The following is a 72,089-nucleotide window of genomic DNA, read 5'->3' on the forward strand; positions in this document are numbered from 1 at the left end:
GTTATTGACGGCAGCAGGGCCTTTGTTAGACACAGTGTCAGGGCCTGATTTAGGATTAGCATCAGAACCTTTTGTTAGGTACAGTGTCAGGGAATGAGTTAGGAGTAGTCTCAGGGCTTTGCTTAGGGAGAATGTCAGGGTCTGAGTTAGGTGTAGTGTCAGCGCCTTATTTAGACTAGAGACTCCAGGACCCTCCCTGATTTCCAAAGGGCAGATTCGAACGGTTGCTAGTCAGGGAAGGGAGGGGATGCAGAGAAAAGTGAGGAAGCATCAAGAAACAATAGTGCTGCCTTGGGGCTGGATCCTGATTTTGCCTCAAGGGATACAGGTAAGCCTATCTTTGGGCTCTTTACCAACCTAAAACCCCCACAAAATAGAAGATTTTAGTCTTCTTTATTTCAGAGAAGCTCATCAAGAGACCATCTGAGGCCAGATTAAAGGGAGTTAAGTCCCTGTACACACACTAAACCTTAGGAGGAGCTGCATCCTTAAACCACTGCTGTAAAACTCCTCACCAGATCCTCCTGCATTGGGACGCACGGTTTTTGAGGCATGAGTTTTCTGTGTCCCCCTTTGGCTGCCAAAGCAGTAAAGCTATTCTTTTCTACTTCCTCCAAACCACTCTCTCTCAGATTCGATTTGGCACTGGTGCACAGTGGTCGAGTTTTCGACATCATATTTAGTACCCAATGTGGGGCTGACTTGGGGATGGCCCCTGTGGGTTCCCTGACTCAATCGGGCACTGAGATTTTCTCCACGCCAGCCGCTTTCGAGAGAGTGTAGGGTTGGAGAATGCCTTTAGACGGCAGACCACCTGGGACCCTTGCCTGGAAAGGCTGTGCCCCAGTCATCCCAGCAGTTAGAACTCTGGGGCAGGAATAGATGGTGGAAGAGGGAACACCCTACCAGCTGCCGAGGCCATATTTGCCTTGAGGACGTTCCTCTCTTCCTCCTGCCTGGGCTGCCCCGAATGTCTTACTCCAAGGGATTATTTTGGGGAACCAGAAAAATAGCATTTGGGAGGTTGCAGCACCTCAGCCAGCGTGTGGTAACTCCCCTGGCATGCAGTCTGAGGTCCTTTTAACCCTGTGAATTTGGGGTAACCTTGGTTCCCATTTGGGTGACTTTTCATTCCAGGAAATCTCATTTGGAAGGTGCACCACTTGGACAGAGGTCACAGGCTAAGTTGAGACTTGGAAGATGATTTGAGTCTTGAGCTGTTTGGTTTTTGGTTTCTGTTTGGTTTCTGGTTCCTTTGGTTTGAGGCTTCCATTGGTGTTTAGGATTTTGTTTTGTTTTTAATCCATGTGTGAGTGTTCTATGGTTCAAGCATAAGAAGTGCTTCTTCTTCAGTTCCATGTGATAGCCAGTGGGCAAAATCCTGGCAGACTGGTCAACCTATAGTTGTAAACCTAAGACTAAGAAAAGAATGCAATTCTATTGTAATTTTGTCTGGCCAATGTATGGATACATTCTTGAAAAATGAGGAATGGTGGTCTTTGAGTTGGAGCCTAAATGACTATACCATCCTTCAGCTAGAGTTATTTTGTCACAGGAAGAGAAAGACAAAAGAAATTCCATATGTTCAAACATTTATTAAGCTACGTAATAAAGAAAGTGAGCAGCTAGGTAACAGGCTGATGGTACAAAGAGAAAAGAAAGTCACTTTGTAGTAGAGCTGGTTGTGTCTGAATGTGGAAAAAAATAAGGGGCAACATAAGATGGATACAGAAGGTGATGAACATTTGTGAAAAGGGAACACTGAGGAAAGAGTTGTGCATGACCAGGATTTTCTAAGATGGATTTTGTTGGAAGTGGGTTAGGGCAAGCCTGGATTTGGATTCTCCCTCCAAAGTTTCCTTGGAATGCTGCTTTTGATTGTTAACAGCTTGTGAGTTCCTTTGCCTGTCTGTCATCTGTATTTTTGTTTGAAATCTCTTTACTTTGGTTCAGTGAATAAGTGTTGTTTGGCCAATTCTAACAGTACTTTTGATCTCCAGCTAACTTTGAGCTGCTTTCGAAGGTCCTTGAGCCATCTCAGAGAGAAATGTTTGATTAGTATGTTAAATTACATGGAATTCCTAAAAAGCTAGCATGTCCTGGTAAAATTTTATTGGTCATAATTCTAGTTATTTTTAAATGTTGTATGTAACAGCATTAATGGTTTCTTTTGTCATTTACATTGTGGTCAAATGTTTAACCATGACCTTTTAAGTCTTTATGTGATTTATAGATAGTTACTGTTGTGCTCTAACACTTTGCAAAAGTGCTCCATCTTCAAGAATATCTATGTGAAGGACCTTTTGGCAAGCACAGGTCTCTGATAAATTTCATATCATAATGCCAAACTGGATAAGAAATGAAAAATCTTAATGGAGAATCGGATGGCTTCATAAAAAGTTAACAGAAGGATTGGTTATTGAGTGAACTGGTGAATATGGTTATAATGTTTTTGGTTTTTTTTGTTACTGGCTTTGATCTGTGTTTTCCAGACACAGGGAAGTCCTTCCCCTCAAGCTACTTAGGACTTGGAGCAATTGGATAAATGACACCTCTGTATGGAAGTGTGTATTTATGAAAGTTACTGTGTTGGCTTCATTTTGCCCTGATGTTTAAGAGGAAAGGAAAATTACCTAATGAAGTTATGAGAATGTAACTACTCATGATGTATCACTGTTTGCTTTAGGTCTACTGCTAAAAGCACATGTGCAATGCTTGTGTGACAATTGGGTATGAATAATAAAATGTATGACCTATATAAAGCGTTTTCTCATTAACATTCCTCTGAGCATGTTCACGATACCTGATCAATGTTCCCCCAATGTGGATTAACTAGGCAAATATAAAGGAGGCCTAGCGCTGAGGGACATGATCTACACCTGGGCCAAACAGCTGAATCATTCTGGCACTGAGGGATTGACATTTTGATCATCAATGCTTTCTATTGAAAGACTTGTCATCAAAAGGGAAAAAAACTCTTCACATATTGAGGTGTGAGGAACTCACTCTGGCTTATACATGGTTTAACTTAAACTTTACTGACCTAATTGGCCTGTTTTTGGTCTTTTGGATATGAATTGTACATCTGCTTTGGCATTGAGGAGGGGAATGCATTTTACTGTCAAAAAGGAGTAACTGTGGTTCAGACATACAAGATAAACCTAAGTGTCCATTGTAGATGTGATTTAGATGCATTCATGTATTTTTTGTTTTCTTTTTTCTTCTAAACCTTTATTGGAGTATAATTGCTTTACAGTGGTGTGTTAGTTTCTGCTTTATAACAAAGTGAATCAGTTATACATATACATGTGTTCCCATATCTCTTCCCTCTTGCGTCTCCCTCCCTCCCACCCTCCCTATCCCACCCCTCTATGTGGTCACAAAGCACTGAGCTGATCTCCTTGTGTATATGTTTTTGAATTTGTGTTTTTGTTTCCTTCAGAAAGATACCCCCAAGTGTAATTCCTGCATCATATGGTAGTTCTATTTTTAATTTCTTGAGGAACCTCTGTACTATTCTCCATAGTGGCTGCACCAATGAACATTCCCAAGAGAATGCATGAGGGTTCTCCTCATCCTCGCCAAGGCTTGTTATTTGTTGTCTTTTGGACGATAGCCAAGTTTTTAGGTGTGAGGTGATAATCTCATTGTTCTTTTGATGTGCGTTTCCCTGATGATAAATGATATTGGTCATAGTTTCATATGTCTCTCGGCCATCTGTACATACTCTTTGGAAAAATGTTCAGTCCCAAGTTTTAATTGGGTTTTTGGTTTTTGGAGGTTCAGTTGTGTGAGTTCTTCATCTGTTTTGGATATGAACCCCTTTTCAGACATATTGTTTGCAACTATTTTCTCACATTCGGTAGGCTGCCTCTTCATTTTGTGGATGGTTTCCTTTGCCATAGAAAAGCTTCAAAGTTGGATGGAGTCCCATTGGTTTATTCTGCTTTTGTTTCTCTTGCTTGGGGAGACAGATCCAGAAAATATTGCTAAGATGGATGTCAAAGACCAGACTCCTTATGTTTTCTTCGAGGAGCTTTATGGCTTCAGGTCTTACATTGAAGCATTTGATTCATTTTGAGGTTGCTTGTGTAGGTGGTATAAGAAAGGATTCCAGTTTGATTCTTGTGCATGTAGTTGTCCAGTTTTCCTACCACCATTCATTGAAGAGGCTATTATTCCCCATTGTATAGTCTCACCTCCTGTGTCATAGATGAATTGACCATATATGCCTATATTTATCTTGGGGCTCTCAATTCTGTTCCATGGATCTATGTGTATTTCTTTTGTTCCGATACCATACTGTCTTGATTATTCTAGATATGTAGTATAGTTTGAAACAGGGAGTGTGATATGTCCAAGTTTCTGCTTCTTTCTTAAGATCGTATTGACTACTCAGGTTCTTTTCTGTTTCCTTACACATATTATAATTCTTTGCTCTAGTTCTCATAAAATTCCATTGGTATTTTGATAAGAATGGCATCAAATCTCTAGATTGCTCTGGGGTGTGGAATCATTTTAACAATATGAATTCTTCCAATCCATGAACACATTATATCTGTCCATTTGTCTGTGTCGTCTCCAGTTTCTTTCATCAGTGTCTTCCAGTTTTCTGAGTACAGGTCTTTTACCTCCTGGGTTAGATGTATTCCTAGGTATTTCATTTTTGTTAATACCATTGTCAATGCGTTTGTTTTCTTAATTTCTCATTCTGAAAGTTTGTTGCCAGTGGATAGAGATGCAACTGATTTCTATAGGTTAATTTTTTATCCTGCAACTTAACTGAATTCTCCAATGAATTCTATTTGTTTTGGGGGGCCTTAAGGATTTTCTAAATAAAACATCGTTTCGGAACTTCCCCAGTGGTCCAGTGGTTAAGGGTCCCCGCTCCCAATGCAGGGGGCCGGGGTTCGATCTCTGGTCAGGGAACTAGATCTCACATGCATGCCACAACTAAGAGTTCGCATGCCACAACTAAGGAGCCTGCCTGCCGCAATTAATGAGCTCACCTGCCACAACTAAGACCCAGCGCAACCAGAATAAATAAATGAATAAATAAATAAATAAATGAAATATAAAACATCATCTCATCTACAAACAGTGACAGTGTTACTTTTTCCTCTGCCATTGGATTCCTTTTATTTCTTTTTCTCATGTAATTACTATGTCTAGGACTTCCTAGTCCATGTTGAATGAAAGTGGTGTGAGTGGTCGGGGTTAGAGTTAGGTTTAAGCAGAATCCGCCATCTTCCCCTTCCTCCCTCCCCATCACTCTGAGGCCTCCAGGAAGGACAGGACTAGTCCTGGGTCACACATGACTCAGGGAGTTGAACTGGACCACTGTTTCTCTGTCCCCCTGTCCTGGGCATAGTTTTGTATACTATCTCTGTACCTTCTTTGACCAGGTGTCTATTTAGAGCTTTCCCTATTTTTAATGGGGTTGTGTTGTAGTTCTTTGTATATTTTGAGACAAATTCTTTATTAGATATGTTTGCAGTTTTTTCCCCCCAGTGTGTGTTGTCTTTCGATTTTCTGAATGAGGTTTATCACACAGTAGAAACCTTTAATTTTATAAAGTCCACAGAATCCCTTGTTTTTCTTTCTGGACTGTTTTTTTGTGTTGTGCGTTAAAACCACAAATCTTGTGATGGGCATGACCAAGCCCAAGCTCATATCAATTTTCTTTTATGTGTTCTCCTATAATTTTGAATAGTTTTGCATTTCAAACTTGTCTCTGAATCATTTTGTGTGAATTTGGTGTAAGTTGTAAAGCTCGTGTCTACATTCATTTTATTCCATCTGGTTTCCAATTCATTGTTCATTAACTACTTTAGAGAAGCTATGGGATATTGTCCTCATTTGTTTGATTTCCACAATTTAATGGGTTCAGCAGTTCTGCCAGTAGGGTCTCTGTCTCCAGTGACCCGTGAGGGAGGGGCGGCCTGCACTTCCCGCACCGACCACAGGGTGGCGCTGATCCCGCCTCTGTGACCCACAGGGCATGCGCGTTCTTTGCGGAACGCGCTCTGAGCGCAGCTGAGGGGAGTTGTGTCTCCTCAGGCACCGCCGGGTTTTGGCTGCTGACGGGCGCTCGGTCTCCTCAAGGACTCGCTGTGGTTTCGGCTTCAGGACAACGTGGGGCTGCGTCCACGCTGACGGGAGCTGGGTTTCCTGAGGACGCAGGCGACGCCGGAGGAACAGGTGAGGAGACAGTGAGGAACAGTGGGGAGAAGCCTCCTGGGGGCGACTGACGGCTGCGGGGGTCCGTCTTCATGCGACCCAGGAAGGCCTTGGTGTGCAAAGCTGGGTGTTTGGTCAGGCTGGTGTGCGGTGGAGCCGCGTGGGTTATGGGGTGTGCAGTCTTCCCCGCACCGTTTACCGTGGGGCTGCCCTTCCGCTTGGTGTGTCCTTGGCCCCCTTGTCGTAACTTAACGGCCCCCCCCCCCCCCCCCCCCACCGTGCAGGATGTGTTCTGGGCTCTCCGTCCCGTCGCTCTGGTCTGTGCGCCTGTTTTGAGCCAGTTCCGCACTGTTTTGGGGACTGTAGCTTCGTGATGAAGTGTGAAGTCAGGGAGGGAGATGCCTGCGGCCCGTTCTCCTTTCTCAGGGTCGCCTTGGCTCTTCGGGGTCCTTTGTGGCTCCACACACATCTCAGGAGGATTTGCTCCATTTCTGTGAAAAACACCATTGGAATTTCAGGACGGCCTGCCTTCCCTGTGTGCACCGCTTTGAGTAGAACGGACATTTTAGCATCAGTAATTATTACATTCCATGAGCACGGGGAGTCTTTCCACCGACTTGCGTCTTCTTCAATGTCTTCATGAGTGTCTTAAAGTTTTCAGGTCTTTCACATCCTAGGTTAAATTTATTCCTTGGTATTTTGTTCTTTTTGATGCAGTTGTAAATAGGGTTTGTTTTTCTCTTTCTGATGGTTCATTATTAGTGTTTAGAAATGCAGTTGAGCTGTGTGTACTGATTTTGCATCTTTACTGAATTCATTTATTATTTCTATCAAGTTTTTTTGGTGGAATGGTGTGGAAAATTGAACTTCCAAAATCCCACTGTTTCTACCACATCCAGGTCATCCACAACAGGGAAGAAAGGGAAGTCCTTTATATTGGGAAGTCCTAATAAGTCTTTCCACAGTGCCTCTAAATGACATGTGGACTTGGGGTGAACTGGATCTGGGTAAGGCTTGGCCTCTGTATGGAAGTTTGATGTTTCCTCTGCCTTTCTGGCATGGTTTTGACATGGTGTTTTGAAAAGTACTTGACTCTCCAGTAATTTCAAACGTACAGACAGCTTTACATACAGAAAAGCAAGTCTTGTATCTTGATCAAATATATTCCTAAATATTAATGTTGACATTATTTAAAATGGAATTGTTTTCATAAGTTCTTTTTCAGATTGTTTATTGCTAGTATATATGTATAAGATAGATTTTTGTGAACTGATATTTTTTCTATAACTTTGCTGAATTACTGATTAGTCAAATAATTTTTGTTGTTATAGGAAGTTTTATATTTAAGATGGTGTGATCTGTGTTCTGTGAATAGACACAGTTTTAATTTTTCCATTCACATATGGATGCCTTTGGTTTCTTCCCTCAAAACTCTGGGTAGAACTTCCAGTATGCTATTATCAGCGGTGGAGGCCAGCTTCCTGGCCTTGTTCCTGATTTCAGGAGTGAATCTTTCAGTTTTTAACATTGAGCATGGTGTTTGCTGTGGCTTTGTATACTACTCTTTTTCATATTGAACAAACTTCCTTTTATTCCTACTTTCTTGAGTGCTTGTATCATGAAATAGCACTGGATTTTGATTATAGCTTTTCCTGCAATAATTGATAGGATCATGTGCTTTGACTTCACTTCTTTATAGTTCTTCAGTACATTGCTTAGGTTTAATATGTTGAACAACCTGACATTTCCAGTGTAGAGATACTTGTTTATGACATCATCCATTTAATGTTCTGTTGGCTCCATGTTGTTCTAATTTTGTGGAGGATTCTTGCGTTCATATTTCTAAGGTATACTGGTGTACTTTTCTTTCTCATGATGTATTTGTGTGACTTGATTAGATGTGGCTTGGTGTTGGTGCTTTGAAGGGTCAGCATTAGGGCTGGGGCTGGGTTATGGTTGCCCTAAGCGACCCTGACGTTGCAGCCCAGGCCGCCCGCCTCTGACCACTGCGTCCCCTCGCCAGCTCTGGCCCGGCCTGCTAGAGACTCTCCCCATCCTTGGAGGGCAGGGCTGACCGCCCCTCGGCCTCCCTCCCCCCTCTGCCCGTCCGTCCGTCCTCCCTGATTCAGGACACCCCATCCTCCATGAGGCTTCTGGATTCCGGCCTGGGGGACCCACACACCCCCACGAGCTGTGTCGACCACGAGGATTGTCACCTCAAGAGGCCCCAGAAGACGGACTCCCCGGGACCTCAGTATGGGACTTTGTGTGCAGATGGGCCACCACAGAGCTGCCCGGGGTGAGCTGAGGTCACTGACCAGTGTGCGGGCGTCCTCATGGGGGGCATTTGGACCCAGACACACGGGGGAGAAGGCGATGTCATGGCAGAGACGGAGACGGGGCTGGGAGTGGCCTGGGACTGACTGACCCCAGAAGCCGTGGAGGAGTGGGCCCCCAGCACCTTGACCTTGGCCTCCAGGCCTGAGAGGAAGCGTCCCCTGTCCCAACCCCGCCTCCCATCTGGTGTTCTGTGCTGGGGCCACAGGAATCCCACACCTGGCCTGCGGGGCGTGGCGCTGTGCTTGCTGACACCCAGGACCGTCACCGGCCTCCCCCCCTCTGGGCATGACCCCCTCTCCTCCTCGGTGAGGGACCCAGGGCCTAGGACCTCCGTCCCACACTTCCCCATCACAGCAACCTCCCCCACTGCCCCAGCCACCCCTGGGGCATCTCAGGCCCCAGAAAGGAGCCGCAGCAGCGTGGTGACTTGGTGAGTGGTCACAGGCCACCGCACCCACCCCAAGACCTGAGTGTGGCCATCTGAGGAGGGACCCACAAGCCCCCCGACCCAGGCGCCCCGTTTCACAGGGCAGGTCCTCTTGCCGAGTCTCTGGAGGGGAGTGTCGAGCAGGGGTGACTGAGGTCTGTGAACATGTGGGCCAGAGAGGTCCTCCCCAGGAGTCCAGGCACAGTGAGCCCGGGGTGTGTGCATCCCTCCCCTCCTGTACCCCACGGAGTGAGGATAAAGCCCCAGTGACCCCCAAGAAGAGACAAGACACCCAGAGGACTAGACCATCCACAGACCGGGGACTGAGTGTCCACCTCATTTCTCTGGAGAGAACAGTGTGTTCACCGGGACTGCAGCTGGGCCCATGTGCCCACAGACACCCAGCTTTAGTGAACCAGCCACACAGCAAACCCCCTTCCAGGGTCCCCTGTGTTACTAGACGCAGCCTTCAGGGCAGGGGGCCGGCCCAAGCGAGGGTGCACGTGCTCCGGACACGCACAGCCCGTCCCCCTGCCCATCTCCCGGCCCCCTCCTGCACCCTGTGACCTCAACCCCTCAGGAACCCTCCTCTCCAGGCTCCGAGCACCCGCATTTCCCACCTCCACCCCATCACTCTCCACTTCAGTGTGCCCGTTTCCCCGCCAGGTGAAGTGGACGGGAAACGTCCCACACTGGTGTTTTCAGCAGCGGAGACGGGGCTTCCTTTTTCTTGCCAGCTGGGGTCTGGCCGGACATCAGGGTCTGGCCCTGCAGGGAGCAGCCCTGATCCCGCCCTGAGTATAACAGCTTCAGGGAATTCTGGGAGCAAGAAAAAAGAAGGCGCGGAGGGGGTCCCCTACTCTGCAGTTGGGGTCAGAAGTCGGTGGGGAGGATCTTGGGGCCCTGGAATCTGAAGGGCCCCCCCTACCAGGGGAGGGTTAGGAGACCCTGGGTGGCAGTTAAGCTGAGTCCAAGGCCCTCCTGCGTAAGAGGTTTCCTAGCCCCGGGGATCCTGAAGAGGCCAGCTCCCTCCTCCCCTCCACCTGCAGGCCTGGTCCCTGCTCTTGAGAGATTCCCTAGGGTGGGGTCCTGGTGCTGGAGGTGCCCCGATGCTGTGGCCTCCTGGGTCTCCAGTGAGGATAATGGGAGTGGGGGAAGACCTGTTCACAGAAAGGGAGCTTCTGCTGGAACAGAGCCTGGGTCTGCTGCCCCCGACCCCAGGTGCTCTGGGGCAGGAATGTGAGAGCTAGAATTTGGCTAGAATGCAACTGTGAGACCCTGAGGGGTGAGGATTGGCTGACCTGGGCAGCCTGACCCTGCCGGCCAGCCCTCCCCAGGTGTGCCTGCGTTGAGGTCAATATAAACACCGCTCCAGGCAGCAAGAGCCCCTGCAGCTGGGCCTGACGCCATATTCTCTGCCCCGTCAGCAGTCTCGGGGCTGGGCTGCTGGGAGGGAGTGAGGGGCCACGGCTCTGTTGGTGGCCCAGTGTGAGTGGGGCTCTGCTGGACTTTCTGCAGGAGTTGCCGGGCTGCCACCTCCTAAAGGAGAGGATGTGTCGCCCATACCTTCTGCTGGAATTTCTCCGCGGGCAGAGGTGAGGAAGGAAAAACGCAGTGGGGGCCGGGACAGGAGGGGTACCTCAGGCAGGGAAATGGAAAGCTTCCAGAAGAGCGCCCGGGGCCAGGACCATCCTGGCTGGCCTGCAGGCACCAACTCGGCCTGCGTGCTGTGGCTGGTGTGACTCCAAGCCCTTTCCTCTAGGCTTTCAAGTCCTTGAACACATTCAGGTGTTTTACTTGGGAAGGGTGGGAACAGTTCAGCAGCAGCTGGCCTGGGGCTCAGCTCACGTTTACTCACAGACGCCTTGGCACCATCCCCCAGCCTTGCGATGAGGACACTACTTGCGGGGGAGCTGCTGGCTGCATGGGAGACGATTCCCCACCTCTGACCAACTTCAGAATTGTTTACCACTGGAGCAAGTGCCCTGATAGGGTTTCATCTGTATAACTAGTGGGTTCTTGATTAGCAACGTGAAGGGTGACATCAGAAGTCATGAATCAGGATGGAAATACTTATCCCCAACAGGTACAGGCGTAAAAACCAGGGGAGGCCGTGTGCAGCCGGCACCCTTAGGGATGAGCTTCTGACTGACCCCTCAACATTCTGGTGTCCAGCCACTGCTTTAGTATTTCTGAGGCCCAATGCTGACCCTAAGGGTTCTGTAACCCAGCCTCTGTGGGCCTTTAATGAGGCCCGCACTCCAGGATCCTACAGAGCAGGGTCTGTGTGACCATTCTGTGGCTTCTGTAACAAATGACCACAAGCTGTGTTGTTCAAAACAACAGGAATTCATCCTCCCCCAGTCCTGGAGACCAGACATCTGAGATCAAGGTGTTGCAGGACAGAAGTCTCTCCAAAGGCTCCAGGATAGGGTTCTTCCTGCCTTTTCCAGCTTTTGGGGGCTCCAGGCATTCCTAGGCTTGCAGCTGCATCCCTCCCGTCTCTGTCTCTGTCTTCACGTGGCTTCTGCTCTGTGTCTGTGTTTCTCCTCTTTTGTCTCTCATAAGGACTTTCTCAATTGGATTGAGGGCCACCCTAACACAAGATGACCTCACTTCGAGATCCTTAACTACATATAGAAAGACCCTTTTCCCAGATATGGTCCTGTTCACGTGTTCCGGGGGGGACACATCTTTCAGGGCCAGCATTCAACCCATTGTCTGTGTATAAAATAGCCCTCATTTTAGGAGATTGCCAAGGTCCCGTATAGACTGGCACAGACAGCAGCCATGTGGGTGGGGTCTGGGCAGAGTGAGGACCCTGGAATCACCTGGAAAGGATGAAGTCCTGGCTGCATTAGGTGAGCTCTTCTACCACGGGGCACGTGGAAACAGCCACTCCACTCTGTCCGTGGAAAGGGACCCAGTGCCGAGTCCAGAAATGGTTATATTGGAAAGCGGGCTTTCCTGGATTTCATCATCAATAGCATCATGTAACCAATAACTACGGGCTTGGAATCGGTTTCTGGCACGTGATGACAGCACTGTCTCTTTAGGCTCATCCAGCCTAGAATAGGAATGTTTGAAGGAGAAGAGTTTGGGAGATTGCGAAGCTTGGTTGTCAAGGAAACTGAGAAGGTTTGTCAAGGAAACTTCTCCCTTAAACTGAAGGCAGGACTGGGAGAACTGAACTCGAGGGATCTTTTAAAGGGGCTTCTGTGAAGCACCATCACCTGAGTGGTGGTCTCAGCATGAGCTGGGGTTTGAGAAAAGTGTGATGAGATGAAGCCTGACTTTCTGTGACAGCTGGGGAGGGGTTTGTAAAGTACCTTGGGTTTTAAGGTAAAGTTTGTTGCTGGAACAAAGTGTCTCCCAAAACTGGGCTGGAGCTCAAGATGTGTCTGTCCCCTTCTTGTGAGAGTCCAGGGCAGGTGAGTGTCAGGTCCCAAGCTCTGGCCCCCTTGTTTCTCCTCCCTGCTTCCAGGTGAGGTCTCCAACCAGCAGGGTGCGGTGAACAGCTGGGCTTCATGCCCTCTATTGTAGGATGCAGGCTGGCCAAGGCCCTCACCAACTTCACCTGTTTCCCTTGGTAACAGGAGACAGTATGCCCCAGCTGGAAGAGGTGGGAAGGCTGGGAGGTGCAGGGTAACTGTGAACAGGAAAAAGGGAAATGGGTTCTTATGGCCAGCTGCGCAGCCCTGTTGTGACGGTCACCTGGACGGTAGCCCACAGACATTGGGTCCTGTGAAGCTTCAGTGCTTTGTGGTTCTGGAAATCCTATAGGAGACGGTCCACAGCAGGTGAAGCTAATGCTCTCAGTGGAGCTGGTGAAGCCAAAGATCTGCAGTTCAGACTGAAGGTGCCGATGTACATACAGGACAAAACCATCTCGTGTGATTGGACTTCAGGCACGTTTAACATGAATGCAGCCATGTTAATGCCTAGCATCTTCTATCTTGTGCCTCCCCTCAGGGACCCCCTCCTCAGTTCCTGGGGTTCCTGTAACCCATGTACAGGGGGATGGAGAGTGGGCTCTGTCCAGTCTGAGCCCTGAGTTAACCCTGCGTGTGAGTCTGCTCAGGACCGCCGTAACAAATAGCACAGACAGGGCAGCTTGGGTAACAGACCTATCTCCCAGTCCTGGATGCTGTCGGAGATCAAGGTGTGTGCATGCTGGCTTCTCCTGAGGCCTCTCTCCTTGGTGCTTAGACAGCCATCTTCTCCCCAGGTCCTCACATGGTCTCCCCCTGTGCCTATCTGTGTCCTAATCTCTTCTTGTAGGACATCAATCCTATTGGATTAGGATCCACCCTGGTGACCTCATTTTTACCTTGATCACCTCTTTAAAAATCCCATCTCCAAATACAGCCACATCCTGGGGTCCTGGGGGTTAGGGATTCAGCATGTGAATTTGGACGGACGTGACTGAGCCTATACCATCCTCCTTAGGAACCAAGTGTGCTTCAGTCCTTCCTTCCCTCAAGTCACACGAGTTGATGTAATGGCTCAAGGAGAGGCCACTCGTGCAGAGTTTGTGTCCCAGCTGGGGAGCCCTTCTCTGCTCTCTCTGATCAGGCTGTGGCAGTGCCTGCCCAGTCCTGAGGTGAGCAGTTCTGGGGTTTTCTGCCGTGTCTCCCGGCCTGCTGAGGTGCTCATTGTCAGGGAACTCAGGAGCCAGCAGCCTAGTGGGGATGCCGGAGACTCTCAGGGCCTTGGCAGATGTCTCTCCCGGCAGATACCCTAGCGAAAGTGGGGAAACATTTGGGGGATTACAGGCGGGAGAGAGTCAGTCTCGTTTATGCTTCAGAAAGACCAGGTTGCGGTGGGATGTGAGACGCACCGTGCAGGCAGGGAGCTTTGTCAGGCCTGATGGAGGAACCAGGCACAAGATCAGGCTTGGGCCAGGGCTGTGGGCATAAAGGGGAATTAGTGTGGGAACTGGCCACAGACTGTTGTCAAAATCTCGGCTTCCCTGTGCACCGAGGCCAAACAGAAATTCGGAGACAGGGATTTAGGAGGAAGAGAGAGGTGGCTTTATGTTTCTGCCAGGCAGAAGGGAAGACACAGCTGGCTAGCACCACAAGAACTGGGCACCCCCCAGCTCCTTGAGAATCAGGGAAAATTTTATATGTGGGACTCTCGCAGTCTGGGGTATAGGATGACGATAAAAGTAGTGAAGGTCTTGCATTCTTCCTTTCCTTTGCATTATTTCAAAACAGTCATAGCTGGCATCAGGCCGCGTGGTAATTGGGGTCCAACAGTCTGGTAATTTCATACGTTTGCCTCTGGTTTATCGGCGGTGACCTCGTTTCTGAAATGCAAAAACTATAGGGGGTGATTTGTTATGAGGGGCATATAGAATGTAAGTGCTGGACATAATAAGGTTAGGGAGTGAGAGGCAGGGGATGTAACTCACACAGAGTCAGGGGTGATGTGTGCTAAATGTAAATTACATAGTGTCAGGGAGTGAGGTTAGCTTTGAAAAGTACAAATCTAGTTATTACAGATTAGTGACAAAGTAAAACAAAGAGTGATGAACACTTTCAGGCCAGGTTATGTTTCTTCTCTAGCCTGTTCGCTGCTCCCTTTGTTTTCCTTGTTCTCAGGAGAAGGAAAACTTCATTTCTACTTTTGCTGCAACAAGACTGGAGGAGCAGATGAGAGTCACTGGGGCACAAGGAGGGTGGGAGCCTGGGAGGCCCCAGTGTTACCGACCAAAACGTGGGTCGGCTTGCCCGAGTAGAGTAAAGCCAGTCTACTGACACCTGGTGTGGTGAAGGAAAGTGCAGCTTTAATTGTAAAAGTGCCAATACAAGGAGTCCAGGTGGCTTGTGCTCTAAAACCCCAAGTTCCCTGAAGGATTTCAGTAAAGCAATATTAAAGGCCAGGTGAAGGAGGGGCGTCGCAGGGTATGTGATCAGCTGGTGCACAATTCTCTGGTTGATGGTGAGGTAACAGGCGGTTAACATTATAAATTCTTAGGCGCTAGAAGTTCCGGGGCTACATGTTCATGATCATCAAGTAGTTAAGTTCTTCCGCTTGGTGGTGGTTTTAGCATCTGTAAAACAACTCAGGAAGCGTGTATCAGATACTGTTATCCAGGTACTTCAGAGAGGAGCTATAGCAGAGCATGTGGGGGAGGGGTCTGTCCTGGGAAGGCCCAATAGGGTCCTGCTTGATTACACCCGGTGCCTGGGCTCGGCAACCTGGGAAGGTGGGGCTGCTCCTGGGTGTGGGGAGCTGTGGGCCCAGTCCTCTGAGGGGCCTGTTAGCCCCCAAGGTGAGATGGGGGTGCAGTGGCTGGACAGAGGCGTCTGGCCTGAGAGAGGGGTCCAGGCTGGAAATGTCACGGGAATCATCAAAGGGAGGGAGGGGAAAGGCCAATGGGGGCAGGTAGGTCACAGCGGACTATGTGCAGGTGACTGCGGTCCTGGTGGAAGCAACTCAGAGCCACAAAGGAGTGGCCGTCAGGGGCTCAGCTCCATTCTCCTGTTCCTTTGTAAAACTGCTGTGTAAGAGTTTGAGACACCGCCAGGAGACGTCAGGGCCCAGTGCTGCCATGGCTTCATCAAAGGGCCCAGGGGGAAGAGAACCACTGCAGGCCCCGCCCATGTGCGCACTGGGAATGAGCCCCATCGGGGCTCCTGGGCTCACAGACTTGAGGGAACCTCTGTCCTCAGGACCGGTCTTCCTCCCTCCTCTCACCTGCTGGTCAGAGGCCCAGGAACCCCCAACCTGGCTCCACACCCAGGGCCTGGATTCTGGGACAGCTTAGGGGTAAGCAAGACCCTCACGCTCCTTTATCTGCCTGGGGGTGAGAATGTCTTAAATGCTGCAATTGACTGATTATGGAGGGCTGAGTGTTTCCAGCAGGTATGGGTGGAAAGATGGGGCGTGAACTTCCTGTGCCTGCAGGGTCTTCCCAGCGTGAAGATCTGTGTGTTTCCCCCGGCCAGTCAGCATCCTCCCTGGAAGCCCAGATCCAGTATTACGAGGGCAGAGGCTCTCCCCTTGCTTATCTGTAACTTCCCACTCCCACAGCAAGGCTGTGGCTGGCTCCCTGGCTCCCACCATCTGCCATTTATCTGTGCATTGCTCCTTTCCAGGTTACATGTGCAGAGGTTTCAGAATTGTTAGCTACTACACCTTGGAAAGAACTTCGTAGAATAAAGCCCACTGTTTATATACAGTCCATTTTGCCTTTAGTCTACAGATTCCATTCATTTCCAAATGTGACTTAGGTCAGCACCTTTTATCCCATCCCCTACAGTGAGTTGCTTCCATATATTTCTAATACAGTTAGATTCTGTGACATTTTGTATTCCATCCTACAACATTCCTACATCCTAAATAACTAAATTTGAATAGATTATGATTGGCTCCTTGGGCTATGCATATCTGTGGGCTTAGACAAATGCATAGTGACAGGTATCCACCCTAGAGTATCATGTGGACTACTTCAGACACCCCACCCCATGATCTGCTTATCGTCTACGTAGCTTTGCCTTTCCCAGAATGTCAGCAATGGGGTCATACTGTGTGCAGCCTCCGCAGACTGAAGTTTTTCACTTAGCAGTATATACTGAAGATTTATCAATGTCTTTCCATAGGTTGGTGGTGCCTTCTTTTCTGCTGAGTAGTATTCCACTGCACGTGTATGGGAGGAAAAACAATTTTCCCTCTACTTTTCTAGGTTCTTGGTTGAGGGCCCCCCCTGCCCCTGTAATAAAAGATTACCAGGAGAAAAGCCGAAGTTTAATAACATGTATACCTTCTGAATACAGGGGGGATACCATGGAAAACTGAGTCACGCCCTGAAATGACCAAAACCATCCCCTTAAATACTGTCTTCAGCTAAAAACAGAAGAAAGATGCTGGGGAAGGGGGGAAGGCCAGTTATGGCAGGTTATCATGCAAAGCACAGTAAACAAGGGTATGACTGTTTGCACATTTAAGTCAGGACTTCCCCATTGAAAAGAGTTACCTAATATTTAATTATCCTTCCATTTTGGGTGCAAAGAGGGACATACCCTTATAAATGGAGATTTCTCTGTTGTAAATGTCCTTCATAAAACGGCAATCTCAGTTTTCTGAGATTTCTTAAAAAATGTATTATTTTTGGCTGCATTGGGTCTCCATTGCCGCGTGCAGGCTTTTCTCTGGTTGTGGCGAGCAGGGGCTACTCTTCATTGCGGTGTGCGGACTTCTCATTGTGGTGGCTTTTCTTGTCACGGAGCACAGGCTCTAGGCGTGTGGGCTTCAGTAGTTGTGGCACACAGGCTCAGTAGTTGTGGCTCGCGGGCTCTTGAGCGCAGGCTCAGTAGTTGTGGCTCACAGGCTTAGTTGATCTGCGGCATGTGGGATCTTCCCGGACCAGGGCTCGAACCTGTGTCCCCTGAATCGGCAGGTGGACTCTTAACCACTTAGCCATCAGGGAAGCCCTTTTTTTTAAAGCAGACCAATAATCCTTATGCCAGAGAGACATATTTTGGGGTGGCGTATTTTACTCGCGTTGACATGAATGTACCCCAATTTGCTTATGCATTCATCTTTTGAAGGATATCCTGATTTCTTCAAGTTTTTAGCCATTATGGAAGTGCTGCTCTTCATAATTGCATCCTTCTTTTCATTTGGACACAGATTTTCAAAGCAGTTGCCTAAATACTGCAAGTGTGATTGTTGGATCCCAACATGAGACTTGTTTAGCTTTGGAAAAAACTGCCAAATTGTCTTACAAAGTGGCTGCACATGCATCCCCCCAGGTATGAGAGAGAGTTCCTTTTGTTCCTCACCCTCTAGCAATTGGTATTGTCATATTTTTGGAGCTTAGCAGTCCTAATAGGTGTGCTGTGATAGCTCATGATTTTAATTTGTAATTCCCTAATGGTATATGATGTTGAGCTTGTTTCTTTTTCTTTTTTTTTTTTTTTTTTTTTTTTTGCGGTACGCGGTCCTCTCACTGTTGTGGCATCTCCCGTTGCAGAACACAGGCTCTGGACACGCAAGCTCAGCGGCCATGGCTCACGGAACCAGCTGCTCCGCGGCACGTGGAATCTTCCCGGACCAGGGCAAGAACCCGTGCCCCCCGCATCGGCAGGTGGACTCTCAACCACTGCGCCACCAGAGAAGCCCCTCCATTTATTTTCGTCTGTTCAGTGTCCTCTATCAGTGTCTTCCAGTTTTCAGTGTGCCGGTCCTTCATGTCCTTGGTTAAATTTACTCCTAGCTATCTTTTTGGATGCAACTGTAAGTGGGATTTCTTTAAAATTCTTTTTCTGATGGTTCATTATCAGTGTATAGAATCACAAATGATTTTTGTGCATTGATTTCTCTCTTTTTTTTTGTATACTGCAGCTTTACTGAATTCATTTTTTAGTTGTAACAGTTTTTTGGTGGTTGAATGTGGAGAACTAGAATTCAGAAATCCCACTGTTTCATCTACATCCAGGTCATCCACAGCACCCAAGATATAGTGGCTCCGAATATAATCTTCCCATGGTGCCTCTTGTAGTATGTGGACTCCTACAAGGGTGATTAGCATCCCCACTGTGGGTGAACTGGATCTGGGTAGGGCTTGGCCTCTATAACAGAGTTTGATGTCTGTATTTCTGACGTGGTATGACGTGGTTGTTTTGATAAGTACTTTATTTTCTAGTAAATTTCAAGTGTATAAAAGACTTTAAATAGCAGTATAAAGTTTTCCATCTTCACAAAATACTCCAGTTTGTTTTACCCTGTGAGAGTGGGAGGGCCACTCTCCCAGGGAACCAGCACATAACCCCAAAGTGAGGAATAATTAAGGTTTCCACATTATAATCCTATCGAGGACCCACTTCAACTTTCACCAGCTGCCCCAGCTTTGTGGAAATGTAGTTTGCTATTCGAATCCAGTTTTCTCTTCTTGGAACCATCACTAGGGCTTTTCCTCACTTTAAAAACCTTGCTGGATTGAAAGTGTACAAGATGAGCATGATCTGGGTGGTTTTTCTGTATGGCTTCTTTCACTTAGGATGTTTTCACTGTTTATCCGCACTGTAACATTGATCATTATTTCATTCATTTTTTCCATTGTGATTAAAAACACATAACATTTGCCATTTAAACCATTTTTTAAAAGCTTTTTAAAAAAATTATTTTCTATTCTTTGGCTACACGCAGGCTTTCTCTAGTTGCGGCCAGCGGGGGCTACTCTTCATTGCCGTGTGCAGGCTCCTCATTGCGGTGGCTTCTCTCGTTACGGAGCACGGGCTCTAGGCGCACGGGTTTCAGTAGCTGTGGCACGAGGGCTCAATAGCTGTGGCTCACGAGCTTAGTTGCTCTGCGGCATGCAGGATCTTCCAGGACCAGCGCTTGAACCCGTGTGTCCTGCAATTGGCAGGCGGATTCTTAACCACTGTGCCACGAGGAAAGCCCCATTTAAACCATTTGTAAGTATAGAGTTCTATGGCCTTAAGTACATTCACATTGTTGTAAAAATATCCTCACCATCCATCTCCAGAACTTTATTTTCCCCATGTGAAACCGTAGCCATTAAACACTAACTCACCTCAACCCCTGGCAACCTTATTCTACTTTGTCTTTGGATTTGACTTATCTGGATACCTCATACTAGTGGAATCATAGAACGTTTGTCCTTTTTGTGTCTGGCTGGTTTCACTTAGCATAATGACTTCAGGGTTCATCCACATTGTAGCATGTGTGAGAATTACCTTAGTTTTAAAGGTTGAATCGTATTCCATTGCGTATATACTACACTGTACTTATCCATTCATCTGTTGAAGAATGTGTTGTGTTGCTTCCACCTTTTGGCTATTGTGAATAATGTTGCTATGAATATGGGGTACAGATATCTGTTCCAGTCCTTGCTTTCTAATATTCTGGGTGTACACCCCAGAGTGGAATCAAGGGATCATACATTTTCCATGTTTTTGAGGAGCCACCATACAGTTTTCCACAGCGGCTGTATAATTTTACTGTATTCCTTTATATGACAGAATAATGCAGCTTATGGATCTACCTTATTTTGCTTATCCGTTTACCTGCTGATGGACATTTAAATCTTTCCTACCCTGGGCTATTGTGAACAGTGCTGCTATGAATAACTGGTGTACAAGTTTTTGTTTGAATGCCTGTTTTCCATTTTTTTGTTATATATCTAGGAGTGGAGTTGTTGAACCACATGGTAATTATATTTTATATTTTTGAGTAAATGCTAAAGGTTTGTACACATAGACTGCACCATTGTACATCTCCATAAGTAACTTTTAAGAGTTCCAATTTCTCTGCATTGTTGCCAACGTTTGTTATTTTTATTTACATATTTTAAAATTTATTTAAAATTTTATTTTTATTCTAGTGTGTGTGAAGGGGCATCACACTGTGGCCTTAATTTGCATTTTCATCATGACTCTTGACATTTGACATCTTTTCATGTCCTTGTTGACCATTTGTATGTCTTGCCTGGAGAGCAGTCCATGCAAGTTATTTGTCTGTTTCAAAAATTGTATTGTTTGTCTTTTTGTTGATGAGTTGGAAAAGTCCTGGGTACGTTCTAGGTAAAGAGTCTTATGAGAGATATAATGTGCCCATATTGTCTTCCATTCTGTGGGCTGTCTTTTTACTTTCTGGATAGCCTCTTTTGATGCACAAAGGTTTGTAATTTTGAGGAAATCCAATTTATCTATTTTTTTCTTTCATTTCTTATGCTTTACTGTCAAATCTAAGAAACCATTGCTAAATTCATGGTCGGGAAGATTTAATTCCTCGGTTTATTTGAGAGTTCATTCAGTCATCCCTCGGCGCCCACTAGGCCAGGTTTTAGGCCTGGGGCTGAGTCAGTGTGAGGGTTCAGCGGTCACGGTTTAGGGTTATGGGTCATCGTTGGAGAGTCATGGTAGAGGGTTGTGGTTAAAGGGTCAGGGATTAGAGTTTAGGGGTCAGTGATGAGGGTCTAGGGGTCTGGCGCTAGGGTTGTTAGGGGGTTACAGTTAGAGGTTAGGGTTCTTAGGGTAAAGGTTAGAGTTAGGTTTAAGCACAATTGGCCCTCATTGTCCTCCCCTCTCCTTCTCTGTGAAGCCTCCAGAATGGGTAGGACTTGCCCAGGGTCAAACAGGAGTCAGGGAGCTGAGGTCAATAACTGTTTTTCTGGCCTCCCTTCCCCCAGTCCTGGGCTCTGAGAGAAGAATGAACTGTCTGTTCTTGTCTAGGACTGTTTGTTATCCAACTCGACCTCTGTCAAGGATTGGGGAGGATGTCAGAAGTCATGCATGGTTTCCTTCTGCCCTCCTACCTGGGAAGGGTGATGCTGGCCCTACTCTGCCTGGGCAGCCCCAGGTTCCAGCACAGCCCAGACAGGAGGGCACTCAGTGGACATGTGTGGATTTATACAGGACTGGGTGCAGTGACCTGCCAGCCCCCAGATGCTGCCTTCTTGAGGGCTGCTGGGGCCCTCCTGGCACTGGAGGCATCCTTTGTCCCATCTGAGTGGGCATGAATAGATGATCAAGTCTCAGGCAGGACATCCCTCGACCTCTGACTATCCAGGCAGGCATCTGTGGTCCTCTAGCTCAGTCCAGCCTGGGCATTGTCATGCCCTCATGTACAGCTATGGAGCTGACCATGATGCTGGGCAATGCAAGAGCTACCTGGGCAGTGTAGACATTCCTTTGAGAAGTTTCAACCACCAACATGCACGTGGCTGAGAAAAAGGCATCCTGCTCACGGCCTCATAGGCTGCCAAGAGAGGTAGTAATCCTCTAGACATTGGAGTGTGGCCCTGACGCAACACCCATGCAGCAGACCATGGCCCTGCAATCCTCTGTCCTTTCAGTCGTTAGAAACTTTTGACATGCATATTCATTAAGAATCAAAGATATGGGAGCAACTGGACCTCCCAGTGTGAGGTTTACACTGCCACTGCCATTGTCTTGGAGAGCCATATGCATCCATGTGGCCTCTGGAAAGCCTGCCAATTATGGGTTCCATGGCATGGAATAATTCTCGAGCCTCCCGTTACTTCATTGCTCAAGTGTCCTTACCACCTTAGCATTTGGTTTCTTCCTCTTAGTAAAGGAGAGAGAAGAAACTGGAAAAGGAGCAGTATTGTTTTTCAGGGATGGGCAATTAATATGGCCAGGGAGATGGCATAACTCAGGGCTCCCACTTCTCAGGGGCAGGAATGAGGTCTGTGTGTCTTCTCAGGATACATGGGCTGTTCTGGGCCAGCCTCTGAGATGTGAGGACCTGATGCCCAAGGAAAGAGACTTGAGTTTACCACCACCAATGATCCTGACTTTTCAGCAAGTGAAAGAACTTTTTGCAGTCTTGGGAGGGACAGTAAGAGCACTGGGTGAGTCGCTGCAGCCCCTGACCCTAAGTGAACCCCTTTCTTCCTTTTGTGTCAGATTCTGTGCTGTGCAGTGAGCTGTCATTGACATAGAATCTGTTGCTTCCTCCCAGCCAGCCACTGTTCTCAGGCCCAAGTGCCTCAGTTTTCCTTTGGGAATTACATGTCACCTGCTTCCAGTCCAAAGATTTGCAGAAGGATGGCCCGATATTCCACCCAGCTCGAAGATGGGTTTACAACCCACATCTAGCCAGTCCCATTTTCCATCTTCTGGTGATCGGTCAAGGATAAGAATGCAACCCAAGCCAGATCAAAGGCATTTAAAACCATGACTTTCTTGGAATCCAAGAAAAGGAGAAACTCTTTCTCGGAAAATGGATGGTGAGTGGTTGTCAGCCTAGAACTGCTGTTGGCCCAAGTGCAGTGAGAGAGCCTGTGCCTATGAATGGGGTCCCCCAAAGGCACTGAGCGGGACAAAGGTTTGGAGAGAAACAAGGTCACACTGAGACAGTGTGAGCCCGTGGACCTGCTAGGTCCAAACCCATTCTTCAACTTGCCACTTGTAAGTATTAACGTATTTCTACCCTTACAATAAATACTAATTTATTTTATTTCCGTAAGTGTGTCCAGTCACTGGTAAAAGAAAAAGTCCTGGTTGATACATCTGAGTCAATAATCCCTGACCCTTCCTCAGGTGTCCTCACTGGGTAGGCATGGCTGGGGTAGGTGAAGACACTGGTTGGGGTCATAAACTAGGGGAGCTGGCAAACAACTCTGTCCCTGCTCCTTCCCTGTCCCGGGAGAGGGAAAGCCTGGAACAGTGATAGGATAGCCAGTAGGGGAAGAGTTTCCTCAGTGGTTAATTGGCCTTTTTGTGTTTTCCTTCATTTAGGGTCCATTTTGGTAATGTGCTTTTACAAAGAAATCCCCCTTTTCCTCTAGATTTCCAATTTGTTACAGTAGGTCTCCCTTATTTTGACGTTTAATTGTTCCTGTCTAATTTTCTACAGAATCATGACAAATAATGAACAATATACTGATACTTTACTATTAACTGAAGTCTCTATTCACGTTCCCTTTGTTATACCTTTCCTTGTTCCAGGGTCTCAGAGGACATGGGGTCATCATGTCTGTTTAGTCTCTTCTGGGCTCTGACAGTTGCTCAGATTCTCCTTGTTTCCATGACCTTGACAGCGTGGAGGAGGGCTGCTCAGGTATTGTATAGACTGCCGGGCGCTGGGATTTGCTTGGTGGTTTTGTCGTGGTTAGACTTGGCTTTGCAAAAGCAGACCACAGATGTGAAGTGCTTCCTCTTCACTATATATCAAGAAGACAGGCTCTTAAGGGAACTTCTCCCTTATATTCTTAATTTTGGTCACCTAGCTGAGGTAATGTTTGTCAGGTTTTCCCACAGTGAGGTTAATTTTTTCCCATGTCCATCCTGTGTGTCTTATGTAGGAGGCAGTCATAATGCAGAAGCCACACTTGAGGAGAGAGGGGTTAGCTTCACATCCTTGATGGACAGCTGACTTGCTATATACATTGTTTAGAAGTTTTCTGCATAGGAGATTTCTATTTAACACCATTCATCAAAAACTATGTAATTTATTTATACCAGTTTGGACACGTGAATAATTATTGTAAACTTTTGGTTATAATCCAGCACTACATTATTAGACTGCTTAGTTCATTCTTGCTTTGGCTGTTGAGAGCTTCTTCCATTTGCTCTTGTTTTCATTTTACATATTTTTTCTTTTGTGGGTTTAAAAAATTTTTGGTACTTCTTTACTTTCTGATATTTTAAGATTATCCTGCTTCATATATTTACTGTCTCAGTCCTACCATCAGCCCTTTCTTCAAAGAGCCCTTGTTCCTTTTATTAGAGAATGGTATTAAAAACTTACATGTGGGAGCTAAATATGCTCAGCTGACAGTACATAGAAATATATGCATGTATCCCAGCCTATGCATATACACATAATTACAAAGATTTCCATGTGGAACTATGTGTAGGCTAAAGATAGTTTATACTGGTATCTCCAAGCAGATCTGTTATGACATGGATATTGTAACCTTCTCCCTTTGTTTGACTGTAACATCCAACTCCATTGGTAAGAAACCTGGCTTCCACCATTTGTCATTTATTAAATTCAGTGCTTGTTCCATTTGATGACTGATATAGTAGTTTCAGTACTGTTAGCTGCTACCCCTCATGGGAAAGAACATAGAGTCCACTGTGTATGTATGGCACAATTTGTCTTTGGCCTAAAGATTCTGTACGGTTCCAAAGTTAACTTAGGTCAGCCCATTTGTCCCACTACCAACTGTGAGTTTTTTCATACATTTCTGAACCAGTTAGATTCTTTGTTACATTCTGTATCCCAGTCTTTGACACTCCCATATCCTAAGTAGCTAAGTTTGAATAGATTGTAAATTACTTGTTGGGTTGTAAAAATCTGTGGGTATAGCCAAATGCAGTGACAGGTATTCACCACTGTAGTATCATATGGACTCTTTCAACCACATATTCTGTAAACTGTTTACCATGTCAGTTTTGCCTTTTCTAGAATGTCATATAAATGAGGTCATACACTGTGTAGCACTTCAGACTGGATTCTTTCACTTAGCAATGTAAGTGTTGGATGCAGTATTATTTTTGGGGGGGGGGGCACGGGTTGATGATCCATTCCTTTATATCTCTGAATACTATTGCACTGCATATATATGAGAGGAAAAATAATTTTCCCTCTACACTTCTATGTTCTTTGTTGAGATCCCCCTTGTAATTGAAAAGAGACGAACTGGAGAAAACAATCAGAAGTTTAATGTATACCATGCATACCTCCTGTATACTTGAAAGATACCCAGGAACTGAGTCACTCCCTGAAATGGCCCAAGCCATTACCTTAAATACTTCTGCTGAGAACAAAAAAAAGATGTTAGGGAATGGAGGCAGTCATTTAAGGGATGTTATTAGGCAAAGCCCAGTAAACAAGGGTAAGGTTGTTACACAGATTTACATCCAGGCCTATTTCATTTACAAGCTTTTTTTTTTTTAAAAAAAAACATTTATTTGGCTGCACCGGGTCTTAGTTGCGGCCTGTGGAATCTTTAGTTGCGGCATGCGGGCTCTTAATTGCAGCATGCGGGATCTAGTTCCCTGACCAGGGATTGAACCCTGGTCCCCTGCATTGGGAACATGGGGTGTTAACCACTGGACCAGCAGGGAAGTCCCAACAAGCTTTTCTTGATATTTAGTCATCATTCAATTCCTGGTCCAGAGAGGGACATACCGTTACAAATGGAGATATCCTTAATAAATGTAAATTTACCTCCTAAAAGGGCATTTTCTACTTGGTTTTGAAAGATTCTCCTGGGTCTGCTGTTTCTTAAATTAATCAGTCCAAAATAATCCTTTTGTCAAATGGGCATATTTTGGGGTGGCGTATTCTGCTCCTCTTGACATGTATGTGCCCTAATTTGCTTATGAATTCATCTACAGAAGGACATCCTGATATCTTTAAGTTTTTAACCATTATGAATAGAGCTGCTGTGCATTACTTGATGCTAGTTTTGGTTTGAATACAGTTTTTCAAAGCAGTTGTCTAAATACAAGAGGTACACTTCTTGGATCCTAAGGTGAGACTTTTTGATTTGGAAAAATCTGCCAAACTGTCTTTCAAAGTTGGTTGTACATGCATTCCACCAGCATCTTGAGTTTATTCTTGTATGCTTATTTACTGCCTGTTTATCTTCTTGGGCCAGGTGTGTGTTTCAATCTTTACCAGATTTTAATGGCGTTGTTGGCATAATTTGAGTACAAATCCTTTATCAGATATGTGTTTTGGAAATAGTTTCTTGCAGTTTGTGGTTTGTCTTCTGGTTTTCTGAATAAGGTCACCAGACCCAAAGTCATGTAGATTATCTTTTTTTTTCCCTAGGATTTTTATAGTTTGGTAATTTAAATTTGGCTATGGGCATTTTGAGTGAATTTTGGTTTAAGTTGTAAAGTTTGTGTCTACATTCATTTCATTACATATGGTTTGTAATTAATTGCTCCTTAACCATCTTTTGAGAAGATACAGTGAGATACTTGGCTCCATTTCAGTTTGGATTTCCAAACTTAGTATATACAGCAGAACTGCCTCCCAGATGAGGCCTCTGGGTTTGTGAGTGCGGCACTCTCGGCACTTTTCTCACATCCCACAGGGGGCGCCGAACCCACCTGTGTGACCGTGGGGGCACAGGTGCACCCTGCCCACAGACTTTGCTCTGTGACAAGTAGACAGGATCTTTGTCTCCTGTCAGGGCCTAAGTTTCCGGACCATGAGGCATTGTCCACACAGACAGGAGCTGGGTTTTCTCAGGAACCACTGGTGAGGAGACTCCACAAGAGGAAAAAATGAGCAAGTGTGGAGAATCTTCCTGTGCAGCTGACTGCTGGCTGGGTGGGGTGCATCTTCAGGGGACTCAGGAGAGAAAGGGTTTAATGTGGAATACTGTGCACTTTTAGTTTTATGTGCAGTGTAAATGGTGACCAGTGTCGTTCTTTGGAGACTGGTGTCTACTTTTCCTGGCACTGTCTGTTGATTGCTTTAGGTAGAATAAACTTTTTTTTTTAACATCTTTATTGGAGTATAATTGCTTTACAATGGTGTTTTAGATTCTGCTTTATAACAAGGTGAATCAGTTATACATATGTTCCCATATCTCTTCCCTCTTGCGTCTCCCTCCCTCCCACCCTCCCTATCCCACCCCTCTAGGTGGTCACAAAGCACCGAGCTGATCTCCCTGTGCTATGCGGCTGCTTCCCACTAGCTATCCGTTTTACGCTTGGTAGTGTATATATGTCCATGCCACTCTCTCACTTTGTCACAGCTTACCTTTCCCCCTCCCCATATCCTCAAGTCCATTCTCTAGTAGGTCTGTGTCTTTATTCCTGTCTTACCCCTAGGTTCTTCATCATATTTTTTTTTCTTAAGTTCCATATATATATGTCAGCATACGGTATTTGTCTTTCTCCTTCTGACTTACTTCACTCTCTATGACAGACTCTAGGTCCATCCAGCTCATTACAGATCGCTCAGTTTCATTTTTTTTATGGCTGAGTAATTTTCCACTATATATATGTGCCACATCTTCTTTATCCATACATCCGATGATGGACACTTAGGTTGTTTCCATCTCCTGGCTATTGTAAACAGAGCTGCAATGAGCATTTTGGTACATGACTCTTTTTGAATTATGGTTTTCTCAGGGTATATGCCCAGTAGTGGGATTGCTGGGTCATATGGTAGCTCTATTTGTAGTTTTTTAAGGAACCTCCATACTGTTCTCCATAGTGGCTGAACCAATTCACATTCCCACCAGCAGTGCAAGAGTGTTCCCTTTTCTCCACACCCTCTCCAGCATTTATTGTTTCTAGATTTTTTTGGTGATGGCCATTCTGACTGGTATGAGATGGTATCTCATTCTAGTTTTGATTTGCATTTCTCTAACGATTAATGGTGTTGTGCATTCTTTCATGTGTTTGTTGGCAGTCTGTATATCTTCTTTGGAGAAATGTCTATTTAGGTCTTCTGCCCAATTTTGGATTGGGTTGTTTGTTTTTTTTTCTTACTGAGCTGCATGAGCTGCTGGTAAATTTTGGAGATTAATCCTTTTTCAGTTGCTTCATTTGCAAATATTTTCTCCCATTCAGAGGGTTGTCTTTTGGTCCCGTTTATAGTTTCCTTTGCTGTGCAAAAGCTTTGAAGTTTCATTAGGTCCCATTTGTTTATTTTTGTTTTTATTTCCATTTCTCTAGGAGGTGGGTCAAAAAGGATCTTGCTGTGATTTATGTCATAGAGTGTTCTGCCTATGTTTTCCTTTAAGAGTTTGATAGCTTCTGGCCTTACACTTAGGTCTTTCATCCATTTTGAGCTTATTTTTATGTATGGTGATAGGGAGTGATATTATCTCATACTTTTATATGTACCTGTCCAGTTTTCCTAGCACCACTTATTGAAGAGGCTGTCCTTTCTCCACAGTACATTCCTGCCTCCTTTATCAAAGATAAGGTGACCATATGTGCATGGGTTTATCTCTGGGCTTTCTATCCTGTTCCATTGATCTATCTTTCCGGTTTTGTGCCAGTACCATACTGTCTTGATTACTGTAGTTTTGTAGTAGAGTCTGAAGTCAGGGAGCCTGATTCCTCCAGCTCCGTTTTTCGTTCTCAAGATTGCTTTGGCTATTCAGGGTCTTTTATGTTTCCATACAAGTTGTGAAATTTTTTGTTCTAGTTCTGTGAAAAATGCCAGTGGTTGTTTGATAGGGATTGCATTGAATCTGTAGATTGCTTTGGGTAGTAGAGTCATTTTCACAATGTTGATTCTTCCTAACCAAGAACATGGTATATCTCTCCATCTCTTTGTATCATCCTTAATTTCTTTCATCAGTGTCTTATAATTTTCTGCATACAGGTCTTTTTTCTCCTTAGGTAGGTTTATTCCTAGATATTTTATTCTTTTTGTTGCAATGGTAAATGGGAGTGTTTTCTTGATTTTACTTTCAGATATTTTCATCATTAGTGTGTAGGAAAGCCAGAGACTTCTGTGCATTAATTTTGTGTCCTGCTGCTTTACCAAATTCATTGATTAGCTCTAGTGGTTTTCTGGTAGCATCTTTAGGATTCTCTATGTATAGTATCATGTCATTTACAAACAGTGACAGCTTTACTTGTTTTCTAATTTGGATTTCTTTTATTTCTTTTTCTTCTCTGGTTGCTGTGGCTAAAACTTCCAAAACTATGTTGAGTAAGAGTGGTGAGAGTGGGCAACCTTGTCTTGTTCCTGATCTGAGTGGAAGTACTTTCAGTTTTTCACCATTGAGGAAGACGTTGGCTGTGGGTTTGTCATATATGGCCTTTATTATGTTGAGGAAAGTTCCCTCTATGCCTACTCTCTGGAGGGTTTTAATCATAAATGGGTGTTGAATTTTGTCAAAAGCTTTCTCTGCATCTATTGAGATGATCATATGGTTTTTCTCCTTCAATTTGTTAATATGGTGTATCACATTGATAGATTCGCGTATATTGAAGAATCCTTGCATTCCTGGAATAAACCCCACTTGATCATGGTGTAGGATCCTTTTAATGTGCTGTTGGATTCTGTTTGCTAGTGTTTTGTTGAGGATTTTTGCATCTATGTTCATCAGTGATATTGGCCTGTCATTTTCTTTCTTTGTGACATCCTTTTCTGGTTTTGGTATCGGGGTTATTGTGGCCTCGTAGAATGAATTTGGGAGTGTTCCTCCTTCTGCTATATTTTGGAAGAGTTTGAGAAGGATAGGTGTTAGCTCTTTTCTAAATGTTTGATAGAATTCGCCTGTGAAGCCATCTGGTCCCTGGCTTTTGTTTCTTAGAAGATTTTTAATCACAGTTTCAATTTCAGTGCTTGTGATTGGTCTGTTCATATTTTCTATTTCTTCCTGATTCAGTCTTGGCAGTTGTGCATTTCTAAGAATTTGTCCATTTCTTCCAGGTTGTCCATTTTATTGGCATAGAGTTGCTTGTAGTAATCTCTCATGATCTTTTTTATTTCTGCAGTGTCAGTTGTTACTTCACCTTTTTCATTTCTAATTCTATTGATTTGAGTCTTCTCCCTCATTTTCTTGATGATTCTCGCTAATTGTTTATCAATTTTGTTTATCTTCTCAAAGAACCAGCTTTTAGTTTTATTGATCTTTGCTATCATTTCCTTCATTTCTTTTTCATTTATTTCTGATCTGATCTTTATGATTTCTTTCCTTCTGCTAACTTTGGGGTTTTTTTTTGTTCTTCTTTCTCTAATTGCTTTAGGTGCAAGGTTAGGTTGTTTATTTGAGGTGTTTCCTGTTTCTTAAGGTAGGATTGTATTGCTATAAACTTCCCTCTTAGAACTGCTTTTGCTGCATCCCATAGATTTTGGGTCATCGTGTCTCCACTGTCATTTGTTTCTAGGTATTTTTTGATTTCCTCTTTGATATCTTCAGTGATCAGTTAGCTATTAAGTAGTGTATTATTTAGCCTCCGTGTGTTTGTATTTTTTTGCAGATCTTTTCCTGTAATTGATATCTAGTCTCATAGCTTTGTGGTCAGAAAAGATACTTGATACAATTTCAGTTTTCTTAAATTTACTGAGTCTTCATTTGTGACCCAGGATATGATCTATCCTGGAGAATGTTCCATGAGCACTTGAGAAAAATGTGTATTCTGTTGTTTTAGGATGGAATGTCCTATAAATATCAGTGAAGTCCATCTTGTTTAATGTATCATTTAAAGCTTGTGTTTCCTTATTTATTTTCATTTTGGATGATCTGTTCATTGGTGAAAGTGGGGTGTTAAAGTCCCCTACTATGAATGTGTTACTGTCGATTTCCCCTTTTATGGCTGTTAGTATTTGCCTTATGTATTGAGGTGCTCCTATGTTGGGTGCATAAATATTTACAATTGTTATATCTTCTTCTTGGATTGATCCCTTGATCATTATGTAGTGTCCTTCTTTGTCTCTTGTACTAGTCTTTATTTTAAAGTCTATTTTGTCTGATATGAGAATTGCTACTCCAGCTTTCTTTTGGTTTCCATTTGCATGGAATATCTTTTTCCATCCCCTCACTTTCTGTCTGTATGTGTCTCTACGTCTGAAGTGGGTGTCTTGTAGACAACATATATATGGGTCTTGTTTTTGTATCCATTCAGCCAGTCTGTGGCTTTTGGTGGGAGCATTTAGTCCATTTACATTTAAGGTAATTATCGATATGTATGTTCCTATTCCCATTTTCTAAATTGTTTTGGGTTCGTTATTATAGGTATTTTCCTTCTCTTGTGTTTCTTGTCTAGAGAGGATCCTTTAGCATTTGCTGTAAAGTTGGTTTGGTGGTGCTGAACTCTCTCAGCCTTTGCTTGTCTGTAAAGATTGTAATTTCTCCATCAAATCTGAATGAGACCCTTGCTGGCTAGAGTAATCTTGGTTGTAGGTTTTTCTCCTTCATCACTTTAAATATGTTCTGCCAGTCCCTTCTGGCTTGCAGAGTTTCTGCTGAAAGATCAGCTGTTAACCTTATGGGGATTCCCTTGTGTGTTATTTGTTGTTTTTCCCTTGCTGCTTTTAATATGTTTTCTTTGTATTTAATTTTTGACAGTTTGATTAATATGTGCCTTGGTGTGTTTCTCCTTGGATTTATCCTGTATGGGACTCTCTGTGCTTCGGACTTGATTAACTATTTCCTTTCCCATATTAGGGAAGTTTTCAACTATAATCTCTTCAAATATTTTCTCAGTCCCTTTCTTTTTTCTCTTCTTCTGGAACCCCTATAATTCAAATGTTGGTGTGTTTAATGTTGTCCCAGAGGTCTCTGAGACTGTCCTCAGTTCTTTTCATTCTTTTTTCTTTATTCTGCTCTGCAGTAGTTATTTCCCCTATTTTATCTTCCAGGTCACTTATCCGTTCTTCTGCCTCATTTATTCTGCTATTGATCCCATCTAGAGTATTTTTAATTTCATTTATTGTGTTGTTCGTCATTGCTTGTGTCCTCTTTAGTTCTTCTAGGTCCTTGTTAAATGTTTCTTGCATTTTCTCTATTCTATTTCCAAGATTTTGGATCATCTTTACTATCATTATTCTGAATTCTTTTTCAGGTAGACTGCCTGTTTCCTCTTCATTTGTTAGGTCTGGTGGGTTTTTATCTTGCTCCTTCATCTGCTGTGTGTTTTTCTGTCTTCTCATTTTGCTTATCTTAGTGGGTTTGGGGTCTCCTTTTTGCAGCCTGCAGTTTCGTAGTTCCTGTTGTTTTTGGTGTCTGTCTCCAGTGGCTAAAGTTGGTTCAGTGGGTTGTGTAGGTTTCCTGGTGGAGGGGACTAGTGCCTGTGTTATGGTGGATGAGGCTGGATCTTGTCTTTCTGGTGGGCAGGTCCACGTCTGGTGGTGTGTTTTGGAGTGTCTGTGGCCTTATTATGATTTTAGGCAGCCTCTCTGCTAATGGGTGGGGTTGTGTTCCTGTCTTGCTAGTTGTTTAGCATAGGGTGTCCAGCACTGTAGCTTGCTGGTCGTTGAGTGAAGCTGGGTGTTGGTGTTGAGGTGGAGATCTCTGGGAGATTTTCGCCATTTGATATTACATGGAGCTGGGAGGTCTTTTGTGGACCAGTGTCCTGAAGGTGGCTCTCTCACCTCAGAGGCACATCACTGACTCCTGGCTGCAGCACCAAGAGCCTTCCATCCACACAGCTCAGAATAAAAGAGAGAAAAAGTGGAAATAATGAAAGAAAGAAAGAGGACAATAGAAAATAAAATAAATCAAGGTAAAATAAAATAAAGTTATTAAAATAAAAAATAATTATTAAGAAAAAATTTTGAGAAAGTAGAAAAAACAAAAAGGACAGGTTGAACCCTGGGACAAATGGTGAAAGCAAAGCTATGCAGACAAAATCTCACACAGAAGCATACACATACACACAAAAAGAGGAAAAGGGGAAAAAATCATAAATCTTGCTCTCACAGTCTTCCTCCTCAATTTGGGATGATTTGTTGTCTATTCAGGTATTCCACAGATGCAGGGTACATCAAGTTGATCGTGGAGCATTAATCCGCTGCTTCTGAGGCTGCTGGGAGAGATCTCCCTTTCTCTTCTTTGTTCACACAGCTCCCGGGGCTCAGCTTTGGATTTGGTCCGCGTCTGCATGTAGGTCGCCAGAGGGCGTCTGTTCTTCGCTCAGGACGGGGTTAAAGAGCCGCTGATTGGGGGGCTAGGTTCACTCAGGCCATGGGGGAGAGAGGGGCACGGAGTGAGGGGTGGGCCTGCGGCGGCAGAGGCTGCCGTGACGCTACACCAGCCTGAGAAGCACCGTGCGTTCTCCCGGGGAAGTTGTCCCTGGATCCCAGGACCCTGGCAGTGGCGGGCTGCACCGGCTCCCCGGAAGGGGGGTGTGGATAGTGACCTGTGCTCGCACACAGGCTTCTTGGTGGTGGCAGCAGTAGCCTTAGCGTCTCATGCCCGTCTCTGGGGTTGGCGCTCTTAGCCGCGGCTCACACCTGTCTCTGGAGCTCCTTTAAGCAGCGCTCTGAATCCCCTCCTCACGCACCAGGAAACAAAGAGCGAAGAAAAAGTCTCTTGCCTCTTTGGCAGGTCCAGAGTTTTCCCCGGACTCCCGAGTAGCCGTGGTACACTAGTCCTCTGCAGGCTGTGTTCACGCTGCCAACCCCAGTCCTCTCCCTGCGCTCGGATCGAAGCCCGAGCCTCCGCTCCCAGCCCCACCCGTCCAGGCTGGGGAGCAGACAAGCCTATTGGGCAGGTGAGTGCCGGTTGGCACCGATCCTCTGTGCGGGAATCTCTCCGCTTTAACTTCCGCACCCCTGTGGCTGCACTCTCCTCTGCAGCCCTGAAGCTTTCCCCCTCCACCACCCGCAGTCTCCACCCGCAAATGGGCTTCCTAGTGTGTGGAAACCTTTCCTCCTTCACAGCTCCCTCCCACCGGTGCAAGGCCCGTCCCTAGTCTTTTGCCTCTGTTTATTTATTTTTTTGTCTTACCCAGGTACGTGGGGAGTTTCTTGCCTTTTGGGAGGTCTGAGGTCTTCTGTCAGCATTCAGTAGGTGTTCTGTATCAGTTGTTCCACGTGTAGATGTATTTCTGGTCTATCTGTGGGGAGGAGGGTGATCTCTGTGTCTTACTCTTCCAACAACTTCCCCCTATCCCAAACGTTTTAATAATAGTAATTTTTTCTGATGAATAAGCATGGAGTATTGTTTTCTATTGTGTTTTCAGTTTCTTTATCAATGCTTTAGTTTTCTGAGTATAGGTCTTTCATGCTGTTGGTTAAATTTATTGCTAAATAGTTCGTTCTTTTTGATGGAATTGTAAATGGGATTGTTTTCTTAACTTTTCTTGCTGGTGGTTCATTATTAGTGTATAGAAACAAAACTGATTTGTGTATATTGATCCATATTTTGCAACTTTACTGAATTTATTTTTTAGCATATTTTTTGAAGTAATGTGAAAAATTGCTATACTAAAATCTCACAGTTTCTACTGCATCCCAGGTAATCCACAGGACCCAAGAGATGGTAGCTACTAATATACTCTTCCCACGGTGCCTCTTCATACCATGCAGACTCCGACAAGGGAAATAAGTATCACAACTTTGGTTGAACGTGGTCTGGGTAAGTCTTAGCCTCTATAACAAAATTTGATGTCCATCTTATCTGATTTTCTGGCATGACACTGACATGGTTGTCTAGAAAAGTAATTTACTTCCCAGTAATTTAAAATGTACTGAAAAGTTGCAATAATGGCAAAAAGTACTCACGTTTGCCACTTCATACAAAATGCTCAGTGTGTTTTGCCCAAGGAACCAGCACATAACCCCTAAATGAAGAAATCCTGATGTCCACATTATAATTTAATACTCAGCCCCACTTCAACTTTCACCTACTGTCCCAACTGTATGAAAGTGTCCTTTTCCATCCTGATTCAGTTTTCTTTTTCTGGAACCATTATTGAGTTTCTCCCTCATTTGGACAACCTTGATGGATTTGAAGCAGACAAGATGAGTATGGGATCTAGGTGGCCTTTTCTGTATGACTTTTTTCACTAAGAATATTTTCAATGTTCATTTTTGTAACAAATATCAGCACTGCACTTTTTTCATTGTCATTAAGAATACAAAACACGACTTTAGCATTTAATTCACTTTACGTATACAGTTTTGTGGTATTAACTACCTTCATATAGTTGCACAAACAAGTTAACTAACATGTGTACCTCCTGTGTGCATGGCAGATACACAGGAAATTGAGTAACACCCTGAAATGGCCCAAGACATCACCTTAAATACCGTCTTCATTTAAAAGGCAAAAAGAGGAAGGCTATAGTTGTTTGTCTACATTCATTTGATTGTATATGGTTTCCAATTGATGTTGTATAACTAGTTGTGGAGAAGTCATGGGATAGGTGGCTTCATTTCAGTTTGAATTTCCAAATTTAGTGGATTCTGCAGGCTTGATACAAGGTTTACAAACTTCATATTGGGTCAGGACATCCCATGGTGTAACTCGTATTCATGGTTTGTCCAACAATTAAAGTTCTGTGTGATACGAGTTCATCCCGGAGTAATCCAGGTTAGTTTCTCTTATACATTTGTCCCAGGATGAAAGGACAAGAGAAATAAGACCTAATTTATAAAAGTGCCTTCAAACTAATTGATATTAAAGTATAGTTGACATACAATGTTGTGTTAATTTCTACTGTACAGCAAAGTGATTCATATATACAAACATACATATATATATATTTTTCATATTCTTTTCCATTATGGTTAAGTACAGGGTATTGAATACAGTTCCCTGTGCTGTGCGGGAAGACCTTGTCTATCCATTCAATATATAATAATTTTCATCTACTAATCCCAAACTCCCAATCCATCCCTCTCCGCTGTCTTCACCTTGACAACCACAAGTCTGTTTTCTATATTTGTGAGTGTGTTTTTGTTCTGTAGATAGGTTCATTTGGGTCTCATTTTATAATCCACATATAAGTGATATCATATGGTATTTATTGTTCTCTGTCTGACTGACTTCACTTTGTATGATAATCTCTAGGTCCATCCATGTAGCCGCAGATGGCATTATTTCATTCTGTTTTATGGCTGAGTAATGTTCCATTGTATATATGTACCACATCTTCAATATCCATTCATCTGTTGAGGGACATTCAGGTTGCTTCCGTGTCTTGGCTATTGTGAAGAGTGCTGCTGTGAATGCTGGGGTGCACGTATCTTTTCGAATTATAGTTTTGTCTGGATGTGTGCCCAGGAGTGAGATTGCTGGTTCATATGGTTAATTCTATTTTTAGGTTTTGAGGAACCTCCATACTGTTTCCCATAGCGGCTGCATCAATTTACATTCCCACCAGTAGTGTAGGAGGGTTCCCTTTTCTCCACACCCCTTCCAGCATTTATTTCTAGACATTTTAATGATGGCCATTCTGACTACTACAAGGTGATAACTCACTGTAGTTTTGATTTGCATTCTCTAATAATTAGCGATGTGGAACGTCTTTTCAGGTGCCTATTGGCTATCTGTATGTCTTTGGAGAAATGTCTATTTAGACCTTCTGCCTATTTTTTGATCTTTTTTCTTTTTTGAATTGTATGAGGTGTTTGTATATTTCAGAATTAAACCCTTGTTGGTCGTGTCATTTGCAGATATTTTCTCCCAAACAGTGAGAACAGGTTCTGGAACAACTGGATACCCACATGCAGAAGAGTAAAGTTGGACCCTTACCTCCCCCCACCTCATATACAAAATCAACCAAAGGCCTAGATGCAAAATGGACCAAAGGCCTAGATGCAAGAACCAAAATTAGAAAACTCCTAGAAGAAAACATGAGAGTAAATCTTCATGACCTTGGATTTGGTCATGATTTCTTAGATCTACCAAAAGCACAAGCAACAAAAGACAAAATAGATGAATTGGACTTCCTCAATGAAAAACAGTTGTGTATAAAAGGAGCAAAGAGTAAGATAATCCACCATCCAAAATGGCCCAAGATGTTTGCAAACCATGTATCTGATAAAGGACCGTAGCCCAGCAGCCAGGCCACCGGTGGTCCAGTGGAGTGTCTGTGCGGCCCCTCCCATCCTCGGTGATCAGGGGATTTCAGGCCCCACAGCACCCGAGGGGTGGACACGGGTCATCCTCAGCACCCTCAGGGAGTGAGTGCTGGATGGTTTTGAGCCCAGATGCACTCCCATTACTGCCCTCAAAGGCTGAAGGCTTCGGCATGCCTCCAGAAGGACACAGAGTGTTTGCAAGTCTCTGAGAACCAAGAGAACAGTTTTCACTTTTCTGAAAGGGCATCTTATTATTTCACAGCATGACCATTTTCAATCCGGCTCTCAGGGGTGCCCTCCCACCTCCCTGATTTCTCTGAGAGTGGCCATGGGGGTTTGGCTGTCCCCGTCCCCACACCAGGTGACAAGGCCAGTGGGGCCAGACCCTGGTGGTCCTTAGCTTCGCTGGAGACTAACCCAGACTCTCAGCCTGCGATTGAACGTGGACGCCCCTGCTTCTCCCTGTCACCGATTCTCATCTCCTCCTCTGTCTGTCTTTCTCTTGCTTTTCAGTCTCAGATTTACCTGACAGCCACCACTCACAGCTCCCGAAGAGCCCAGAGATGTCTCCTGGAAGGAAAGGTTCTGGAAAATCAGAGGGATAAATAAAGGATGCAGCTGATTCCCGCCTTGTGCTGACGCCCAAGAGGGTGAGGATAGTGAGTGTTTTCTCATTAGAATTTTAAATTCTCCAAGTAATAGATCATTGGGGGGGCATGCAGTGTTCTCCTGCTCGTTCTAAGAATGTCATTCTTGGATTTTAATGTGGTAAATAATTTATATTATAAATATGCAGAGGCGCGGATGTCCATTCAAAAATGTTAGAGATAACTCCAAGGGATTTACAACAAACAAGGACACAGAACCCTGTGTCCAGACACTGGCTGAGAGGCTCCTACCCTGAGCCGCAGTCCCCTGGAGGGCGGAGTGGCCATGACTCTCCTCCCGGTGGTGAGCCTACACAGGCACATCCCACGTGGGACCACTGTATCGCAGAATCTTAGAGTGGCCGATGGCAGGCACCTGGCTAGAGATGAGGACAAGAGAAAACCGCCCAGCAGCCTGGGACAACCCTGGGGTGAGGCCTTAGGAAGGGCCAGTGTCAGAGCCTCAGAAATAACTTGAAGAGATTCAGGCTGTTAAGGACATCGTCAGAGATGCACTTAGGGACATATTCAGGACCTTACTTATGGACAGGATCAGGGCATTATTTAATGACAGCTTAGACTATAAGGGACAGCATCATGGCCTAAGTTAGGGACAGTGTCTGTGCTTCACTTAGAGATAACGTGAGAGCCTTAGTTAGACACAGTTCAGGCAGTTACTTAGGGATATCTTCAGGGCCTTAGAGCCAGCATCATGGCCATAATTAGAACCAGTGTCAGGGCGTTAGTTAGGGCCCAAACTAGGGTGTTAGTTAGGGAAAGAGTCAGGTCATTAGTTACAGTGTCAGGGTTTTAGGTAGGGACAGCGGCAAGTCCTTCGTTAAGACAAGTGTTGGGGCCTCACTTAGGGGCAGCATCAGGATGTTAGTTAGGGAGAGTCAGGACATTAGAATTTCAGATTCTGAGGTAGAGACAGCATCAGCGCCTTAGTTAGGGACAGCGTCAGAGACTTACCTAGGGACATATTCAGGGCCTTAGTTATGGACAGGATCAGGGTGATACAGAGGAACACCTAAGCGTATTAGGGACATCTTCATGGCCTCAATTAGTGGTAGCATCAGGGTATTAGTTAGGGAAACAGACCATTATTATAGATAGTGTCAGTGTCTTACGTAGAGAGAGCATCAGGGCCTTAGTTAAGGACAGCATCAGAGACATACTTAGGGACATATTCAGGTCCTTAGTTATGGACAGGATCAGGGCGTTATTGAGAGATACATGAGGCTATTAGGGACAGCATCAGGGTGTTAAGGAAAGAGTCGGCCGTTATTATGGACAGTGACAGTGCCTCAGGTAGAGACATCATCACAGCCTTAGTTAGGAAGAGGGTCAGGGCCTTGGTGAGGGAAAGGGTCAGGCCAACAGTAAGGGACATCTAAGTCTATTAGGGACATTGTCAGGGCCTTAGATAGGGTCAGCATCAGGGCCGTAGTTAGGACCAGTGTCAGGGCGTTATTTAGGGACAAAATTAGGATGTTAGTTAAGGAAAAAGCCAGAAAATTAGTTACAGACAGTGTCAGCTTCTCAGGTAGAGACTTCAAGGTCTCAGTGAGAGCATCAGCGTCTCAGGTAGGAGCTGCATCAGGCCATTACTTACAGACAGTGTCAAGGCCCTAATTAGGGAGAGTGTCAGGGCCTCAGAGAAAAACTTGAGGGCCTTAGTAAGAGACACTTCAGGCTGTTCGTTAGGGACATCATCAGGGCGTTAGTTATGGACAGGGTCAGGGTATTAGTGAAAGACAGCTCAGGCAATTAGGCACACCGTCAGGGCCTTGGGTAGGGGCAGCATCAGGGAGTAGTTGGGGAAAGAGTGAGGCCATTAGGTAAAGACAGACTCAGAGCCTTAGTTAGAGACAGTGTCAGGTTCTTTGTTAGGGACACTGTCATGGCCTCAGTTAAAGATAACTTGAGGGTCTTAGTTCGAGATAGTGTCAGGGCTTTAGTTATGGACATCTTTAGGGCCTCAGAGGTAATTTGAGGTCCTTAGTAAGAGACATTTTGGGTCATTACTGACATCGTCTGGACCTTCGTTCCGTCTTCAGTACATCATTTATGGGCCGCATCAGGGCATTAATGAGGGACAGCTCAAGTTATTAGGGACCGTGTCAGGGTCTTAGGGAATGTTTCAGGACCTTTGTTAGGGAAAGAGTGAGGCCAGTAGTTAAAGACAGACTCAGGGCCTTAGTCAGAGACAGCCTCAGTCCTTAATTAGGGAGGGTGTCAGGGCCTCAGTTAAAGATAAGTTGAGGGCCTTTGTTAAGGACAGCCTCCAGGCCTCAGTTAGAGACAGGCTCACGGGCTCGGGACTAAATTCAGGGTCTTAGTTAGGGACAGCATCAGGGATTTAGTTAGCATAAGAGACTCGACATTAGCTAAAGACAAGGTTCGGTTAAGGTCTAGGAACAGCTTCAGGAAATGATGTAAGGATAGTGTCAAGACCATAGCTACTTAGAGCATCAGTGCCTAATTTAGAACCAGTGTCAGGGCTTCAGGTAGGGACAGCGTCAGAGCCTGACTTAGGGAGAGCGACAGGGACTGAGTGAGGCCTAGAGTCAGGGCCTTAGCTGGGGACAGTGTCAGGGCATGACTTAGGAGCAGCATAAGGGCCTCGGTAGGAACAGCCTAAGGGGTTTCTTAAAGACATTCTCAGGACCTGTGTGAGAGACAGCCTCACATCCTCACGTAGGGACAGCATCAAGGCTTACTTTGGGACAGTTTCAGGACCTTAATAAAACATGGGCCAGGATATAATAAGCTCAGGATACTGTCAGGACTTTAAATATTGACGGCAGCAGGGCCTTAGTTAGGGACAGTGTCAAGGCCTTAGATAGGACCAGCATCTGTATCTCTTTTAGGTACCGTGTCAGGGCCTGTGTTAGCAGGAGTGTTAGGGCCATATTTAGGGACAGTGTCAGGGCTGGATTTAGGATGAGCATCTAGGCCTTACTTAGGTACAGTGTCACGGCCTTGGGACTATATTCAGGGCCTGAGGTATTCACAGCATAAGGGCTTCAGTTAGCATAAGAGGCAGAAGAGTTGCTCCGGACAGGCTTAGGGTAAAGTTTAGGGATCGTGTCAGGAAATGGCCTAGGGATACTGTCAAAACCTTAGTCATTGAGAGTATCAGGGCCTTAATTAGAACCAGTGTCAGGGCTACAGGTAAGGACAGTGTCAGAGCCTGACTTAGAGAGAGCCACAGGGACTGAGTGAGGCCTAGCGTCACGCCCTTAGCTGGGGACACTGTCAGAGCACGATGTAGGGGCTGCATCAGGGACTTTGTTGGATCAGCAATAGGGTCTTAGTTAAAGACATGATCAGGGCCTCAGATGGTCAGAGCTTCAAGGCCTGAGTTAGGGATAGCTTAAAGGCCTAAGTTAGGCACAGCCTCAGTCCTTCACTTAGGGACAGAGACAGGGCTTTCTAGGGATAGTGTCAGGAACTTGGTTAGAAATGGGTCCGATTCTGAACTCAGGATAGTGTCCGAATTTTAGTTATTGCCGGCAGTAGGACCTATATTAGGGACAGTTTCCGGGCCATAGTTAGAAACAGTGGCAGGGCCCTAGTTAGGACAAGTATGGGCCCTAGTTACGGAGAGCATTAGGGCTGCTGTGAGGACAAGAGGCAGGAAATTAGCTCGGGAGAGAGTCAGGTTCCAGGCCAGGGATCGTGTCAGGAAATGAGCTAGGGATAGCGTGAAGAGCTTAGTTATTGAGAGCATCAGGGCCTTAGTTAGGACCAGTGTCAGGGCTTGATGTAGGGATAGCATCAGAGCCTAACTAAGGTATGGCAAGAGGGCCTAAGTGAGGCCTTTCTTTAGGCCCTGAGTGAGGGACAGTGTCAGGGCATGACATAGGAGTTGTATAAGGGCCTCTGTAGGATCAGCATTAGGGTCTTCGTTAAAGACTTTCTCAGGGCCTCTGATAGGGACAGCCTCAGGGCCTCACTTAGGGACAGCGTCAGGGCTTACTTTGGGACAGTTTCAGGACCTTGGAAAGACATGGGTCAGGATATTAGCTCAGAATAATGTCAGGATTTTAGATATTGACGGCAGCAGGGCCTTAGTTAGACACACTGTCAGGGCCTGAGTTAGGCACATCATAACGGCATCAGTTAGCATAAGAGGCAAGACTGTTGCCCTAACTAACTGCTGGGTTCCCCTATATTTCCTGATGTGTGCCCAGTGGTGCGAGGACACCCCTGCCAGGTTCCCATCCCCATGGGGATGTGGGCCTTCTGCTCTGAGGTCCCAACGGCTGGCTTGCTCACACTTTCATGGTGTGGGGCCCTCTGGTGTGAGTTCACTGCGGCCTGGATCCCATAGCCTCGGTGCTCCGGGCCGCCTGCTGGGGGGTTCAAACTGTTGGATTCCTCACGTTTTTATTCCATGGGCCCTCTGTTGTTGAGGTTCCTCCTGCCTGCCTCACCCCCAGCCCCTTGGTGATGCGGGTCCCCTGGTTTGAGACCACATGTGCTGGGTTCCTCAACTTTCGATGATGTGGATGTGGCCCCACTGGTGTGCGAAAATCCGCCCTGGTTCCCATAGACTTGGTGTTGTGGGCCCTCTGGTGGCAGTCTGATCCCTCCTGGGTTCCTCACAGTTCTGTGAGGTGGGCCCTCTTCTGTGAGGTCACTCCTGCCTGGAACACGACGCCTTAGCCTCGTGGGCCCTCTGGTGTCAGTTGCAGCCTTCTGGGAGCCTCCTTCCCTCGTTGATGAGTGCTCCTCTGGCGTCAGGCCCTGACGGCTTGACTCCCCCACATTTCCTGATGCGTGCCCAGTGGTGTCAGGACACCCCTGCCAGGTTCCCATTCACATGGTGATGTAGGCCTCTGAGCTGAAGTCCCAACGGCTGGCTTGCTCACAATTTCATTGTGTGCGGCACTCTGGTGTGAGTTCCCTGCGGACTGGATCCCATATCCTAGGTTCTCTGGGCCGCCTGCTGGGGGGTTCCAACTGCTGGATTCCTCATCTTTTCTATTCCATGGGTCCTCTGTTTTGAGGCTCCTCCAGCCTGCCTCACTCCCAGGCCCTTGGTGATGTGGGACCTCTTGTTTGAGGCCACATGTCCTGGGTTCTTCAACTTTCGATGATGTGGATGTGGCCCCACTGGTGGGACGACACTCGTGCCTGGTTCCCATCCCCTTGGTGATGAGGGCCCTCTGGTGAGTCTGATCCTACCTGGGTTCCTCACCTTTCTGCGAATGGGCCCTCTGCTGTGAGGTCACTGCTAACTGGCACACGTTGCCTTTGCAACATTGGCCCTCTGGTGTCATTTGGAGCCTGCTGGGAGCCTCCTCCCCTCGGTGATGAGGACCACTCTGGTGTCTGGCCCTAAGTGCTGGGCTCCCCCACATTTCCTGATGTGTGCCCAGTTGGTGCCAGAACACCCCTGCCAGTGTCTCATCACCGTGGAGATGTGGGCCTTCTGCTCTGAGGTCCCAACGGCTGGCTACCTCATATTTTCATGGTGTGGGGCCCTCTGGTTTGAGTTCACTTCAGCCTGGATCCCATATCCTAGATGCTCCGGGCTGCCTCCAGGGGGGTTCCAACTGCTGGATTCCTCACATTTTTTTATTCCATGGGCCCTCTGTTGTGAGGCTCTTCCGGCCTGCCTCACTCCCAGCCCTTGGTGATGTGGGTCCTCTGGTTTGAGACCACATGTGCTGGGTCCCTCACGTTTCGATGGTGTGGCCCCAGTGGTGTGAGGACACTCTTGCCTGGTTCCCATCCCCTTGGTGATGTGGGCCCTCTGGTGAGAGTCTGATCCTTGCTGGGTTCCTCACCCTTCTGTGAGGTGAGCCCTCTGCTGTGAGGTCACGCCTGCCTGGCTGGCACTCATCGCCTCGGCTCCGTGGCCACTCTGGTGGCAGTTGGAGCCTGCTGGGAGCCTCCTCCCCTCGGTGATTGGGGCGCTCTGGCGTCAGGCCCTAACTGCTGGGCTCCCCATATATACTGATGTGCGCCCAGTGGTGCGAGGTAACTGCTGCCATGTTCCCATCCCCATGTGGATGTGGGCCTTCTGCTCTGAGGTCCCAAATGCTGGTTTGCTCACCGTTCATGATGTGGGCCCTCTGGTGTGAGTTCACTCCGGCCTGGATCTCATAGCCTCGGTCCTCTGGGCCGCCTGCTGGGAGGTTCTAACTGCTGGATTCCTCACACTTTTTATTCTATGGGCCCTCTGTTATGAGGCTACTCCTGCCTGCCTCACTCTCAGGCCCGTCGTGATGTGGGTCCTCTTGTTTGAGGCCACATGTACTGGGATCCTCACCTTTCGAAGGTATGGCCCCACTGGAGTGAGGACACTCCTGCCTGGTTCCCGTCCCCGAGGTGATTTGGCCCCTCTGGTGAGAGTCTGATCCTGCCTAGTTTCCTCACCCTTCTGTGAGGTGGGCCCTCTGATGTGAGGTCACTCCTACCTGGCTGGCACACGTCGCGTCGCCTTGGTGAGGTGGGCTCTCTGGTGGCAATTGGAGACTGCTGGGAGCCTACTCCCGTCGGTGCTGAGGGCCCACTGGCGTCAGGCCCTAACTGCTGGGCTCACCACATTTTCTGAGGTGCGCCCAGTGGTGCGAGGACACTCCTGCCAGGGTCCCATCCCCATGGGTATATGGGCGTTCTGCTCTGAGGTCCCAACGGTTGGCTTGCTCACACTATCATGGTGTAGGGCTCTCTGGTCGGAGTGAACTTAAATCAGGGAGCCCACACCATGGAACTGTGAGCAACCCAGCCGTTGGGACCTCAGAGTAGAAGGCCCACAGCTCCAGGAGGATGGGAACCTGCAAGGAGTGTCCTGGCATCACTGGCTGCACATCAGAAAACGTGGGGAGCCCAGCAGTTAGGGTCTTAAGCCATAGGAACCTCATCAACCAGGGGAGGAGGCGCCCAGCGGGCTCCAACTGCCACGCGAGGGCCCATGTCGCCAAGGCGACGTGTGCGAGCCAGGCAGGAGTGACCTCACATCAGGGGGCCCACCTCACAGAAGTCTGAGGGACCCAGCCAGGATCAGACTCTCACCAGAGGGCCCACATCACGAAGGGGATGGGAACCAGGCAGGAGTGTCCTCACACCAGTGTGGCCACATCATCGAAAGGTGAGGCACCCAGCACGTGTGGCCTCAAACCGGAGAACCCACATCACCAACGGGCTGGGACTGAGGCAGGCAAGAGTAGCCTCACAACAGAGGGCCCACAGAATAAAAAATGTGAGGAATCCAGGAGCTGGACCCTCCCCCAACAGGCGGCCCAGGGCCACGAGGCTATGGGATCAAGGCCGGAGTGAACTCACACGAGAGGGCCCACACCATGGAACCGTGAGCAACCCAGCCGTTGGGACCTCAGAGCAGAAGGCCCACATCCCCCTGAGGATGGGAACCTGGCAGGAGTGTCCTCGCACCACTGGGCGCACAGCAGAAAATATGGGGAGCCCAGGACTTAGGGCCTGACGCCAGAGGGCCCTGATCACCCAGGGGAGGAGGCTCCCAGCAGGCTCCAACTGCGACCAGAGGGCCCACGTCGCCAAGGCGACGAGTGCCAGCCAGGCAGGAGTGACCTCACAGCAGAGGGCCCACCTCACAGAACGCTGAGGGACCCAGGCAGGATCAGACGCTCACTGAAAGGCCCCCATTACCAAGGGGATGGGAAGCAGGCAGGAGTGTTCTCAAACCAGCGGGGCCACACCATCGAAAGGTGAGGAACCCAGCACATATGGCCTCAAACCAGAGGACCCACATCACCAAGGGGCTGGGAGTGAGGCACGCAGGAGTAGCCTCACACCAGAGGGCCCATAGAATAAAACAGGTGAGGACTCCAGCATTTGGAATCTCCCAGCATGTGGCCCACAGCACCAAATCTATGGGATCCTGGTCTGAGTGATGTCACACCACAGGTTCCACTTCATGAAACGGTGAGCTACGCAGCAACTGGGACCTCAGAGCAGAAGGCCCACATCCCCTTGGGGATGGGAACCTGCCACGAGTGTCCTCGAACCACTGGGCGCACATCAGAAAACGTGGGGGGAGCCCAGCAGTTAGGGTCTGACGACACAGGGCCCTCATCGCCGAGGGGAGGAGGCTCCCGGCAGGCTCCAACTAACACCAGAGGGCCCACGTCGCCAAGGCGACGTGTGCCAGCCAGGCAGGAGTGACCACAAAGCAGAGGGCCCACCTCACGGAAGGGTGAGGAACCCAGCAAGGATCAGACTCTCACCAGAGGGCCCACATCACCAAGGGGATGGAAAACAGGCAGCAGTGGCCTCACACCAGTGGGGCCACATCACCGAAGGGTGAGGAACCCAGCACATGTGGCGACCAACCTGAGGACCCAAATCACGACGGGGCTGGGAGTGAAGCAGGCAGGAGTAACCTCACAAGAGAGGGCCCATAGAATACGTAAGGCGAGGAATCCAGCAGTTGGAAGAAGCTCCCAGCAAGCGACCCGGAGCACCGAGGCTATCGGGCCCAGGCCGGAGTGAACTCACACCAGAGAGCTCACATCATGAAACTGTGAGCAACCCAGCAGTTGGGACCTCAGAGCAGAAGGCCCACATCCCCATGGGTATGGAAACCTGGCAGGAGTGTACTCGCAGCACTGGACGCACCTCAGAAAATGTGGGGAGCCCAGCAGTTAGGTCCTGAAGCCAGAGGCCCCTCATCACCGAGGGGAGGAGGCACCCAGCAGGCTCCAGCTGCCAACAGAGGGCCCACGTCGCCAAGGTGACGTGTTCCAGCCAGGCAGGGGTGACCTCACAGAAGAGGGCCCACCTCACAGAACGCTGAGGGACCCAGGCAAGATAAGACTCTCGCCAGAGGGCCCACATCACCAAGGGGATGGGAACCAGGCAGGAGTGTCCTCACACCAGTGGGGCCACGTCAACGAAAGACGCGGAACCCAGCACACGTGGACTCAAATCAGAGAACGCACATCACGAAGGGGCTTGGAGTGAGGAAGGCAGGAGGAGCCTCACAACAGAGGGCCCACAGAATAAAAACGCTGAGGAATCCATCAGTTGGCACCTCCCAGCACGCGGCCCACGGCACGGAGGCTACGGGGTCCAGGCCGGAATGAACTCACACCCGAGGGCCCACATCGTGAAACTGTGAGCCACCCAGCAGATGGGACGTCAGAGCCGAAGGCCCACATCCCCGTGGGGATGGGAACCTGGCAGGAGTGTCCTCGCACCACTAGGCGCACATCAGAAAATGTGGGGAGGCCAGCAGTTAGGGCATGACGCCAGAGGGCCCTCATCACCCAGGGGAGGAGGCGCCCAGCAGGCTCTCACTGTCACCAGAGGGCCCTCGTCGCCAAGACGAAGTGTGCCAGCCAGGCAGGAGTGACCTCACAGCACAGGGCCAACCACACAGAAGGTTAGGGAACCCAGCCAGGATTACATTCTCACCAGAGGACCCACATCAACAAGGGTATGGCAACCAGGCAGGAGTATACTCACACCAGTGGGGCCACATCATCGAAAGGTGAGGAACCCAGCACATGTGGCGTCAAACCAGAGGACCCACATCACCGAGGGGCTGGGAGCGTGGCCGGCAGGAGTAGACTCACAACAGAGGGACCGTAGATTTAAAAAGGTGAGGAATCCAGCAGATCGAACCTCCTAGCAGGCGGCCCAGGGAAGCGAGTCTACGGGATCCAGACCGGAGTGAACTCACACCAGAGTGCCCACATCATGAACCTGTGAGTAACTCAGCCGCTGGGACCTCAGACCAGACGGCCCACATCCCCACGGGAACGGGAACCTGGCAGGACTGTCCTCGAACCACTGGGGGCACATTCAGAAAATGCGGAGAGACCAGCAGTTAGGGCCTGACGCGAGAGGGCCCTCATCACCGAGGGGAGGAGGCCCCCGGCAGGCTCCAACTGCCACCAGAGGGCCCACGTCGCCAAGGCGAAGTGTGCCAGCCAGGCAGGAGTGACCTCACAGCAGAGGGCCCACCTCACAGAAGGGTGAGGAACGCAGCCAGGATCAGACTCCCACCAGAGGGCCCACATCACCAAGGGGATGGGAACCAGGCAGGAGTGTCCTCACACCAGTGGGGCCACACCATCGAAAGGTGAGGAACCCAGCACACGTGGACTCAAACCTGAGGACCCACATCGCCGAGGGGCTCTGAGTGAGGCATGCTGGAGAAATCTCACAACTCAGGGCCCATAGAATAAAAAAGGTGAGGAATCTAGCAGTTGGCACCTCCCAGCAGGTGGCCCAGAGCACCGAGGCTACGGGATTCAGGCCGCAGTGAACTCACACCAGAGGGCCCACATCATGGAACTGAGCAACCCAGACTTTGGGACCTCAGAGCAGAAGGCCCACGTCCCCAAGGGGACGGGAAGCTGGCAGGAGTGTCCTCGCACCACTGGGCGCACATCAGAAAATGTGGAGAGCCCATCAGTTAGGACCGGACGACAGAGGGCCCTCATCTCCGAGGGTAAGAGGCTCCCGGCAGGCTCCACCTGCCAACAGACGGCCCACGTCGCCAAGGTGACGTGTGCCAAGCAGGCAGGAATGACCTCCCAGCAGAGGGCCCAACTTACAGAAGGCTGAGGGACCCAGCCAGGATCAGACTCTCACCAGAGGGCCCACGTGACCAAGGGGATGGGAACCTGGCAGGCGTGTCCTCACGCCAGTGGGGCCACATCATCGAAATGTAAGAAACCCAGCACATGTGGCCTCAATCCAGAGGACCCACATCACCAAGGGGCTGGGAGTGGGGCAGGCAGGAGCAGCCTCACAACAGAGGGCCCATAGAATAAAAAAGGTGAGGAATCCAGCAGTTGGAACCTCCCATCAGGCGGCCAGGAACACAGAGGCCATGGGATCCTGGTAGGAGCGAACTTACATCAGAGAGCCCACACCATGGAACTGTGAGCAACCCAGCCGCTGGGACCTCAGAGCAGAAGGCCCACATCCCCAGCAGGATGGGAACCTGGCAGGAGTGTCCTGGCATCACTGGCTGCACATCAGAAAACGTGGGGAGCCCAGCAGTTAGGGTCTTAAGCCATAGGGACCTCATCAACCAGGGGAGGAGGCGCCCAGCGGGCTCCAACTGCCACACGAGGGCCCACGTCGCCAAGGCGACGTGTGCGAGCCAGGCAGGAGTGACCTCACATCAGGGGGCCCACCTCACAGAAGTCTGAGGGACCCAGCCAGGATCAGACTCTCACCAGAGGGCCCACATCACGAAGGGGATGGGAACCAGGCAGGAGTGTCCTCACACCAGTGTGGCCACATCATCGAAAGGTGAGGCACCCAGCACGTGTGGCCTCAAACCGGAGAACCCACATCACCAACGGGCTGGGACTGAGGCAGGCAAGAGTAGCCTCACAACAGAGGGCCCACAGAATAAAAAATGTGAGGAATCCAGGAGCTGGACCCTCCCCCAACAGGCGGCCCAGGGCCACGAGGCTATGGGATCAAGGCCGGAGTGAACTCACACGAGAGGGCCCACACCATGGAACCGTGAGCAACCCAGCCGTTGGGACCTCAGAGCAGAAGGCCCACATCCCCCTGAGGATGGGAACCTGGCAGGAGTGTCCTCGCACCACTGGGCGCACAGCAGAAAATATGGGGAGCCCAGGACTTAGGGCCTGACGCCACAGGGCCCTGATCACCCAGGGGAGGAGGCTCCCAGCAGGCTCCAACTGCGACCAGAGGGCCCACGTCGCCAAGGCGACGAGTGCCAGCCAGGCAGGAGTGACCTCACAGCAGAGGGCCCACCTCACAGAACGCTGAGGGACCCAGGCAGGATCAGACGCTCACTGAAAGGCCCCCATTACCAAGGGGATGGGAAGCAGGCAGGAGTGTTCTCAAACCAGCGGGGCCACACCATCGAAAGGTGAGGAACCCAGCACACGTGGACTCAAACCTGAGGACCCACATCACCGAGGGGCTCTGAGTGAGGCATGCTGGAGAAATCTCACAGCTCAGGGCCCATAGAATAAAAAAGGTGAGGAATCTAGCAGTTGGCACCTCCCAGCAGGTGGCCCAGGCACCGAGGCTACGGGATTCAGGCCGCAGTGAACTCACACCAGAGGGCCCACATCATGGAACTGAACAACCCAGACTTTGGAACCTCAGAGCAGAAGGCCCACGTCCCCAAGGGGATGGGAAGCTGGCAGGAGTGTCCTCGCACCACTGGGCGCACATTTGGAAATGTGGGGAGTCCATCAGTTAGGACCTGACGACAGAGGGCCCTCATCTCCGAGGGTGAGAGGCTCCCAGCAGGTTCCACCTGCCAACAGATGGCCCACGTCGCCAAGGTTACGTGTGCCAAGCAGGCAGGAATGACCTCCCAGCAGAGGGCCCATCTCACAGAAGTTTGAGGAACCCAGCCAGGATCAGACTCTCACCAGAGGACCCACATCACCAAGGCACTGGAAGTGAGGCAGTCCGGTGGAGCCTAACAACAGAGGGCCCACGGAATAAAAAGGTGAGGAATCCAGCAGTTGGAACCCCCAGCAGGCAGCCCGGAGCACCTTGGCTATTGGAACCAGGCCGAAGTGAACTCACACCAGAGAGCTCACAACATGAAACTGTGAGCAACCCAGCAGTTTGGACCTCAGAGCAGAAGGCCCACATCCCCATGGGGATGGGAACCTGGCAGGAGTGTACTCGCACCAATGGGGCCACATCCACATCATCGAAAGATGAGGAACCCAGCTCATGTGGCCTCAAACCAGAGGACCCACATCACCAAGGGGCTGGGAGTGAGGCAGGCAGGTGGAGCCTAACAACAGAGGGCCCACGGAATAAAAAGGTGAGGAATCCAGCAGTTGGAACCCCCAGCATGCGGCCCGGAGCACCGAGGCTATGGGATCCAGGCAGGAGTGAACTCACACCAGAGGGCCCCACACCATGAAAGTGTGAGCAAGCCAGCCGTTGAGACCTCAGAGCAGAAGGCCCACATCCCCATGGGGATGGGAACCTGGCAGGGGTGTCATCGCACCACTCAGCAGCCATCAGGAAATGTTCGGGAGCCCAGCAGTTAGGGCAACAGTCTTTCCTCTTATACTAACTGATGCCGTTATGATGTGCCTAACTCAGGCCCTGAATTTAGTTCCAAGGCCGAGACACTGTCCCTAACTGAGGCCTAGATGCTCTTCCTAAATCTGGCCCAGAACTGTCCCTCACTAAAGCCCTAACACTACTTCTAACTCAGGCCCTGACACGGTACCTAAAAGAGGCCCACATGCTAGTCCTAACGCAGGCCCTGACACTGTGTCTAACTAAGGCCCTGCTGCTGTCAATATCTAAAGTCCTGACATTATCCTGAGCTAATATCCTGACCCATGTCTTTCCAAGGTCCTGAAACTCTCCAAAAGTAAGCCCTGACGCTGTACCTAAGGGAGGACCTGAGGCTGTCCCTATCAGAGGCCCTGAGAAGTTCTTTAATGAAGACCCTAATGCTGATACTACAGAGGCCATTATACTACTCCTAAGTCATGCCCTGACACTGTCCCTCACTCAGGCTCTAAACATAGGCCTCACTTAGACCCTGCTGCCATACCTTAGTTAGGCTCTGACGCTGTCCCTCCATCAAGCCCTGACACTGGTCCTGATTAAGCTCCTCACACTGGTCCTAACTAAGGCCCTGATGCTCTCAATCACTAAGGTCTTCACGCTATCCCTGGCTCATTTACTAACACTATCCCTGGCCTGGAACCTGACTCTGTCCCGAGATAATTTCCTGTACCTTATCCTCACTGAAAAGCTTATGTTCTAACAGAGGCCCAGACTAGTCCTAACTAAGGCCCTGACACTGTCTCTAACTGTGGCCCGGAATCTGTCCCTAATATAGGCCCTGCTGCCGGCAAAAATTAAATTCCGGACACTATCCTGAGTTAATAAACTGACACATTTCTAACCAAGGTCCAGTCACTGTCCCTAATAAAGCTCTGTCGCTGTCTCTGTGTGAAGTCCTGAGGCTGTACCTAACTCAGAACCTGATCATGTCTTTAATAAAGACCCTATTGCTGACCCAACAAAGTGCTGATGCAGCTCCTACATCGTGCCCTGACAGTGTCCCCAGCTAAGGGCCTGATGCTAGGCCTCACTCAGGCCCTGTGACTCTCCTTAAGCCAGGCTCTGACGCTGTCCCTACCTGAAGCCCTGATACTAGTCCTAATTAAGGCCCTGATACTCTCAGTGACTAAGGTCTTGACACTACGCCTAGGTCATTTCCTGACACGATCCCTATACTTTACCCTAAGCCTGTTCCTTGCAACTGTCCTGCCTCTTATGCTAACTGAAGCCGTTTTGCTCTGCCTAACTCAGCCTCTGAATTCAGTCCCAAGACCGTGACACCGTCCCTAACTGAGGCCTAGATGTTCTTCCTAAATGTGGCCCAGAACTGTCCCTCACTCAAGCTCTAACACTATTCCTAACTCAGGCCCTGACATGGTACCTAACAGAGGCCGAGATGCTAGTCCTAATTCAGGCCCTGACACTGTGTCTAGCTAAGGCCCTGCTGCCATCAGTATCTAAAGTCTTGACATTATCCTGAGCTAATATCCTGACCCATGTCTTTCCAAGGTCCTGAAAATCTCCCAAAGTAAGCCCTCACAGTGTCCCTAAGGGAGGCCCTGAGGATGTCCCTATCAGAGGCCCTGAGAATGTCTTTAACGAAGACCCTAATGCTGATCCTACAGAGGCCCTTATATTACTCCTAAGTCACACCCTGACACTGTCCCTCACTCAGGCCCTAAAGATAGGCCTCACTTAGGCCCTGTTGCCATACCTTAGTTAGGCTCTTATGCTATCCGTACATCAAGCCCTGACACTGGTCCTGATTAAGGCCCTGACACTGGTCCTAACTAAGGCCCTGATGCTCTCAATAACTAAAGTCTTCACGCTATCCCTAGCTCATTTCCTGACACTATCCCTAGCCTGGAACCTGACTCTCTCCCGAGCTAATTTCCTGCCTCTTATCCTCACAGCAGCCCTAATGCTCTCCGTTATTAGGGCCCAGACTTGTCCTAACTAGGGCCCTGCCACTGTTTCTAACTATGGCCCGGAAACTGTCCCTAATATAGGTCCTACTGCCGGCAATAACTAAAATTCGGACACTATCCTGAGTTCAGAATCGGACCCATTTCTAACCAAGGTCCTGACACTATCCCTAAGAAAGCCCTGTCTCTGTCCCTAAGTGAAGGACTGAGGCTGTGCCTAACTTAGGCCCTGAAGCTATCCCTAACTCAGGCCTTGAAGCTGTGACCATCTGAGGCCCTGATCATGTCTTTAACTAAGACCCTGTTGCTGACCCAACAAAGGCCCTGATGCAGCTCCTACATCGTGCCCTGACAGTGTCCCCAGCTAAGGGTGTGACTCTAGCCCTCACTCAGTCCCTGTGGCTGTAAGTCAGGCTCTCACGCTGTCCTTACCTGAAGCCCTGACACTGGTTCTAATTAAGGCCCTGATACTCTCAGTGACTAAGGTTTTGACAGTATCCCTAGGGCATTTCCTGACACGATCCCTAAACTTTACCCTAAGCCTGTCCGGAGCAACTCTTCTGCCTCTTATGCTAACTGAAGCCCTGATGCTGTGAATACCTCAGGCCCTGAATTTAGTCCCAAGGCCATGACACTGTCCCTAACTAAGGCCTAGATGCTCATCCTAAATCAGGACCTGATACTGTCCATAACTATGACCCTAACACTCTTGCTAACACAGACCCTGACACGGTACCTAACAGAGACCCAGATGGTAGTCCTATCTAAGGCCTTGACACTGTCCCTAACTAAGGCCCTGCTGCCGTCAATATTTAAAGTCCTGACAGTATCCTGAGCTTATTATATCCTGGCCCATATTTTATTAAGGTCCTGAAACTGTCCCAAAGTAAGCCTTGACGCTGTCCCTACATGAGGCTGTGAGGCTGTCTCTCACAGAGGCCCTGAGAATGTCTTTAACAAACCCCTTAAGCTGTTCCTACCAAGGCCCTTATGCTGCTCCTAAGTCATGCCCTGACACTGTCCCCAGCTAAGGCACTGACTCTAGGCCTCACTCAGTCCTTGTCACTCTCATAAGTCAGGATCTGACGCTGTCCCTACCTGAAGCCCTGACACTGGTTCTAAATTAGGCACTGATGCTCTAAGTAGCTATGGTTTTGACACTATCCCTACGTCATTTCCTGACGCTATTCCTAGACCTTAACCGAACCTTGTCTTTAGCTAATGTCGAGTCTCTTATGCTAACTAAATCCCTGATGCTGTCCCTAACTAAGACCCTGAATTTAGTCCCGAGCCCGTGAGCCTGTCTCTAACTGAGGCCTGGAGGCTGTCCTTATCAAAAGCCCTCAACTTATCTTTAACTGAGGCCCTGACACTCTCCGTAATTAAGGACTGAGGCTGTCTCTAAGGCCCTGAGTCTGTCTTCAACTACTGGCCTCACTCTTTCCCTAACAAGGGTCCCGAAACATTCCCTAACTAAGACCCTGACACGGTCCCTAATAACTTGAGCTGTCCCTCATTAATGCCCTGATGCGGCCCATAAATGATGTACTGAAGATGGCACGAAGTTCCAGACGATGTCACTAATGACCCGAAATGTCTCTTACTAAGGCCCTCAAATTACCTCTGAGGCCCTAAAGATGTCCATAACTAAAGCCCTGACACTATCTCGAACTAAGACCCTCAAGTTATCTTTAACTGAGGCCATGACAGTGTCCCTAACAAAGAACCTGACACTGTCTCTAACTAAGGTCCTGAGTCGGTCTTTACCTAACGGCCTCACTCTTTCCCCAACTACTCCCTGACGCTGCCCCTACCCAAGGCCCTGATGGTGTGCCTAATTGCCTGAGCTGTCTTTCACTAATACCCTGACCCTGTCCATAACTAATGCCCTGATGATGTCCCTAACGAACAGCCTGAAGTGTCTCTTACTAAGGCCCTCAAGTTTTTCTCTGAGGCCCTGACACTCTCCCTAATTAAGGCCTTGACACTGTCTGTAAGCAATGGCCTGATGCAGCTGCTACCTGAGATGCTGATGCTCTCACTGAGACCTTGACGTCTCTACCTGAGAAGCTGACACTGTAACTAATTTTCTGGCTTTTTCCTTAACTAACATCCTAATTTTGTCCCTAAATAACGCCCTGACACTGGTCCTAACTATGGCCCTGATGCTGGCCCTATCTAAGGCCCCAACGATGTCCCTAATAGACTTAGATGTCCCTCACTGTTGGCCTGACCCTGTCCCTCACCAAGGCCCTGACCCTCTTCCTAACTAAGCTGTGATGATTTCTCTACCTGAGGCACTGTCACTGTCTATAATAACAGCCGACTCTTTCCCTAACACACTGATGCTGTCCCTAATAGCCTCATGTATCTCTCAATAACGCCCTGATCCTGTCCATAACTAAGGCCCTGAATATGTCCCTAAGTATGTCTCTGATGCTGTCCTTAACTAAGGCCCTGATACTCTCTCTACGTAAGACACTGACACAATCTATAATAATGGCCTGTTTCCCTAACTAATACCCTGATGTTATCGCTAATTGAGGCCCTGAAGATGTCCCTAATACCCTTAGGTGTTCCTCTGTGTCACCCTGATCCTGTCCATAGCTAAGGCCCTGAATATGTCCCTAGGTAAGTCTCTGACGCTGTCCCTAACTAAGGCGCTGATGCTGTCTCTACCTCAGAATCTGAAATTCTAATGTCCTGACTCTCCCTAACTAACATCCTGATGCTGCCCCTAAGTGAGGCCCTGACACTCTTCTTCACTAAGGACTTGCTGCTGTCCCTACCTAAAACCCTGACACCGTCTGTAACTAATGACCTGACTCCCTAACTAACACCCTAGTTTGGGCCCTAACTAACGCCCTGACACTGGTTCTAATTATGGCCATAATGCTGGTTCTAAGGCCCTGAAGATATCCCTAAGTAACAGCCTGAACTGTGTCTAACGAAGGCTCTCACGTTATCTCTAAGTGAAGCACTGACACTGTCCCTAACTTAGGCCCTTATAGTCTAAGCTGTCACTAAATAATGCCCTGATCCTGTCCATAAGTAAGGTCCTGAATATGTCCCTAAGTGCATCTCTGACGATGTCCTTAACAGCCTGAACTCTCTTCAGGTTATCTCTGAGGCTCTGACACTGGCCCTTCCTAAGGCCTCACCCCAGGGTTGTCCAAGGCTGCTGGGCGGTTTTCTCTTGTCCGCATCTCTAGCCAGCTGCCTGCCATCGGCCACTCTAAGATTCTGCGATACAGTGGTCCCACGTGGGATGTGCCTGTGTAGGCTCACCACCGGGAGGAGAGTCATGGCCACTCCGCCTTCCAGGGGACTGCGGCTCAGGGTAGGAGCCTCACAGCCAGTGTCTGGACACAGGGTTCTGTGTCCTTGTTTGTTGTAAATGCCTTGGAGTTACCTCTAACATTTTTGAATGGATATCGCCCCCTCTGCATATTTATAATATGAATTATTTACCACATTAAAATCCAGGAATGACATTCTTAGAACGAGCAGGAGAACACTGGATGCCCCCCCGCAATGATCTATTACTTGGAGGATTTAAAATTCTAATGAGAAAACACTCACTCTCCTCACCCTCCTGGGCGTCAGCACAAGGCGGGAATCAGCTGCATCCTTTATTTCTCTCTCTGATTTTCCAGAACCTTTCCTTCCAGGAGAGATCACTGGGCTCCTTGGGAGCTGTGAGTGGTGGCTGTCAGGTAAATCTGAGACTGAAAAGCAAGAGAAAGACAGACAGAGGAGGAGATGAGAATTGGTGACGGGGAGAAGCAGGGGCGTCCACGTTCAATCGCAGGCTGAGAGTCTGGGTTAGTCTCCAGCGAAGCTAAGGACCACCAGGGTCTGGCCCCACTGGCCTTGTCACCTGGTGTGGGGACTGGGGACAGCCAACCCCCCATGGCCACTCTCAGAGAAATCAGGGAGGTGGGAGGGCACCCCTGAGAGCCGGATTGAAAATGGTCATGCTGTGAAATAATAAGATGCCCTTTCAGAAAAGTGAAGACTGTTCTCTTGGTTCTCAGAGACTTGCAAATACTCTGTGTCCTTCTGGAGGCATGCCGAAGCCTTCAGCCTTTGAGGGCAGTAATGGGAGTGCATCTGGGCTCAAAACCATCCAGCACTCACTCCCTGAGGGTGCTGAGGATGACCCGTGTCCACCCCTCGGGTGCTGTGGGGCCTGAAATCCCCTGATCACCAAGGACGGGAGGGGCCACACAGACACTCCCCTGGACCACCGCGGGCTTGGCTGCTGGGCTACAGTCCTTTATCAGATACATGGTTTGCAAACATCTTGGGCCATTTTGGATGGTGGATTATCTTATTCCTTGCTCCTTTTATACACAACTGTTTTTCATCTTGAGGAAGTCCAATTCATCTATTTTGTCTTTTGTTGCTTGTGCTTTTGGTAGATCTAAGAAATCATGACCAAATCCAAGGTCATGAAGACTTACTCTCATGTTTTCTTCTAGGAGTTTTCTAATTTTGGTTCTTGCGTCTAGGCCTTTGGTCCATTTTGCATCTAGGCCTTTGGTTGATTTTGTATATGAGGTGGGGGGAGGTAAGGGTCCAACTTTACTCTTCTGCATGTGGGTATCCAGTTGTTCCAGAACCTGTGCTCACTGTTTGGGAGAAAATACCTGCAAATGACGTGACCAACAAGGGTTTAATTCTAAAATATACAAACAGCTCATACAACTCAAAAGAGAAAAAAATAAAAAAATAGGCAGAATTTTAGAAGGTCTAAATAGACATTTCTCCAAGGACATACAGATGGCCAAGAGGCACGTGAAAAGATGCTCCACATCGCTAATTATTAGAGAATGCAAATCAAAACTACAGTGAGTTATCACCCCGTAGTGGTCAGAATGGCCATCATTAAAATGTCTAGAAATAAATGCTGGAAGGGGTGTGGAGAAAAGGGAACCCTCCTACACTACTGGTGGGAATGTAAATTGATGCAGCCGCTATGGAAAACAGTATGGAGGTTCCTCAAAAACTAAAAATAGAATTACCATATGAACCAGCAATCTCACTCCTGGGCACACATCCAGACAAAACTATAATTCGAAAAGATACGTGCACCCCAGCATTCATAGCAGCACTCTTCACAATAGCCAAGACACGGAAGCAACCTGAATGTCCCTCAACAGATGAATGGATATTGAAGATGTGGTACATATATACAATGGAACATTACTCAGCCATAAAACAGAATGAAATAATGCCATCTGCGGCTACATGGATGGACCTAGAGATTATCATACAAAGTGAAGTCAGTCAGACAGAGAACAATAAATACCATATGATATCACTTATATGTGGATTATAAAATGAGACCCAAATGAACCTATCTACAGAACAAAAACACACTCACGAATATAGAAAACAGACTTGTGGTTGTCAAGGTGAAGACAGCAGAGAGGGATGGATCGGGAGTTTGGGATTAGTAGATGAAAACTATTAATATTTTGAATGGATAGACAAGGTCTTCCTGCACAACACAGGGAACTGTATTCAATACCCTGTAATTAACCATAATGCAAAGGAATATGAAAAATATGTATGTTTGTATATATGAATCACTTTGCTGTACAGTAGAAATTAACACAACATTGTATGTCAACTATACTTTAATATCAATTAGTTTGAAGGCACTTTTATAAATTAGGTCTTATTTCTCTTGTTCTTTCATCCTGGGACAAATGTATAACAGAAACTAACCTGGATTACTCTGGGATGAACTCGTATCACAGAGAACTTTAATTGTTGAACAAACCGTGAATATGAGTTACACCATGGGATGTCCTGACCCAATATGAAGTTTGTAAACCTTGTATCAAGCCTGCAGAATCTACTAAATTTGGGAATTCAAACTGAAATGAAGCCACCTATCCCATGACTTCTCCACAACTAGTTATACAACATCAATTGGAAACCATATACAATCAAATGAATGTAGACAAACAACTATAGCCTTTTTTGGCCTTTTAAATGAAGACGGTATTTAAGGTGATGTCTTGGGCCGTTTCAGGGTGTTACTCAATTTCCTGGGTATCTGCCATGCACACAGGAGGTACACATGTTAGTTAACTGGTTTATGCAACTATATGAAGGTAGTTAATACCACAAAACTGTATACGTAAAGTGAATTAAATGCTAAAGTTGTGTTTTGTATTTTTAATGACAATGAAAAAAGTGCAGCGCTGATATTTGTTACAAAAATGAACATTAAAAACATTCTTAATGAAAAAAGTCATACAGGAAAGGCCACCTAGATCCCATACTCATCTTGTCTGCTTCAAATCCATCAAGGTTGTCCAAAGGAGGGAGAAACTCAGTAATGGTTCCAGAAAAAGAAAACTGGATCAGGATGGATAAAGACATTTTCATACAGTTGGGAGAGTAGGTGAAAGTTGAAGTGGGGCTGAGTATTAAATTATAATGTGGACATCAGGATTTCTTCATTTAGGGGTTATGTGCTGGTTCCTTGGGCAAAACACACTGTGCATTTTGTGTGAAGTGGCAAACGTGAGTACTTTTTGCCATTATTGCAACTTTTCAGTACATTTTAAATTACTGGAAAGTAAATTACTTTTCTAGACAACCATGTCAGTGTCATGCCAGAAAATCAGATAAGATGGACATCAAATTTTGTTATAGAGGCTAAGACTTACCCAGACCACGTTCAACCAAAGTTGTGATACTTATTTTCCTTGTCGGAGTCCGCATGGTATGAAGAGGCACCGTGGGAAGAGTATATTAGTAGCTACCATCTCTTGGGTCCTGTGGATTACCTGGGGTGCAGTAGAAACTGTGAGATTTTAGTATTGCAATTTTTCACATTACTTCAAAAAATATGCTAAAAAATAAATTCAGTAAAGTTGCAAAATATGGATCAATATACACAAATCAGTTTTGTTTCTACACACTAACAATGAACCACCAGCAAGAAAAGTTAAGAAAACAATCCCATTTACAATTCCATTGAAAAGAACAAGCTATTTAGCAATAAATTTAACCAAGGACATGAAAGACCTATACTCAGAAAACTATAAAGCATTGATAAAGAAACTGAAGACACAATAGAAAACAATACTCCATGCTCATGCATCAGAAAACATTACTATTATTAAAATGTTTGGGATGGGGGAAGATGGTGGAAAAGGAAGACGCGGAGATCACCTTCCTCCCCACAGATACACCAGAAATACATCTACACGTGGAACAACTGATACAGAACACCTACTGAACGCTGACAGAAGACCTCAGACCTCCCAAAAGGCAAGAAACTCCCCATGTACCTGGGTAAGACAAAAATAAATAAATAAACAGAGACAAAAGAATAGGGACGGGCCCTGCACCAGTGGGAGGGAGCTGTGAAGGAGGAAAGGTTTCCACACATTAGGAAGCCCCTTCGCGGGTGGAGACTGTGTGTGGTGGAGGGGTAAAGCTTCAGTGCTGCGGAGGAGAGTACAGCCACAGGGGTGCAGAAGGCAAAGCGGAGAGATTCCCGCACAGAGGATCGGTGCCAACCGGCACTCACCAGCCCGATAGGCTTGTCTGCTCCCCGGCCTGGGCGGGCGGGGCTGGGAGCGGAGGCTTGGGCTTCAATCGGAGCGCAGGGAGACGACTGGGGTTGGCAGCGTGAACACAGCCTGCAGAGGACTAGTGTACCATGGCTACTCGGGAGTCCGGGGAAAACTCTGGACCTGCCGAAGAGGCAAGAGACGTTTTCTTCGCTCTTTGTTTCCTGGTGCGCGAGGAGAGGGGATTCAGAGTGCTGCTTAAAGGAGCTCCAGAGACGGGTGCGAGCCGCGGCTAAGAGCGCGGACCACAGAGACGGGCATGAGACGCTAAGGCTGCTGCTGCCACCACCAAGAAGCCTGTGTGCGAGCACAGGTCACTATCCACACCCCCCTTCCGGGGAGCCTGTGCAGCCCGCCACTGCCAGGGTCCTGGGATCCAGGGACAACTTCCCCGGGAGAACGCACGGCTCTCCTCAGGCTGGTGCAGCGTCATGGCAGCCTCTGTCGCCGCAGGCCCGCCCCGCACTCTGTGCCCCTCTCTCCCCCACGGCCTGAGTGAACCTAGCCCCCCAATCAGTGGCTCCTTTAACCCCGTCCTGTCTGAGCGAAGAACAGACGCCCTCCAGCGACCTACATGCACAGGCAGGCCAAATCCAAACTGAGCCCCGGGAGCTGTGCGAAAGAGAAAGGGAGATCTCTCCCAGCAGCCTCAGAAGCAGCTGAGTAAAGCTCCACGATCAACTTGATGTACCCTGCATCTGTGGAATACCTGAATACACAACGAATCATCCCAAATTGAGGAGGTGGAATTTGAGAGCAAGATTTATGATTTTTTCCCCTTTTCCTCTTTTTGTGTGTATGTGTATGCTTCTGTGTGAGATTTTGTCTGTATAGCTTTGCTTTCACCATTTCTCCCAGGGTTCTATCTGTCCTTTTTGTTTGTTTGTTTTTTCTACTTTCTCAAAAATTTATTCTTATAATTATTTTTTATTTTAATAACTTTATTTTATTTTACCCTGATTTATTTTATTTTCTATTGTCCTCTTTCCTTCTTTCTTTCTTTCCACTTTTTCTCCCTTTTATTCTGAGCCGTGTGGATGAAAGGCTCTTGGTGCTGCAGCCAGGAGTCAGTGCTGTGCCTCTGAGGTGAGAGAGCCAACTTCAGGACACTGGTCCACAAGAGACCTCCCAGCTCCATGTAATATCAAATGGCGAAAATCTCCCAGAGATCTCCATCTCAACACCAACACCCAGCTTCACTCAACGACCAGCAAGCTACAGTGCTGGACACCCTATGCTAAATAACTAGCAAGACAGGAACACAACCCTGCCCATTAGCAGAGAGGCTGCCTAAAATCATAATAAGTCCACAGACACTCCAAAACACACCACCAGACGTGGACCTGCCCACCAGAAAGACAAGATCCAGCCTCATCCACCACAACACAGGCACTAGTCCCCTCCACCAGGAAGCCTACACAACCCACTGAACCAACTTTAGCCACTGGGGACAGACACCAAAAACAACGGGAACTACGAACCTGCAGCCTGCAAAATGGAGACCACAAACACAGTAAGATAAGCAAAATGAGAAGACAGAAAAACACACAGCAGATGAAGGAGCAAGATAAAAACCCACCAGACCTAACAAATGAAGAGGAAATAGGCAGTCTACCTGAAAAAGAATTCAGAATAATGATAGTAAAGATGATCCAAACTCTTGGAAACAGAATAGAGAAAATGCAAGAAACATTTAACAAGGACCTAGAGGAACTAAAGAGGAAACAAGCAACGATGAACAACACAATAAATGAAATTAAAAATACTCTAGATGGGATCAGTAGCAGAATAAATGAGGCAGAAGAACGGATAAGTGACCTGGAAGACAAAATAGTGGAAATAACTACTGAAGAGCAGAATAAAGAAAAAAAGAATGAAAAGAACTGAGGACAGTCTCAGAGACCTCTGGGACAACATTAAACGCACCAATATTTGAATTATAGGGGTTCCAGAAGAAGAAGAGAAAAAAGAAAGGGACTGAGAAAATATTTGAAGAGATTATAGGTGAAAACTTCCCTAATATGGGAAAGGAAATAGTTAATCAAGTCCAGGAAGCACAGAGAGTCCCATACAGGATAAATCCAAGGAGAAACATGCCAAGGCACATATTAATCAAACTGTCAAAAATTAAATACAAAGAAAACATATTAAAAGCAGCAAGGGAAAAACAACAAATAACACACAAGGGAATCCCCATAAGGTTAACAGCTGATCTTTCAGCAGAAACTCTGCAAGCCAGAAGGGACTGGCAGAACATATTTAAAGTGATGAAGGAGAAAAACCTACAACCAAGATTACTCTACCCAGCAAGGATCTCATTCAGATTTGATGGAGAAATTAAAACCTTTACAGACAAGCAAAAGCAGAGAGAGTTCAGCACCACCAAACCAGCTTTACAGAAAATGCTAAAGGATCCTCTCTAGACAAGAAACACAAGAGAAGGAAAAGACCTATAATAACAAACCCAAATCAATTAAGAAAATGGGAATAGGAACATACATATCGATAATTACCTTAAATGTAAATGGATTAAATGCTCCCACCAAAAGCCACAGACTGGCTGAATGGATACAAAAACAAGACCCATATATATGTTGTCTACAAGACACCCACTTCAGACCTAGAGACACATACAGACAGAAAGTGAGGGGATGGAAAAAGATATTCCATGCAAATGGAAACCAAAAGAAAGCTGGAGTAGCAATTCTCATATCAGACAAAATAGACTTTAAAATAAAGACTAGTACAAGAGACAAAGAAGGACCTACATAATGATCAACGGATCAATCCAAGAAGAAGATATAACAATTGTAAATATTTATGCACCCAACATAGGAGCACCTCAATACATAAGGCAAATACTGACAGCCATAAAAGGGGAAATCGACAGTAACACATTCATAGTAGGGGACTTTAACACCCCACTTTCACCACTGAACAGATCATCCAAAATGAAAATAAATAAGGAAACACAAGCTTTAAATGATACATTAAACAAGATGGACTTAACTGATATTTATAGGACATTCCATCCTAAAACAACAGAATACACATTTCTCTCAAGTGCTCATGGAACATTCTCCAGGATAGATCGTATCTTGGGTCACAAATCAAGCCTCGGTAAATTTAAGAAAATTGAAATTGTATCAAGTATCTTTTCTGACCACAACGCTATGAGACTAGATATCAATCAGAGGAAAAGATCTGTAAAAAATAAAAACACATGGAGACTAAACAATACACTACTTAATAATGAAGTGATCACTGAGGAAATCAAAGAGGAAATCAAAAAATACCTAGAAACAAATGACAGTGGAGACACAATGACCCAAAATCTATGGGATGCAGCAAAAGCAGTTCTAAGAGGGAAGTTTATAGCAATACAATCCTACCTTAAGAAACAGGAAACATCTCGAATAAACAACCTAACCTTGCACCTAAAGCAATTAGAGAAAGAAGAACAAAAAAAAAAACCCCAAAGTTAGCAGAAGGAAAGAAATCATAAAGATCAGATCAGAAATAAATGAAAAAGAAATGAAGGAAACAATAGCAAAGATCAATAAAACTAAAAGCTGGTTCTTTGAGAAGATAAACAAAATTGATAAACCATTAGCCAGACTCATCAAGAAAATGAGGGAGAAGACTCAAATCAATAGAATTAGAAATGAAAAAGGAGAAGTAACAACTGACACTGCAGAAATACAAAAGATCATGAGAGATTACTACAAGCAACTCTATGCCAATAAAATGGACAATCTGAAAGAAATAGACAAATTATTAGAAATGCACAACCTGCCAAGACTGAATCAGGAAGAAATAGAAAATATGAACAGACCAATCACAAGCACTGAAAGTGAAACTGTGATTAAAAATCTTCTAAGAAACAAAAGCCAGGGACCAGATGGCTTCACAGGCGAATTCTATCAAACATTTAGAGAAGAGCTAACACCTACCCTTCTCAAACTCTTCCAAAATATAGCAGAGGGAGGAACACTCCCAAACTCATTCTACGAGGCCACCATAACCCTGATACCAAAACCAGACAAGGATGTCACAAAGAAAGAAAACTACAGGCCAATATCACTGATGAACATAGATGTAAAAATCTTCAACAAAATACTAGCAAACAGAATCCAACAGCACATTAAAAGGATCCTACACCATGATCAAGTGGGGTTTATTCCAGGAATGCAAGGATTCTTCAACATACGCAAATCAATCAATGTGATAAACCATATTAACAAACTGAAGGAGAAAAACCATATGGTCATCTCAATAGATGCAGAGAAAGCTTTTGACCAAATTAAACACCCATTTATGATTAAAACCCTCCAGAAAGTAGGCATAGAGGGAACTTTCCTCAACATAATAAAGGCCATATATGACAAACCCACAGCCAACGTCTTCCTCAATGGTGAAAAACTGAAAGCACTTCCACTAAGATCAGGAACAAGACAAGGTTGCCCACTCTCACCACTCTTACTCAACATAGTTCTGGAAGTTTTAGCCACAGCAATCAGAGAAGAAAAATAAATGAAAGGAATCCAAATCAGAAAAGAAGTAAAGCTGTCACTGTTTGCAAATGACATGACACTATACACAGAGAATCCTAAAGATGCTACCAGAAAACCACTAGAGCTAATCAATGAATTTGGTAAAGCAGTAGGATACAAAATTAATGCACAGAAGTCTCTGGCATTCCTACAACTAATGATGAAAACATCTGAAAGTAAAATCAAGAAAACACTCCCATTTACCATTGCAACAAAAAGAATAAAATATCTAGGAATAAACCTACCTAAGGAGACAAAAGACCTGTATGCAGAAAATTATAAGACACTGATGAAAGAAATTAAGGATGATACAAAGAGATGGAGAGATATACCATGTTCCTGGATTGGAAGAATGAACATTGTGAAAATGACTCTACTACCCAAAGCAATCTACAGATTCAATGCAATCCCTATCAAACTACCACTGGCATTTTTCACAGAACTAGAACAAAAAAATTCACAATTTGTATGGAAACACAAAGGACCCCGAATAGCCAAGGCAATCTTGAGAACAAAAAACGGAGCTGGAGGAATCAGGCTACCTGACTTCAGACTATACTACAAAGCTACAGTAATCAAGACAGTATGGTACTGGCACAAAAACAGAAAGATAGATCAATGGAACAGGATAGAAAGCCCAGAGATAAACCCACGCACATATGGTCACCTTATCTTTGATAAAGGAGGAAGGAATGTACTGTGGAGAAAGGACAGCCTCTTCAATAAGTGGTGCTAGGAAAACTGAACAGGTACATATAAAAGTATGAGATAACATCACTCCCTATCACCATATGCAAAAATAAGCTCAAAATGGATGAAAGACCTAAATGTAAGGCCAGAAACTATCAAACTCTTAGAGGAAAACATAGGCAGAACACTCTATGACATAAATCACAGCAAGATCCTTTTTGACCCACCTCCTAGAGAAATGGAAATAAAAACAAAAATAAACAAATGGGACCTAATGAAACTGCAAAGCTTTTGCACAGCAAAGAATACCATAAACAAGACCAAAAGACAACCCTCAGAATGGGAGAAAATATTTGCAAATGAAGCAACTGAAAAAGGATTAATCTCCAAATTTACCAGCAGCTCATGCAGCTCAATAACAAAAAAAAACAAACAACCCAATCCAAAATTGGGCAGAAGACCTAAATAGACGTTACTCCAAAGAAGATATACAGACTGCCAACAAACACATTAAAGAATGCACAACATCATTAATCATTAGAGACATGCAAATCAAAACTACAATGAGGTACCATCTCATACCAGTCAGAATGGCCATCACCAAAAAATCTAGAAACAATAAATGCTGGAGAGGGTGTGGAGAAAAGGGAACACTCTTGCACTGCCGGTGGGAATGTGAATTGGTACAGCCACTATGGAGAACAGTATGGAGGTTCCTTAAAAAACTACAAATAGAACTACCATATGACCCAGCAATCCCACTACTGGGCATATACCCTGAGAAAACCATAATTCAAAAAGAGTCATGTACCAAAATGCTCATTGCAGCTCTATTTACAATAGCCAGGAGATGGAAACAACCTAAGTGTCCATCATCGGACGTATGGATAAAGAAGATGTGGCACGTATATACAGTGGAAAATTACTCAGCCATAAAAAAAATGAAACTGAGTGATTTGTAATGAGCTGGATGGACCCAGAGTCTGTGATACAGAGGGAAGTAAGTCAGAAGGAGAAAGACAAATACCGTATGCTGACACATATATATGGAACTTAAGAAAAAAAATATTATGAAGAACCTAGGGGTAAGACAGGAATAAAGAAACAGACCTGCTAGAGAATGGATTTGAGGATATGGGGAGGGGGAAGGGTTAGCTGTGACAAAGTGAGAGAGTGGCATGGACATATATACACTACCAAGCGTAAAACGGATAGCTAGTGGGAAGCAGCCGCATAGCACAGGGAGATCAGCTCGGTGCTTTGTGACCACCTAGAGGGGTGGGATAGGGAGGGTGGGAGGGAGGGAGACGCAAGAGGGAAGAGATATGGGAACATATGTATAACTGATTCACCTTGTTATAAAGCAGAATCTAAAACACCATTGTAAAGCAATTATACTCCAATAAAGATGTAAAAAAAAAAAAGTTTATTCTACCTAAAGCAATCAACAGACAGTGCCAGGAAAAGTAGACACCAGTCTCCAAAGAACGACACTGGTCACCATCTACACTGCACATAAAACTAACTAAAAGTGCACAGTATTCCACATTAAACCCTTTCTCTCCTGAGTCCCCTGAAGATGCACCCCACCCAGCCAGCAGTCAGCTGCACAGGAAGATTCTCCACACTTGCTCATTTTTTCCTCTTGTGGAGTCTCCTCACCAGTGGTTCCTGAGAAAACCCAGCTCCTGTCTGTGTGGACAATGCCTCATGGTCCGGAAACTTAGGCCCTGACAGGAGACAAAGATCCTGTCTGCTTTTCACAGAGCAAAGTCTGTGGGCAGGGTGCACCTGTGCCCCCACGGTCACACAGGTGGGTTCGGCGCCCCCTGTGGGATGTGAGAAAAGTGCCGAGAGTGCTGCACTCACAAACCCAGAGGCCTCATCTGGGAGGCAGTTCTGCTGTATATACTAAGTTTGGAAATCCAAACTGAAATGGAGTCAAGTATCTCACTGTATCTTCTCAAAAGATGGTTAAGGAGCAATTAATTACAAACCATATGTAATGAAATGAATGTAGACACAAACTTTACAACTTAAACCAAAATTCACTCAAAATGCCCGTAGCCAAATTTAAATTACCAAACTATAAAAATCCTAGGGAAAAAAAAAGATAATCTACATGACTTTGGGTCTGGTGACCTTATTCAGAAAACCAGAAGACAAACCACAAACTGCAAGAAACTATTTCCAAAACACATATCTGATAAAGGATTTGTACTCAAATTATGCCAACAACGCCATTAAAATCTGGTAAAGATTGAAACACACACCTGGCCCAAGAAGATAAACAGGCAGTAAATAAGCATACAAGAATAAACTCAAGATGCTGGTGGAGTGTATGTACAACCAACTTTGAAAGACAGTTTGGCAGATTTTTCCAAATCAAAAAGTCTCACCTTAGGATCCAAGAAGTGTACCTCTTGTATTTAGACAACTGCTTTGAAAAACTGTATTCAAACCAAAACTAGCATCAAGTAATGCACAGCAGCTCTATTCATAATGGTTAAAAACTTAAAGATATCAGGATGTCCTTCTGTAGATGAATTCATAAGCAAATTAGGGCACATACATGTCAAGGGGAGCAGAATACACCACCCCAAAATATGCCCATTTGACAAAAGGATTATTTTGGACTGATTAATTTAAGAAACAGCAGACCCAGGAGAATCTTTCAAAACCAAGTAGAAAATGCCCTTTTAGGAGGTAAATTTACATTTATTAAGGATATCTCCATTTGTAACGGTATGTCCCTCTCTGGACCAGGAATTAAATGATGACTAAATATCAAGGAAAGTTTGTTGGGACTTCCCTGCTGGTCCAGTGGTTAACACCCCATGTTCCCAATGCAGGGGACCAGGGTTCAATCCCTGGTCAGGGAACTAGATCCCGCATGCTGCAGTTAAGAGCCCGCATGCCGCAACTAAAGATTCCACAGGCCGCAACTAAGACCCGGTACAGCCAAATAAATAAATGTTTTTTTTTAAAAAAAAAAAGCTTGTCAATGAAATAGGCCTGGATGTAAATCTGTGTAACAACCTTACCCTTGTTTACTGGGCTTTGCCTAATAACATCCCATAAATGGCTGCCTCCATTTCCTGAAATCTTTTTTTTTGTTCTCAGCAGAAGTGTTTAAGGTAACGGCTTGGGCCATTTCAGGGAGTGACTCAGTTTTCCTGGGTATCTTTCAAGTATACAGGAGGTATGCATGGTATATATTAAACTTCTGATTGTTTTCTCCAGTTCGTCTCTTTTTCATTACAAGGGGGATCTCAATAAAGAACATAGAAGTGTAAAGGGAAAATTATTTTTCCTCTCATATACATGCAGTGCAATAGTATTCAGAGATATAAAGGAATGGATCATCAACCCGTGCCCCCCCCCCAAAAAAAATAATACATGCATCTAACACTTACATTGCTAAGTGAAAGAATCCAGTCTGAAGTGCTACACAGTGTATGACCTCATTTATATGACATTCTAGAAAAGGCAAAACTGACATGGTAAACAGTTTACAGAATATGTGGTTGAAAGAGTCCATATGATACTTCAGTGGTGAATACCTGTCACTGCATTTGGCTATACCCACAGATTTTTACAACCCAACAAGTAATTTACAATCTATTCAAACTTAGCTACTTAGGATATGGGAGTGTCAAAGACTGGGATACAGAATGTAACAAAGAATCTAACTGGTTCAGAAATGTATGAAAAAACTCACAGTTGGTAGTGGGACAAATGGGCTGACCTAAGTTAACTTTGGAAATGTACAGAATCTTTAGGCCAAAGACAAATTGTGCCATACATACACAGTGGACTCTATGTTCTTTCCCATGAGGGGTAGCAGCTAACAGTACTGAAACTACTATATCAGTCATCAAATGGAACAAGCACTGAATTTAATAAATGACAAATGGTGGAAGCCAGGTTTCTTACCACTGGAGTTGGATGTTACAGTCAAACAAAGGGAGAAGGTTACAATATCCATGTCATAACAGATCTGCTTGGAGATACCAGTATAAACTATCTTTAGCCTACACATAGTTCCACATGGAAATCTTTGTAATTATGTGTATATGCATAGGCTGGGATACATGCATATATTTCTATGTACTGTCAGCTGAGCATATTTAGCTCCCACATGTAAGTTTTTAATACCATTCTCTAATAAAAGGAACAAGGGCTCTTTGAAGAAAGGGCTGATGGTAGGACTGAGACAGTAAATATATGAAGCAGGATAATCTTAAAATATCAGAAAGTAAAGAAGTACCAAAAATTTTTTAAACCCACAAAAGAAAAAATATGTAAAATGAAAACAAGAGCAAATGGAAGAAGCTCTCAACAGCCAAAGCAAGAATGAACTAAGCAGTCTAATAATGTAGTGCTGGATTATAACCAAAAGTTTACAATAATTATTCACGTGTCCAAACTGGTATAAATAAATTACATAGTTTTTGATGAATGGTGTTAAATAGAAATCTCCTATGCAGAAAGCTTCTAAACAATGTATATAGCAAGTCAGCTGTCCATCAAGGATGTGAAGCTAACCCCTCTCTCCTCAAGTGTGGCTTCTGCATTATGACTGCCTCCTACATAAGACACACAGGATGGACATGGGAAAAAATTAACCTCACTGTGGGAAAACCTGACAAACATTACCTCAGCTAGGTGACCAAAATTAAGAATATAAGGGAGAAGTTCCCTTAACAGCCTGTCCTCTTGATATATAGTGAAGAGGAAGCACTTCACATCTGTGGTCTGCTTTTGCAAAGCCAAGTCTAACCACGACAAAACCACCAAGCAAATCCCAGTGCCCGGCAGTCTATACAATACCTGAGCAGCCCTCCTCCACGCTGTCAAGGTCTTGGAAACAAGGAGAATCTGAGCAACTGTCAGAGCCCAGAAGAGACTAAACAGACATGATGACCCCATGTCCTCTGAGACCCTGGAACAAGGAAAGGTATAACAAAGGGAACGTGAATAGAGACTTCAGTTAATAGTAAAGTATCAGTATATTGTTCATTATTTGTCATGATTCTGTAGAAAATTAGACAGGAACAATTAAACGTCAAAATAAGAGAGACCTACTGTAACAAATTGGAAATCTAGAGGAAAAGGGGGATTTCTTTGTAAAAGCACATTACCAAAATGGACCCTAAATGAAGGAAAACACAAAAAGGCCAATTAACCACTGAGGAAACTCTTCCCCTACTGGCTATCCTATCACTGTTCCAGGCTTTCCCTCTCCCGGGACAGGGAAGGAGCAGGGACAGAGTTGTTTGCCAGCTCCCCTAGTTTATGACCCCAACCAGTGTCTTCACCTACCCCAGCCATGCCTACCCAGTGAGGACACCTGAGGAAGGGTCAGGGATTATTGACTCAGATGTATCAACCAGGACTTTTTCTTTTACCAGTGACTGGACACACTTACGGAAATAAAATAAATTAGTATTTATTGTAAGGGTAGAAATACGTTAATACTTACAAGTGGCAAGTTGAAGAATGGGTTTGGACCTAGCAGGTCCACGGGCTCACACTGTCTCAGTGTGACCTTGTTTCTCTCCAAACCTTTGTCCCGCTCAGTGCCTTTGGGGGACCCCATTCATAGGCACAGGCTCTCTCACTGCACTTGGGCCAACAGCAGTTCTAGGCTGACAACCACTCACCATCCATTTTCCGAGAAAGAGTTTCTCCTTTTCTTGGATTCCAAGAAAGTCATGGTTTTAAATGCCTTTGATCTGGCTTGGGTTGCATTCTTATCCTTGACCAATCACCAGAAGATGGAAAATGGGACTGGCTAGATGTGGGTTGTAAACCCATCTTCGAGCTGGGTGGAATATGGGGTCATCCTTCTGCCACTGTTTGGACTGGAAGCAGGTGACATGTAATTCCCAAAGGAAAACTGAGGCACTTGGGCCTGAGAATAGATGCTGGCTGGGAGAAAGCAACAGATTCTATGTCAATGACAGCTCACTGCACAGCACACAATCTGACACAAAAGGAAGAAAGGGGTTCACTTAGGGTCCTGCAGCCCACTTAGGGGCTGCAGCGACTCATCCAGTGCTCTTACTGTCCCTCCCAAGACTGCAAAAAGTTCTTTCACTTGCTGAAAAGTCAGGATCATTGGTGGTGGTAAACTCAAGTCTCTTTCCTTGGGCATCAGGTCCTCACATCTTAGAGGCTGGCCCAGAACAGCCCATGTGTCCTGAGAAGACACACAGACCTCATTCCTGCCCCTGAGAGGTGGGAGCCCTGAGTTATGCCATCTCCCTGGCCATATTAATTGCCCATCCCTGAAAAACAATACTGCTCCTTTTCCAGTTTCTTCTCTCTCCTTTACTAAGAGGAAGAAACCAAATGCTAAGGTGGTAAGGACACTTGAGCAATGAAGTAACGGGAGGCTCGAGAATTATTCCATGCCATGGAACCCATAATTGGCAGGCTTTCCAGAGGCCACATGGATGCATATGGCTCTCCAAGACAATGGCAGTGGCAGTGTTAACCTCACACTGGGAGGTCCAGTTGCTCCCATATCTTTGATTCTTAATGAATATGCATGTTAAAAGTTTCTAACGATTGAAAGAACAGAGGATTGCAGGGCCATGGTCTGTTGCATGGGTGTTGCGTCAGGGCCACACTCCAATGTCTAGAGGATTACTCCCTCGCTTGGCAGCCTATGAGGCCGTGAGCGGGAGGCCTTTTTCTCAGCC

The 72,089-nt window shown here is 46.4% G+C and overlaps 1 long non-coding RNA gene across 1 annotated transcript; it reads left to right on the forward strand.

Moving 5' to 3' along the window:
• Positions 1 to 6,063: 6,063 nt before the first annotated feature.
• LOC132417591 (uncharacterized) lies at positions 6,064 to 37,561 on the forward strand. Its single transcript, XR_009517879.1, has 3 exons — positions 6,064 to 6,201; positions 34,347 to 34,466; positions 37,430 to 37,561. It is a non-coding gene; the product is annotated as an uncharacterized lncRNA (long non-coding RNA).
• Positions 37,562 to 72,089: the final 34,528 nt, after the last annotated feature.

The sequence above is a fragment of the Delphinus delphis genome, chromosome 21, assembly GCF_949987515.2.
Source record: "Delphinus delphis chromosome 21, mDelDel1.2, whole genome shotgun sequence".
Lineage (NCBI taxonomy): Eukaryota > Metazoa > Chordata > Mammalia > Artiodactyla > Delphinidae > Delphinus > Delphinus delphis.